The sequence below is a fragment of the Mustelus asterias genome, unplaced genomic scaffold, assembly GCF_964213995.1.
Source record: "Mustelus asterias unplaced genomic scaffold, sMusAst1.hap1.1 HAP1_SCAFFOLD_1495, whole genome shotgun sequence".
Lineage (NCBI taxonomy): Eukaryota > Metazoa > Chordata > Chondrichthyes > Carcharhiniformes > Triakidae > Mustelus > Mustelus asterias.
In genome coordinates, this window is record NW_027591440.1 from 1 (window position 1) to 70,683 (window position 70,683).

Genomic DNA, 70,683 nt, shown 5'->3' on the forward strand with positions numbered 1-70,683 from the left:
ACTGTTGGAGGGTCAGTGCTGAGGGAGCGCCGCACTGTGGAAGGGTCAGTGCTGAGGGAGCGCCGCACTGTGGGAGGGTCAGTGCTGAGGGAGCGCCGCACTGTGGAAGGGTCAGTGCTGAGGGAGCGCCGCACTGTGGGAGGGTCAGTGCTGAGGGAGCGCCGCACTGTGGGTCAGTGCTGAGGGAGCGCCGCACTGTGGGAGGGTCAGTGCTGAGAGAGCGCCGCACTGTCGGAGGGTCAGTGCTGAGAGAGCGCCGCACTGTCGGAGGGTCAGTGCTGAGGCAGCGCCGCACTGTCGGAGGGTCAGTGCTCATGGAGTACCGCACTGTGGGCGGGTCAGTGCTGAGGGAGCGCCGCACCGTCGGAGGGTCAGTGCTGAGAGAGCGTCGCACTGTCGGAGGGTCAGTGCTGAGGGAGCACCGCACTGACGGTCAGTGCTGAGAGAGCGCCGTACTGTGGGAGGGTCAGTGCTGAGGGAGCACCGCACTGTCGGAGGGTCAGTGCTGAGAGAGCGCCGCACTGTGGGAGGGTCAGTGCTGAGGGAGCACCGCACTGTGGGAGGGTCAGTGCTGAGAGAGCGCCGCACTGTGGGAAGGTCAGTGCTGAGGGAGCACCGCACTGTCGGAGGGTCAGTGCTGAGAGAGCGCCGTACTATGGGAGGGTCAGTGCTGAGGGAGCGCTGCACTGTGGGAGGGTCAGTGCTGAGGGAGCACCGCACTGTCGGAGGGTCAGTGCTGAGGGAGCGCCGCACTGTGGGGGGGTCAGTGCTGAGGGAGCACCGCACTGTAGGAGGGTCAGTGCTGAGAGAGCGCCGCACTGTGGGTCAGTGCTGAGGGAGCACCGCACTGTCGGAGGGTCAGTGCTGAGAGAGCGCCGTACTGTGGGAGGGTCAGTGCTGAGGGAGCGCTGCACTGTCGAAGGATCAGTGCTGTGGGAGCGCTGCACTGTGGGAGGGTCAGTGCTGAGGGAGCGCCACACTGTGGGAGGGTCAGTGCTGAGGGAGCGCCGCACTGTGGGAGGGTCAGTGCTGAGGGAGCGCCGCACTGTGGGAGGGTCAGTGCTGAGGGAGCGCCGCACTGTGGGAGGGTCAGTGCTGAGGGAGCGCCGCACTGTGGGAGGGTCAGTGCTGAGGGAGCGCCGCACTGTGGGAGGGTCAGTGCTGAGGGTGCGCCGCACTGTGGGAGGGTCAGTGCTGAGGGAGCGCCGCACTGTGGGAGGGTCAGTGCTGAGGGAGCGCCGCACTGTGGGAGGGTCAGTGCTGAAGGAGCGCCGCACTGTGGGAGGGTCAGTGCTGAGCGAGCGCCGCACTGTGGGAGGGTCAGTGCTGAGGGAGCACCGCACTGTGGGAGGGTCAGTGCTGAGGGAGCGCCGCACTGTGGGAGGGTCAGTGCTGAGGGAGCGCCGCACTGTGGGAGGGTCAGTGCTGAGGGAGCACCGCACTGTGGGAGGGTCAGTGCTGAGGGAGCGCCGCACTGTGGGAGGGTCAGTGCTGAGGGAGCACCATGTGGGAGGGGCACTGTGAGGGCGCCGCCAGTGGGTCAGTGCTGAGGGAGCACCGCACTGTCGGAGGGTCAGTGCTGAGGGAGCGCCGCACTGTGGGAGGGTCAGTGCTGAGGGAGCACCGCACTGTCGGAGGGTCATTGCTGAGAGAGTGCCATCAGCATGGCCAGTTAAAATTTTTCTGCCGATGTCTATGGAATGGGATTTGACCCACAACCCCTGACTGGGGGACAAGAGCACTCTGGACCACACAGAGTGAATACAGATGACGATTAACTGATCTCACCTCTGTTTTCTGTTGACGTGTGAGCTCCATGCAGCGAAGTCAATGTTTGTTTTAACCCTGACATTTTCAGTGAGGTTAGGTTGAAGCTCTGATAGCCAATCTCGTCGCTGATACTTGGGAGGTCACCAGAGTTCAAGCCCCCTCTGTGTTCGCACTGTGGACATCGAGGTTAAACACAGATCAGGACAGATACAGAGTAAAGCTCCCTCGACACTGTCCCCATCAAACACTCCCAGGACAGGGACAGCACGGGGTTAGATACAGAGTAAAGCTCCCTCGACACTGTCCCCATCAAACACTCCCAGGACAGGTACATCACAGGGTTAGATACAGAGTAAAGGCCCCTCTACACTGTCCCCATCAAACACTCCCAGGACAGGTACAGCATGGGGTTAGATACAGAGTAAAGCTCCCTCCACACTGTCCCCATCAAACACTCCCAGGACAGGTACAGCATGGGGTTAGATACAGAGTAAAGCTCCCTCCACACTGTCCCCATCAAACACTCCCAGGACAGGTACAGCACGGGGTTAGATACAGGGTAAAGCTCCCTCTACACTGTCCCCATCAAATAATCCCAGACAAGTACAGCATGGGGTTATATCCAGAGTAAGTGTAATAACTGGAAATGACGAAATGGCTGAGGCATTGAACAGGTATTTTGTGTCGGTCTTCACAGTGGAAGACACAAATAACATGCCAAAAATTGATCACAGGGAGGCTATGGCAGGTGAGAACCGAGAAACTATCATTATCACGAAGGAGGTAGTGTTGCGCAAGTTAATGGGGCTAAAGGTAGACAAGTCTCCTGGTCCTGATGGAATGCATCCCAGGGTACTAAAAGAGATGGCGGGGGAAATAGCAAATGCACTAGTGCTAATTTACCAAAATTCGCTGGACTCTGGGGTGGTTCCCGCAGATTGGAAAACAGCAAATGTGACACCAGTGTTTAAAAAAGGAGGTAGACAAAAGGTGGGTAACTATAGGCCGGTTAGTTTAACTTCTGTAGTAGGGAAAATGCTTGAATCGATCATCAAGGAAGAAATAGCGAGACATCTGGATATAAATTGTCCCATTGGCAAGACGCAGCATGGGTTCATGAAGAGACGGTCATGTTTGACTAATTTGGTGGAATTCTTTGAGAACATTACATGTGCAGTGGACAGTGGGGAACCTGTGGATGTGGTGTATCTGGATTTCCAGAAGGCTTTCGACAAGGTGCTGCATCAAAGACTGCTACATAAGATAAAGGTGCACGGTGTTACAGGTAATGTATTAGCATGGATAGAGCATTAGTTAACTAACAGAAAGCAAAGAGTGGGGGTAAATGGGTGTTTTTCTGGTTGGTGATCAGTGACTAGTGGTGTGCCTCAGGGATCAGTGTTGGGAACGCAATTGTTTACGATTTACAGAGATGATCTGGAGTTGGGGACCAAGTGTAGTGCGTCAAAATTCGCAGATGACACTAAGATGAGTGGCAGAGCAAAATGTGCAGAGGACGCTGAAAGTCTGCAAAGGGATATAGATAGTCTAAGTGAGTGGGCGAGGGTCTGGCAGTTGGAGTACAATGTTGGTAAATGTGAGGCCATCCATTTTGGTAGGAATAACAACAAAATGGACTATTATTTAAATGGTAAAAAATTGCAGCCTGCTGCTGTGCAGAGGGACCTGGGTGTCCTTGTGCAGGAATCTCAAGGAGTTGGTTTGCAGGTGCAGCAGATAATTAAGAAGGCAAACGGAATTTTGTCCTTCATTGCTAGAGGGATGGAGTTTAAAAACAGCGAGGTTATGTTGCAGCTGTATAAGGTGCTGGTGAGGCCGCACCTGGAGTACTGCGTACAGTTTTGGTCTCCTTACTTGAGAAAGGATATACTGGCACTGGAGAGGGTGCAGAGGAGATTCACTAGGTTGATTCCGGAGTTGAGAGGGTTGGCTTCTGAGGAGAGACCGAGTAGACTGAGGCTATATTCATTGGAATTTAGAAGAATGAGGGGAGATCTTATAGAAACATATAAGATTATGAAGGGAATAGATAAGAAAGAAGCAGGGAAGTTGTTTCCACTGGCAGGTGAAACTAGAACTCGGGGGCATGGCCTCAAAATAAGGAGGAGCAGATTTAGGACTGAGTTGAGGAGGAACTTCTTCACACAAAGAGTTGTGAATCTGTGGAATTCCCTGCCCAGTGAAGCAGTTGAGGGTAACTCATTGATTGTTTTTAAGGTAAGGATAGATAAATTTTTGAACAGTAAAGGAATTAAGGGTTATGGTGAGCGGGCGGGTAAGCGGAGCTGAGTCCACAAAAAGATCAGCCATGATCTTATTGAATGGCGGAGCAGGCTCGAGGGGCCAGATGGCCTACTCCTAGTTCTTATGTTCTTAAAGGTCTCTCCACACTGTCCCCATCAAACATTCGCAGGACAGGTATAGCATGGGGTTAGATACAGAGTAAAGCTCCCTCTACACTGTCCCCATCAAACGCTCCCAGGACAGGTACAGCACGGGGTTAGATACAGAGTAAAGCTCCCTCTACACTGTCCCCATCAAACACTCCCAGGACAGGTACAGCACGGGGTTAGATACAGAGTAAAGCTCCCGCTACACTGTCCCCATCAAACACCCCCAGGACAGGTACAGCACGGGGTTAGATACAGAGTAAAGCTCCCTCTACACTGTCCCCATCAAACACTCCCAGGACAGGTACAGCACGGGGTTAGATACAGAGTAAAGCTCCCGCTACACTGTCCCCATCAAACACTCCCAGGACAGGTACAGCACGGGGTTAGATACAGAGTAAAGTTCCCTCTACACTGTCCCTAAAAACACTCCCAGGACAGGTACAGCACAGGGATAGATACAGAGTAAAGCTCCCTCTACACTGTCCCCATCAAACACTCCCAGGACATGTACAGCACAGGGTTAGATACAGAGTAGACATCTTCCTGCACTGAACACACCAAACACCCCTAAGGCATAGTTTGCACCTCTGCATAACACTTGGAATACTGTGCACAATTCTGGTCTCTATTTTACAAAGAATATAAAAGCATCCGAGAATGTGTGAAAAAGATTTACAAGGATGTACAAAGAACAAGAAAGAAAATTACAGCACAGGAACAGGCCCTTCGGCCCTCCAAGCCTGCACCGACCATGCTGCCTGACTGAACTAAAACCCCCTACCCTTCCGGGGACCGTATCCCTCTATTCCCGTCTCATTCATGTATTTGTCAAGACGCCCCTTAAAAGTCACCATAGTATCTGCTTCCACTGCCTCCCCCGGCAACGAGTTCCAGGCACCCACCACTCTGTAAAAAAATCTGCCTCGTACATCTCTTTTAACACTTGTCCCTCGCAAATACTCAGGACGGGGATGTAGTAACTTTCAGGAAAGACACGGGCTCTTTTCTGTAGAAAAGCAAAGGCTGGGGTGGGTCGGGGGAGAACATGATCATGGTCTTTAACATGATGAGGGGGGTTTCAATAGGGTGTGTGATCGAGAGCACGCGCAAGACAGTGTCTGGGTGGGGGGGTGGGGGGGCTGGATAAACAGAGGGTGCAAGGAATAGAAGGATATGAGGAATGGGGAGGAGATGCAGTGGGGGTCGGAGCAGGCGGGTGTGGGGATAGAGACACCAACACAGAGCAAAGGAGCTGGATGGCTTGGTCCTGCAAGCCTGACATAATATTGCTGACTCGGAACACCAACTGGGTCCCAACCCCCTCCCCGTATTCTTGTTGCTGTAATGTGCGTAGTGGATGATTTGGTTATCATGAGATTATCTCTCTCTCTCTCGCTCCTGTGGCTAATTCGAGTGCATCCCTTCGGTTGCAATATCAGCAGCAGAGATTCAGTAAGAAAGACAGATGTTTGGAATATTAATCTCACACTTACGATGAAAATCATTCAACAATAATTTCAACACAACATCACTTGCAGAAACAATTTTTAATTTATATTGAAACATCACTTTGTGAATTTTAATCTCCAATAATTAGAAGGTGTTAGTGACAGAGTCTCAGATACCGTCGCCCCATCAAACACTCCCAGGACAGGTACAGCACGGGGTTAGATACAGAGTAAAGCTCTCTCTACACTGTCCCCATCAAACACTCCCAGGACAGGTACAGCACGGGGTTAGATACAGAGTAAAGCTCCCTCTACACTGTCCCCATCAAACACTCCCAGGACAGGTACTGCACGGGGTTAGATAGAGAGTAAAGCTCCCTCTACACTGTCCACATCAAACACTCCCAGGACAGGCACAGCACGGGGTTAGATACAGAGTAAAGCTCCCTCTACACTGTCCCCATCAAACACTTCCAGGACAGGTACAGCACGGGGTTAGATACAGAGTAAAGCTCCCTCTCCACTGTCCTCCATCAAACACTCCCAGGACAGGTACAGCACGTGGTTAGATACAGAGTAAAGCTCCCTCTACACTGTCCCCATCAAACACTCCCAGGACAGGTACAGCACGGCGTTAGATACAGAGTAAAGCTCCCTCTACACTGTCCCCACCAACCCACCCCTATTCCTGGGTTTCCCTCAGAGCAATGCCCTGTTATCCTGCTCGGACAGGAATTTCACAGACAGGGAGCTTAACATAAGCTGTCCCCAAGCACAGAATCTGCAGCCAGCTGTCCACCTGTGGAGGTCTCACTGCCCGGCTCAATTAAGCTGAACAGCAGTGAAGTTCAGTACGGTTAACCCTGCAACTCCGCTCCCTCCCGCCACCAACTCTTACCAACCAGCTGCCACCGTGCACGCCACAAAATAATCCCCTTTTCCCAGCCTGCACCAGGGTCAAGGCCGAACAGCCTCACTCATGATTGTTGAGGTGGAGTCGGAAGTTACTGCCCCTCCCGCCACCCTCCTGCCGCCACCCCGTCACTTCCACACAAACAGATTTCATGGCGGTTGAAGATCCTGCATCATCAACTACCTCCTCCACACCCTCTGGTATCCGGACTCCGCAGCCAGCTATTCGCCCTCAGTAGGCATCGTGTCACCACCTACCGAGCAGTGGAATGGTTAATTACCCCCCCCCCCCACCCCCATCCATTCCAGGAAGGAGTTGGGGGGGGGGGGGGCGGCAGGAGCTGCCCTGGGTCCCGGCTGAGAGAGCCGATCCGTTGCAGTTGAGGAGAACATGTCCTTTTGCCCGGGGGCTGGCAATCTGTCACACTGGGGTCGGGTGGTGGTACGGGTCGGGCTCGAGATGGGGGTAAACAAGTTCAGGAATACAGCTCAGCCTTCGAGTGACGGGAGAATCCCCCTCGTGTACACGGCAGGTGTGTTCCAGGGTCGCTGCCGACTCCTCCTCCGCGAGGCCTCCCCTCGGACAGGTTGCGGGCTGTGCGATCGGACCCTCCAGCGCTCCTGGGGGCACAGCACCAGGTTTCCCTCCGCTTCCGAGCGCAGGCTCCCGGCATTATCGCTCCATCAGGCCGGGCTCGTCAAGGCTGCGGGGGGGGGCAGAGGAGATCAGCAGAGGTTACAGCTCACAACACCTTCCTTCCCAAAATCCAATCCCACACGCATTCCACCAGCCTGTCAGCCCCCTGCCTCCCCACCCCTCCCTATCTCTGTAACCTCCTCCAGCCCCGACAACCCTCCCTATCTCTGTAACCTCCTCCAGCCCCGACAACCCTCCCTATCTCTGTAACCTCCTCCAGCCCCTACAACCCTCCCTATCTCTGTAACCTCCTCCAGCCCCTACAACCCTCCCTATCTCTGTAACCTCCTCCAGCCGCTACAACCCTCCCTATCTCTGTCACCTCCTCCAGCCCCTACAACCCTCCCTATCTCTGTCACCTCCTCCAGCCCCTACAACCCTCCCTATCTCTGTCACCTCCTCCAGCCCATACAACCCTCCCTATCTCTGTAACCTCCTCGAGCGACTACAACCCTATTTCAGTAACCTCCTCCAGCCCCGACAACCCTCCCTATCTCTGTAACCTCCTCCAGCCCCGACAACCCTCCCTATCTCTGTAACCTCCTCCAGCCCCGACAACCCTCCCTATCTCTGTAACCTCCTCCAGCCCCTACAACCCCCCCTATCTCTGTAACCTCCTCCAGCCCCTACAACCCTCCCTATCTCTGTAACCTCCTCCAGCCGCTACAACCCTCCCTATCTCTGTCACCTCCTCCAGCCCCTACAACCCTCCCTATCTCTGTAACCTCCCAAGCCCCTACAACCCTCCCTATCTCTGTAACCTCCTCCAGCCCCTTCAACCCTCCCTATCTCAGTAACTTCCTCCAGCCCCTATAATCCTATCTGTGTAATCTCCCCCAGCCCCTACAACCCTATCTCTGTAACCTCCTCCAGCCCCTTCAACCCTCCCTATCTCAGTAACCTCCTCCAGCCCCTACAACCCACCCTATCTCTGTAACCTCCTCCAGCCCCTACAACCCTCCCTATCTCTGTAACCTCCTCCAGCCCCGATAACCCTCCCTATCTCTGTAACCTCCTCCAGCCCCTACAACCCTCCCTATCTCTGTAACCTCCTCCAGCCCCTACAACCCTCCCTATCTCTGTAACCTCCTCCAGCCCCTACAACCCTCACTATCTCTGTAACCTCCTCCAGCCCCTACAACCCTCCCTACCTCTGTAACCTCCTACAACCCTCCACGATCTCTGCGCTCCTCCAATTCCGGCCTCTCGAGCAGCCTCTGATTCCCATCGTTCCACCATTGGCAGCCGTGCCTTCAGCTGCCTGGGGGGCCCTGAGCTTTAGAATTCTCTCCCTGAACCTCTCTGCTTCTCTCTGTCATCTCCATCTCTCTCCTCCTTTAAGACTCTACTTATAAACCAACCTCTTTGACCGAGGTTTTGGTCGCCTGTCCCTGATATCACCTCAGGGTCAAATTGTGGGTGCGCCCTCAGCACTGACCCTCCCACAGTGCGGCGCTCCCTCAGCACTGACCTCCAACAGTGCAGCGCTCTCTCAGCACTGACCCTCCCACAGTGCGGCGCTCCCTCAGCCCTGACCCTCCCACAGTGCGGCGCTCCCTCAGCCCTGACCCTCCCACAGTGCGGCGCACCATCAGCCCTGACCCTCCCACAGTGCGGCACACCCTCAGCCCTGACCCTCCCACAGTGCGGCGCTCCCTCAGCACTGACCTCCAACAGTCCAGCGCTCCCTCAGCACTGACCCTCCGACAGTGCGGTGCACCATCTACACTGACCCTCCCACAGTGCGGCGCTCCCTCAGCGCTGACCCTCCCACAGTGCAGCGCTCCCTCAGCGCTGACCCTCCCACAGTGCGGCGCTCCCTCAGCACTGACCCTCAGATAGTGAGCCTCCAACAGTGCGGTGCTCCATCAGCACTGACACTCCCACAGTGCGGCGCTCTCTCAGCACTGATCCTCTGACAGTGCAGCACCCCTCAGCGCTGACCCTCCCACAGTGCGGCGCTCCCTCAGCGCTGACCCTCCCACAGTGCGGCGCTCCCTCAGCGCTGACCCTCCCACAGTGCGGCGCCCTCTCAGCACTGACCCTCCGACAGTGCAGCACTCCCTCAGCGCTGACCCTCCCAGTGCGGCGCTCCCTCAGCACTGACCCTCCCACAGTGTGGCGCCCTCTCAGCACTGACCCTCCGACAGTGCAGCACTCCCTCAGCACTGACCCTCCCACAGTGCGCGCTCCCTCAGCACTGACTCTCCCACAGTGCGGCGCTCCCTCAGCACTGACCCTCCCACAGTGCGGCACTCCCTCAGCACTGACCCTCCCACAGTGCGGCGCTCCCTCAGCACTGACCCTCCCACAGTGCGGCGCTCCCTCAGCACTGACCCTCCCACAGTGCGGCGCTCCCTCAGCACTGATCCTCCCACAGTGCGGCGCTCCCTCAGCACTGACGCTCACAGTGCGGTGCTCCCTCAGTGGGACTGAACCCACAGCCCCACTGACTCTCAGGCAGGTGAGTGGCTGAGATGTAGCTGAAAGCTGGGTAATTTGCAGAATATTAATTTGAATGGTCACATTGCGATGTGTTATTGGCTCTCACACACACACACACACACACAGACCCGTGCGCACATGCTGTTTTCCCCTGCTTTATCGGAGAAGGGTTTATTCTCCACAGGATAAACAAGGTCAAAGACCGGACAAACAACTCTGCGAATTTGCAACCTGGTCCCACTTCACTCAAGGTCCTCACACCAGCAGCTGCATCTACTCTCACTGTGATCTCAGTCTGCCCCTCGTCCCCACGTGCTGCTCACTAACATTCGGCCCCTCTCTCCAGCCTGTTACAATGCAACAGGAGGAGGCCATTCAGCCCCTCTTGAAATGGGGAATGTGGGGAGGGGAGGGGGCACAGTTTCAGAATGAGGGAGTCTCCCATTGAAGACGGAGATGAGGAGGAATTTCTTCTCTCAGAGGGAGGTCAGTCTGTGGAATTCCCCCCCGCCCCCCCAGACAGCAGTGGGGGCTGCGGCTCATTGAATATATTCAAGGGTGAGTTAGACAGACTTCTGATCGACGGGGGGGGGGGGGGGGGGGTGGAGGTGTTGAAGATTATCGGGGCAAGGGGGACAGGTGGAAAAGTGGAGTTGAGGCCACAACCAGGTCAGATTATAGAAAGGATATTATTAAACTAGAAAAGTGCAAAAAAGATTTACTAGAAAGCTACCGGGACTTGATGGATTGAGTTATAAGGAGAGGCTGCATAGACTGGGACTTTTTTCTCTGGAGTGTAGGAGGCCGAGGGGTGATCTTATAGAGGTCTATAAAATAACGAGGGGCACAGATCAGCGAGATAGTCAATATCTTTTCCCAAAGGTAGTGGGGTCTAAAACTAGAGGGCATAGGTTTAAGGTGAGAGGGGAGAGATACAAAAGTGTCCAGAGGGGCAATTTTTTCACACAGAGGGTGGTGAGTGTCTGGAACATGTTGCCAGAGGTAGTAGTAGAGGCGGGTACAATTTTGTCTTTTAAAAAGCATTTAGACAGTTACATGGGTACAGAGGGATATGGGCCAAATGCGGTCAATTGGGATTAGCTTAGGGGTTTAAAAAAAAAGGCGGCGTGGACAAGTTGGGCCGAAGGGCCTGTTTCCATGCTGTAAACCTCTATTACCCGAGACATGATTTTATAGAATGGGGGAGCAGGATCAATGGGCCGAATGGCCTCCTCCTGCTCCCAATCCATACGATGAACTCAAGGTGATTGCGCACCGCAGAACATTCCCTCTCCCGGAATATCAGGACTACATTATTTTTCGCTCCATCCTTTCCATTCTCCTCTCCAGCTTGTTTCCCGCGTGACCTCCCTGTCCCTTCTCCTGCAGCCACTCCCAGCTTCTCAATTCCTCTTTCCACTCTGCACCTCTCTCTCTTGTTGGACGCGAGCCGAAAGGAGAGTGGCAGAGCACGAAGAAAAGGGGACATGTCCTCTCTCTGTCCGACCCCAAAAATCACTCTCAGAGAGAGAGAGCCAAAACGATGATGACACAGGGAGTCAAGACGCGAGTTATCACACCGATACTGAAACGTGGTCTTACCTTCCCAGGATGTACAGGAGGCGCCCTGGTTCCTCCTCGGAGACTCTGGGAAGTAGGAGAGAATTCCGTCAGCACTCGAGCGTTGCGAATAGTGAATGCGGTGGACACAAATGTTCACACTAGCTCAGAATGTCCCACTCCTGGTTAACTTTCTACCGCAGCCTTGTTTCAATGGGTCACAGCTGTGCCACTGAGCTGTGTCCTTCCCTGGAGGGTCAGTGCCATGGGAGCGTCACGCTGTGGAAGGGTCAGTGCCGAGGGAGCACTGCGCTGTGGGAGGGTGAGTGCTGAGTGAGCACCGCACTGTGGGAGGGTCAGTGCCATGGGAGCGTCGCGCTGTGGGAGGGTCAGTGCCGAGGGAGCGCCGCACTGTGGGAGGGTCAGTGCTGAGGGAGCGCCGCACTGTGGGAGGGTCAGTGCTGAGGGAGCGCTGTGCTGTCAGAGGATCAGTGTTGAGGGAACGCCTCATCGCACGTGGGTCAGTGCCGAGGGAGCATCGCGCTGCATGGAAGCATCTGCATACAAACAGTCACAAAGACTGTCTGAATGAGGACCAGTCACAGCCGAGTTCTAGGGCCAAATGCACTTCTGAAAAGCACAATTCCAGTGAGACAAAAGCCTGAGTCAAATGTGCCAGTCCGAGAAAACTATGGAGGTTTGGTAATATTGACATCGCAGCGATTCCTTAAGGCTTCATACCTCGCAGCCACAGCCACAGTACAGGGCATTGGTGAGGCCGCAGCTGGAATACTGTGTGCAGTATTGGTCCCCTTATATGAGGAAGGATATATTGGCATTGGAGGGAGTGCAGAGAAGGTTCACCAGGTTGATACCGGAGATGAGGGGTTTGGATTATGAGGAGAGGCTGAGGAGATTGGGTTTGTACTCGTTGGAGTTTAGAAGGATGAGGGGGGATCTTATGGAGACTTATAAGATAATGCGGGGGCTGGATAGGGTGGAGGCGGAGAGATTCTTTCCACTTAGTAAGGAAGTTAAAACTAGAGGACACAGCCTCAAAATAAAGGGGGGTCGGTTTAAGACAGAGTTGAGGAGGAACTTCTTCTCCCAGAGGGTGGTGAATCTCTGGAATTCTCTGCCCACTGAGGTGGTGGAGGCTACCTCGCTGAATATGTTTAAAGCGCGATGGATGGATTCCTGATCGGTAAGGGAATTAAGGGTTATGGGGATCAGGCGGGTAAGTGGTACTGATCCACGTCAGATCAGCCATGATCTTATTGAATGGCGGGGCAGGCTCGAGGGGCTAGATGGCCTACTCCTGCTCCTATTTCTTATGTTCTTATGTTCTTCTTATGATTCCCTTGGGTTCACTGTGATTCCATATGGCCCTGTATCTGGCAGTTCCAGTGTTTCCCTATGGGTCACTGGCAGTCCCAGTGATTTCCTCAGGTTCACAGTGATTCCTTATCATAGAAGAAGCCCTACAGTGCAGAAAGAGGCCATTTGGCCCATCGAGTCTGCACCGACCACAATCCCACCCCGGCCCTACCCCCTTATCCCTACATATTTACCCGCTAATCCCTCTAACCTACACATCGCAGGACACTAAGGGGCAATTTTAGCATGGCCAATCAACCTAACCCGCACATCTTTGGACTGTGGGAGGAAACCGGAGCACCCGGAGGAAACCCACGCAGACAAGAGGAGAATATGCAAACTTCACACAGACAGTGACCCAAGCCAGGAATCGAACCCAGGTCTGTGGAGCTGTGAAGCAGCAGTGCTAACCACTGTGCTACCGTGCCGCCCCATTATGGCCCATCATCTGACCGCCAGTGATTCCTTATGGCCCACCAACTGGCAGTGCCACTGATTCCCAATGGCCCACCATCAGGCAGTGCCAGTGATTCCCAATGACCAACCATCTGGCAGTGCCAGTGATTCCTAATGGCCCACTATCTGGCAGTGTCAGTGATTCCCAATGGCCCACCATCTGGCAGTGCCGGTGATTCCCAATGTCTCATTATCTGGCAGTGCCAGTGATTCCCAATAGCCCACCATCAGGCAGTGCCAGTGATTACCAATGGCCCACCATCTGGCAGTGCCAGTGATTCCCAATGGCCCACTATCTGGCAGTGCCAGTGATTCCCAATGGCCCACTATCTGGCAGCCCCTGTTCCCGGATGTTGCCTTGGGAGCCTCTCACCTGGTAATGGCGGCTCCTCTCGCTCCGCCTCCGACGCCGTCCTCGGCCGCCGCCGCCGGCCCCCAGCGCCGCTGTGCGTGGTGGCCGCCCCGGTCCTGGTAGAAGTCGCAAAGGAAGACCCAGACGCTTACCGTCTCCAGCCAGAAGGCGACGAAGAGGAACCAGACGGCCGACAGTAACAGCAGCTCGCATACCATAATGGCGGCCGTCGTCTTCGGGGGGCCCCGTTCCTTGACCCAAGGCTAGAGCGCCTGCGCCGCGCCCGTCGCTGATCGCCGGCTTTGCACCTGCGCACTAGCGCCGGGAGCAGCGGCTGGTGCGGGGAGGACGGTTAACTGCGTCTGCGCAGTGACGGGCCGCGGCAAGGCTGCCCTGCAGTGCCCCAGCCTTTCGCGCATGGGCAGTCACTGCACGGGGCTGCCCTGAACGCATGCGCAGTATAAGTGGTGACCTCATCGCCTTTTGATCTGGGATGGCACGCATGCGCAATAGGTGATGGGGCACATGTCCTTGGGAGGGGAATGATTGACAATGGTGCCTGGTACGGTGTGTAAAGGTGCCACACAAGTGCCAGGCAATGACCATCTCCAACCAGAGAGTATCTAACCATCTCCCCTTGACGTTCAATGGCATGATGTGGAGTTGCCGGCGTTGGACTGGGGTAAACACAGTAAGAAGTCTCACAACACCAGGTTAAAATCCAACAACCTGGTGTTGTGCGACTTCTTACTGTGCTCTGGTAGCCACAGTATTCATATGGCTGGGTCCAGTTCAGTTTCTGGTCAATGGTAACTCCCAGGATGTTGATAGTGGGGGGGATTCAGCGATGGGAATGCCATTAAATACAGTAAGAAGTCTCACAACACCAGGTTGTTGGACTTTAACCTGGTGTTGTGAGACTTCTTACTGTGTTTACCCCAGTCCAACGCCGGCATCTCCACATCATGGCTACCAGAGCAGGTCAGAGGCCGGGAATCCTGCGGAGAGTAACTCACCTCCTGACTCCCCCCAAAGCCTGTCCACCATCTACAAGGCGCAAGTCAGGAGTGTGATGGAATACTCTCCCACTCGCCTGGATGGATGCGGCTCCGACATCTCTCACCATCCAGGACAAAGCAGTCATAGAGGTATACAGCACAAAAAACTAACCATTTGGCCCATCGCATCTGTGCCAGTCAAAGATAAGTAACTACTAATCCCATTTCTCAGCATTGTATGCCTTAGCATCGCAAGTGCACATCTAAATCCTTCTTAAATACTATGAGGGTCTCTGCCTCCACCACCCTTTCAGGCAGTGAGTTCCAGATTCCCACCACCCTCTGTATGAAAACATTTTTCCTCACATCCCCTCTAAACCTATCCTTACTTTAAATCTATGCCTCCTGGTCATAGAAACCCTACAGAGCAGAAGGAGGCCATTCGGCCCATCGAGTCTGCACCGACCACAATCCCACCCAGGCCCTATCCCCACATATTTACCCGCTAATCCCTCTAACCTACGCATCTCAGAACTCGAAGGGGCAATTTTTAACCTGGCCAATCAACCTAACCCGCACATCTTTGGACTGTGGGAGGAAACCGGAGCACCCGGAGGAAACCCACGCAGACACGAGGAGAATGTGCAAACTCCACACAGACAGTGACCCGAGCCGGGAATCGAACCCGGGACCCTGGGGCTGTGAAGCAGCAGTGCTAACCACTGCGCTACCGTGCCGACCGTGGTCATTGATCCCTCCACCAAGGGGAAAGGTTTCTTCCTGTCCACTCGATTTATGTCCCTCATAATTTTATACATGTGCCCACTCGGTCCCCTCTGCTCGATGGAAAACAACTCCAGTCGTTCCAAGAAAAATGCAAAACACTGCAGATGCTGGAATCTGAAACAAAAACAGAAAAATGCTGGAAAATCTCAGCAGGTCTGACAGCACCTGTGGAGAGAGAATAGAGCCAATGTTTCGAGTCTAGATGATCCTTCATCAGAGCTGCTCTACTCTCCACAGATGCTGTCAGACCTGCTGGGATTTTCCAGCATTTTTCCCAGTCTATCTCTCCACATAACTAAAATTCTCCAGTCCCTGCAACATCCTGGTAAATCTCATCCCAACCCTTTCCAGTGCTATCACATCCCTCCTATAATCCTCATTACAGGAAGGATGTGGAAAAGATTGAAAGGGTGCAGAGGAGATTTACAAGGATGTTGCCTGGATTGAGTGGCATGCCTTATGAGGATAGGCTGAGGGAGCTCGATCTTTTCTCCTCAGAGAGACGTAGGATGAGAGGAGACCTAATAGAGCTGTATAAGATGTTGAGAGGCATAGATCGGGTGGACTCTCAGAGGCTTTTTCCCAGGGTGGAAATGGCTGCTACGAGAGGACACAGGTTTAAGGTGCTGGGGGGTAGGTACGGGGGAAATGTTAGGGGGAAGTTTTTCACACAGAGGGTGGTGGGCGAGTGGAATCGGCTGCCGTCAGTGGTGGTGGAGGCAAACTCAATAGGGTCTTTTAAGAGACTCCTGGATGAGTACATGGGACTTACTAGGATGGAGGGCTATAGGTAGGCCTAAAAGGTAGGGATGTGTTCGGCACAACTTGTGGGGCCGAAGGGCCTGTTTTGTGCTGTAGTTTTCTATGTTTCTATAATGTGGTTTCTAGAACCTCATACAACATTAGCTGTGGCCTAACCGATGTCTTATATCGTTCCAACATAACTTCACTGCTCTTCAACTTTATGCCTTGGCTAATAAAGGCCAAGGATCCCATTGAACCCCCGCTCTAACCACCACCTTCAACATTCACTCCCTCCACCACTGACGCACAGCGGCAGCAGTGTGTACCGTCTACAAGATCATAGAAATCATATAAAACCCTACAGTACAGAAAGAGGCCATTCGGCCCATCGAGTCTGCACCGACCACAATCCCACCCAGACCCTACCCCCATATCCCTACATATATTTACCCACTAATCCCTCTAACCTACACATCTCAGGACACTCAGGGCAATTTTTAGCATGGCCAATCAACCTAACCCGCACATCTTTGGACTGTGGGAGGAAACCGGAGCACCCGGAGGAAACCCACGCAGACACGAGGAGAATGTGCAAACTCCACACAGACAGTGACCCGAGCCGGGAATCGAACCCAGGACCCTGGAGCTGTGAAGCAGCAGTGCTAACCACTGTGCTACCGTGCCGCCCTAAGATGCACTGCAGTGACTCGCCAAGGCTCCTTCAACAGCACCACCCAAACCCGCCACTTCTACATGTCACCATCAAACACTCCCAGGACAGGTACAGCCTGAAGTTAGATACCGAGTGAAGCTCCCCCTACACTGTCCCCATCAAACACTCCCAGGACAGGTACAGCACGGGGTTAGATACAGAGTAAAGCTCCCTCTACTCTGTCCCCATCAAACACTCCCAGGACAGGTACAGCACGGGGTTAGATACAGAGTAAAGCTCCCTCTACTCTGTCCCCATCAAACACTCCCAGGACAGGTACAGCACGGGGTTAGATACAGAGTAAAGCTCCCACTACACTGTCCCCATCAAACACTCCCGGGACAGGTACAGCACGGGGTTAGATACAGAGTAAAGCTCCCTCTACACTGTCCCCATCAAACACTTCCAGGACAGGTACAGCTCGGGGTTAGATACAGAGTAAAGCTCCCACTACACTGTCCCCATCAAACACTCCCGGGACAGGTACAGCACGGGGTTAGATACAGAGTAAAGCTCCCTCTACACTGTCCCCATCAAACACTCCCAGGACAGGGACAGCACGGGGTTAGATACAGAGTAAAGCTCCCTCTACACTGTCCCCATCAAACACTCCCAGGACAGGTACAGCACGGGGTTAGATACAGAGTAAAGCTCCCACTACACTGTCCCCCATCAAACACCCCCAGCACTGGTACAGCACGGGGTTAGATACAGAGTAAAGCTCCCTCTACACTGTCCCCATCAAACACTCCCAGGACAGGTACACCACGGGGTTAGATACAAAGTAAAGCTCGCTGTTTCTGTGTGGGAGCCGGGCTATGTGGTTACAGCTGGTATTTTGATGGCCTTGGAAGCTGTTTCTTATCTCTGTCCATTAAGGCAGGGGCAGCTGGTGGTTTCCCGGCTGTGGATTGGTGAAGAGGGCGGGTCCTCAGCTAGCCGGGCAGCGGCATCAATCACTGGCCGTTGGTTAAGTTGGCGGTGGGTGCGACAAGGCTCCGATATATAAGCGGGAAGGATTCCGAAGCTGCCTCAACCGTCCTCTCCGCACAAGCCTGAGGAATGGGAGGATCCCGGGCATTGGCGGCCCTCTTGTCGGCCCTGCTGGTGTCGGGTGTCCTGTCCCTGTGCCCGGAGCCCAGCGTGCTGCGGGATGTCAATGGCGTGAGGGTGTGCGCCCGCCTCTTCGAGGACAGCGATGTGCTCTACGACCGCTGCTGTGGCGGTGGCTACATGGACATCGTGGGCCCTGCCGACGTGCCCTCCATCGAACGCTTCTGGAACGACCGCACCTCCTCGCTGGTGGTGGGACCTCGCTGCGAGCTTACCGTCTGGAACAAGCTCAATAAGCGGGGGTATCGCCGCAAGTTCCGTACGGGCATCCAGTACCGCCTGGAGGAAGTGGGCAAGGGGCTCTTTGGCGACTGGGATAACTCCATCACTTCGTACTACTGCAAGTGTAACTAAAGAGGCAGCCCAGAGGCCTTGCTACCCCACCCTCACCTTTACCGCTCGCATCGATCATCATGGCCTGTACTCAACTGGACACCAACTCATGCCGCACCCGGAAGTGACACGGTTCCCCGGTTTCTCCATCCTCAACGCCGATTCTCTCTCCAACCCCACCCCAGGCAGAACCTCACTGGGAATAGTCGATCCGTCTTTGTTACCCTTACCCCGTCCCTGAGCAACGCGCCATCCCTGATGCCAGCCCTCCTTCCCCACCCCCCCCCAACCCAACCCTCCCATCCACCCAGGGGTCCGACCCACGGAGAGACACCATGTTCCCACCAAATGATTGGAGCCCACCTCCATGAGTTGTTTGTTCCATAAACGGTTCCCTCACCCGCCCCCTCCCATCCACCCGCCCCCTCCCACCCACTCGCCCCCTCCCACCCACCACAGTTAGCTCCGCCGGTGCGATTGCGATCTCGTTCCCCCCCCCGGACGGGGATTTGAAAGATTTGGACCCATCGCTCTCCCCATCTCGCTGTAAACCCGACAAAGGCTTTGAATAAAAGATGCTTCTGCTCCAGCTGCTCCTGCGTGTTGTGTAATTGTGTGTTGTCCGCCAGTGTGGAATTTGGAAAGCTGGTGACCCTCCACCTGATGTCCCTCCTCCCCTTCTGTGGCTTTCTGAGGCCCAGGCTGACGGTTGGCAGACCTACCCGGAGTGTTCTGGAGGTGGCCGTTCAGAGTGAGGTGGGCGATTCAGCTCCTGATTCACACTGACCCTGTGGCCCCGTACCATGAGGGGAGAACACTAACAGGAGGAGGCCATTCAGCCCCTCTCGAGCCTGTTACACAGGAACAGAAGGAGGCCATTCAGCCCTTCTAGAACCTGTTACACATAAACCGGCGGAGGCCATTCAACCCCTCTTGAACCTGTTACACAGGAACAGGAGGAGGCCTTTTCAGTCCCCCTTAAGCCCGTTACACAGGAATGAGAAAAGGCCATTCAGCCCCCATCTCGAGCCTGTTACACAGGAACAGGAAGAGGCCTTTTCAGTCCCTCTCAAGCCTGTTATTCAGGAAGAGGAAGAGGCCCATTCAGCTGCCATTTCAAGCCTGTTGCACAGGAACAGGAGGAGGTCCATTCAACCCCCATCTAGAGCCTGTGACACACGAACAGGAGGAGGCCATTCAGCCCCCCCTATTACACAGGAAAAGGTGGAGGTCATTCAGCCCCTCAAGAGCCTGTTAAACAGGAATTGGAGGAGGCCCATTCAGCCCCTCTTGAGCCGGGTTACACAGGAACAGGAGGCGGCCATTCAGTCCTTCTCGAGCCTGTTACACAGGAACAGGAGGAGGCCATTCAGCCCCTCTTGAGACTGTTATACAGGAACAGGAAGAGGCCATTCAGCCCCTCTTGAGACTGTTATACAGGAACAGGAAGAGGCCATTCAGCCCCTCTCCTCGAGCCTGTTACACAGGAACAGGAGGAGGCTGTTCAGCCCCCATCAGAGCCTGTTACACATAAACCGGCGGAGGCCATTCAACCCCTCTTGAACCTGTTACACAGGAACAGGAGGAGGCCTTTTCAGTCCCCCTTAAGCCCGTTACACAGGAATGAGAAAAGGCCATTCAGCCCCCATCTCGAGCCTGTTACACAGGAACAGGAAGAGGCCTTTTCAGTCCCTCTCAAGCCTGTTATTCAGGAAGAGGAAGAGGCCCATTCAGCTGCCATTTCAATCCTGTTGCACAGGAACAGGAAGGGGACATTCAGCCCCTCTCAAGCCTGTTACACAGCAGCAGGAGGAGGCCATTCAGCCCCCATCTAGAGCCTGTTACACACGAACAGGAGGAGGCCATTCAGCCCCCCTATTACATAGGAAAAGGTGGAGGTCATTCAGCCCCTCTCGAGCCTGTTACACAGGAATTGGAGGAGGCGCTTCAGCAACGTCTAGTGGTTAAATCAAAATAACTCTCTGAGACTCTGTAAAAGCAACAAGTAACACCTTATTTATCTAACTAACAGTGAACAGGTTAACTATATTAACAAACCGATTAAACATTTTTCTACTGGAATGCTGTTTAGACAATTACAATTCCCACTTATTAACACAAAAAAACAGAATTCTTAGTCACTCTCAAAATATAACCAGGTTTGTCCTCTTCCAGAATCTTCTGACTTCTTTATCTTCTGTTGGTACCTTTACAATTGAGATGAGGCTTTCTTTTGAGACATAAATGTGTCCGTCACACTGGCAGAAACGGTTACAGTTTAGAAGGATGAGGGGGGATCTTATGGAGACTTATAAGATAATGCGGGGGCTGGATAGGGTGGAGGCGGAGAGATTCTTTCCACTTAGGAAGGAAGTTAAAACTAGAGGACACAGCCTCAAAATAAAGGGGGGTCGGTTTAAGACAGAGTTGAGGAGGAACTTCTTCTCCCAGAGGGTGGTGAATCTCTGGAATTCTCTGTCCACTGAGGTGGTGGAGGCTACCTCGCTGAATATGTTTAAAGCGCGGATGGATGGATTCCTGAGCGGTAAGGGAATTAAGGGTTATGGGGATCAGGCGGGTAAGTGGTACTGATCCACGTCAGATCAGCCATGATCTTATTGAATGGCGGGGCAGGCTCGAGGGGCTAGATGGCCTACTCCTGCTCCTATTTCTTATGTTCTTATGTTCTTATGTTACTGGCTGTGTCTCTCTCTCTCTCTCTGTCTCAAGCTGTGAGCTGAGGCAGACACAGTTGCTGTCTGGCCGTCTGGAGCTGGGAGCTGTGCTCCGAGACCCCTGCTGACACATCAAAATCCCCACAATAGGCACTGATTTACAGGTTACCCAAAACATCAAATTCAAATCTGATAGGCTGCTGTTATTCAAATGCCGAGTTGAAACTGATTGGTTCAAATTCAAAAACAAACCTGTTGTCTTGGCAACAGCACTGCCTGGCCTCGCGATACAATGGCGGGGGGGCAATTACCCGGCAAGTCCTTCGGGAGAATCGCGTGTCGGCCATTTTGTGGGATTCACGCAGCCGCAGTCGGGACAGCGCTGGGAACCGGTGGGAAGAGAGGTAAGTGATTTGAATCTTTTTTTAATGTATTTTAAATCTATTTTGCATGTGATTATCGGGCCCGGCATGGAACCTGCCGGGCCTGATTGAATCTCCCACCCCGCCAGGAGTACTTCATTCTGGCGGAGTTTAGAGTAGCTCCCCACGTTTGGGGAACTAGTGGGAGACCCCGCCGGAGTGAAAGGGGGGGGGGGCAGTCGGGGCTCCCCAGGGTGTTGGACGGTGGGGCGGGGTGGTGCCCCCTGGGCATGGGCACCCTGGCAGTGCCAGCCTGTGACCCCTGGGTTTTTAATGAGATTCACGACTGGGACCTCTGCAGTGCACAGAGTGCGGAGATCCAGGTGAGAAGCTGAACTGACAAAACAGTCGGGATTTAGAACAGTTTTCCCGCCAATTGAGCACCTTTGGGAGAATCGCCCCCCAATGTTTCACTCTGTAGAAGCTTCTTTTATTATTTTACAAACACTAACTTCACAACAACAGGAACAGGAGGAGGCCATTCAGCCCCTCTCGAGCCTGTTACACAGGAACAGGAGGAGGCCCATTCAGCTCTTTTCGAGCCTGTTACACAGGAACAGGAGGAGGCCCATTCAGCCCCTCTCGAGCCTGTTACACAGGAACAGGAGGAGGCTATTCAGCCCCTTTCGAGCCTGTTACACAGGAACAGGAGGAGGCCATTCAGCCCCTTTCGAGCCTGTTACACAGGAACAGGAGGAGGCCATTCAGCCCCTTTCGAGCCTGTTACACAGGAACAGGAGGAGGCCATTCAGCCCCTTTCGAGCCTGTTACACAGGAACAGGAGGAGGCCCATTCAGCCCCTCTCGAGCCTGTTACACAGGAACAGGAGGAGGCTATTCAGCCCCTTTCGAGCCTGTTACACAGGAACAGGAGGAGGCCTATTCAGCCCCTCTCGAGCCGGTTACACAGGAACAGGAGGAGGCCATTCAGCCCCTCTCGAGCCGGTTACACAGGAACAGGAGGAGGCCCATTCAGCCCCTCTCGAGCCTGTTACACAGGAACAGGAGGAGGCCTATTCAGCCCCTCTCGAGCCGGTTACACAGGAACAGGAGGAGGCCATTCAGCCCCTCTCGAGCCGGTTACACAGGAACCAGAGGAGGCCCACTCCACTCCCTCCACCACCGATGCACAGCGGCAGCAGTTTGTACCGTCTACAAGATGCACTGCAGCGACTCGCCAAGGCTCCTTCGACAGCGCTGCCCAAACCCGCCACCTCTACCCCCTAGAAGGACAAGAGCAGCAGATGCCATGGGGAACACCCACCGCCTGCAAGTTCCCCCCAAATACCATTCCGACTTGGAAATATATTGGTCGTTTCTTCACTGTGACTGAGTCAAAATCCTGGAACTCCCTCCCTAACAGCGCTGTGGGTGTACCTACACCACACGGCACTGCAGCGGGTTCAAGATGGCGGCTCATCCACCACCCTCCAAGGGGGCAATTAGGGACGGGGGATAAATGCTGGGCCCGGCCAGCGACATTCTCATCTTGTCAATAAATTGAAAAAGAATCTCCCGCCACCAGCTGAAGGAGCCTCGCATCCTGCTGACCAATATAGTGACCGCCCCCCGCTCCCCCCCCCAATCCCCAACAGGACTCAATCCTCCAGTTGTGGCGTTGGCGTGTTACTGTTCGCTCAGCGAGTCTGGGTTGTGACACATATGTTGCTGTCTGGAGCAATGGATGGTGACAGTCGAGGCTTCAACCTGGATCTCCAGGGCTCTCTCCCACTCCCACTGCCCGCCCTTGACATGTGTGTTGGACTGATTCGCAGGTTGGCACCTTCCTTGGCCATCCGAGGTCTGGGGAGGCCCCTCAGAGGCAGGGGCGCTACCCGCTACGCCGCAAGACCACCCACACTTCCCCCAAACTCTACTTGCATCGCCTCATGTTTTCACAAGAGTGATCCCGGGAATGAAAAGCTTGATGTACGAGAAGCTTCTGAGGACTCTGGGTTTGTACTCGATGTAGCCTAGAAAGATGAGTGGGGATTCCATTGAAACTTACAGAATAGTGAAAGGCCTGGATAGGGTGGATGTGGAGAAGATGTTTCCATTAGTAGGAGAGGCTAGGATCTGATGGTAAAGGAGCAACCCTTTAGAACCGAGATGAGGAATCTTTAGGTGTCCAGATCACCTGTCCTCGTCCCCCCATGCCGACACTATAGTTAAGAAAGCCCCACCAACACCTCTACTTTCTTCGAAGACTAAGGAAATTTGGCATTTCCACTACAACTCTCACCAACTTTTACAGATGCACCATAGAAAGCATTCTTTCTGGCTGTATCACAGCTCGGTCTGGCTCCTGCTCTGCCCAAGACCGCAAGAAACCACAAAGGGTCATGAATGTAGCCCAGTCCATCACTCAAACCAGCCTCCCATCCATTGACTCTATCTACACCTCCCGTTGCCTCGGGAAAAGCAGCCAGCATAATTAAGGACCCCCACGCACCCCCGGACATTCTCTCTTCCACCTTCTTCCTTCGGGAAAAAGATACAAAAGTCTGAGGTCACGTACCAACCGACTCAAGAACAGCTTCTTCCCTGCTGCTGTCAGACTTTTGGATGGACCCACCTCACATTAAGTTAATCTTTCTCCACACCCCAGCTATTACTGTAACATTACATTCTGCACCCTCTTCTTTCCTCCTCTATGAACGGTATGCTTTGTCTGTATAGCACGCAAGTAACAATATTTTTCAATGTATAACAAACGTGACAATAACAAATCAAATCAAATCAAAGAATTTCTTCAGCCAGAGGGTGGTGAATCTGTGAAATTCATTGCCACAGAGGGCTGTGGAGGCCAGGTCATTGAGTGTCTTTAAGACAGAGATAGATAGGCTCTTGATTGGTAAGGGGATCAAACGTTACGGGGAAAAGACAGGAGAATGGGGCTGAGAAACTTATCAACTGTAATTGAGTGGCAGAACAGACTCGATGGGCTGAATGGCCTAATTCTGCTCCTATATCTTATGGTCTTATATCCCCTTTCAAACCGATCTATCATTCTTATTGGCCTTTACAGCGAGGGGGCTGGAGTGCAGGAAGGAAGAGATCTTGCTACCATCGTACAGGGATTTGGAGAGACCATATCAGGAATGACTATGTACAGTTTTGGTCTCCCCGTTTTAAGGAAGGATAGACTCACATTCGGAGGCCAGTACAGCGAAGGTTCACTGGATTGGTGCGACCGTACCTGGAGTATTGTACACAGTTTTGGTCCCCTTATTTGAGGAAAGATGTGGGGTTGGAGGCAGTTCAGAGGAGGTTCACTGGATTGATTCCAGAGATGAGGGGTTTGTCGTATGAAGAGAGATTGAACAGTTTAGGCTGATACTCTGGAATGTAGAAGAATGAGGGGAGATCAAATTGAGGTCTACAAGATGATAAAAGGTATGGATAAAGTAGACGTGGAGCGGATGCTTCCTCTTGTGGGGCGTTCTCGGACGAGAGCTCATAGCCTTAAGGTAAGGGGTAGTAAATTTAAAACAGAGAGAAACTAGTTCTCCCAAAGGGTTGTGAATCTGTGGAATTCGCTGCCCCAAAGTGCGGTGGACGCTGGGACAGTGAGTAAATTTAAGGAGGAGTGAGACGGATTTTTAATTGGTGATGGGGTTGAAGGGTTATTGGGGAGAAGACAGGAGAATGGGGATGAGGATCATATCAGCCATGATCGAATGGCGGAGCGGACTCGATGGGCCGAATGGCCTCATTCTGCTCCTATACCTTCTGAACTTATGAAGCGATGAACTATTAAGGAGGGAGGGAAGGTTCTCCTACAATGAGAAGTTGAGCAAATTGGGCCACCATTGGCCAGAGCTTCGAAGAACGAGAGACAACCTCATCGAAACGTCCCGATTCTGAAGGGGTTCGGAAGGGTGGGCTCCGAGAGATTGTCTCTGCTGGCGGGCAGGAAGAGGGGAATCCGTAACACGCTGGGGAGGGGGCACTGTCTCAGGATAAGGCTGGGGGGGGTGGAGGGGGTTGGGACTGAGATGCGGGGAAATTTCTTAGCTCAAAGGGTTGTGAATCTTTGGCATTCTTGACCCCCAGAGGGGTTGGGGATGCTTCGTCATTGAATACGTTGGTTGCTGGGATTCTGACGGTTGTTTTAGTTCCTACGGGAGACAGGGAACGGGCGCTAGATTGTTGGCCAGACTTCAAGATGTCAGGGACCAATAACCATTGCAGCAGATAAAGCTGCAGATTCAAGAATAAAGTCGCCAAGAAACCCCAGGTTTTGAACAAGCTAATAAACTTTACTATACAAGTTCAATAAGATGAAGCAATTTATAATATATATCTTTTTAACGAGGCACATGGCAATTAATGGACAAGCTGTGGTCGCAAACAACACACTAGAGAGTAAATGACAGATGCAACCAAGACAGAGTCCATGGATTTCTCAAGAACCCACCCACATGTTAGCCCCACTCTCTGCGCCCACCAATCTCACTGGAGCCTTTCTTTCTCACGAGAGCTTCCCCCCTTTAAAGATCCTACTTTGGAATCCGTCCCAGCCGTCGCTCGTGCCCGGACGGCCGGAACAGGGGCCCACCTCGGAGGGTGCCATTCCCGCCTTCCGAGAACTCTTCTCCCTGGGGTTCCCGCTTAACCTCGAGACACCAGCTGACAGGTACACTTTGGGTGTGTGGCCATGCCAAGTTGGAGCAGCACTGTGCCAAAGGGGTACCCTTGCCTTTGCAACTCCTTCTTTAACTTAACTGGGGCTAACTTCCATCCCTGCCTCTGTGGTACTTCCCAGGCTGCGTCCCCCAAACTGCAGCAGACTTGTTCAGTGACACTTGAACTGATCTGATGACCTATCAAAGCACTCCCAGAGGATTCAGTCCTTATCGGCAGGCAAGAACCGACCTGCTCAACCTTTTCCTCGAAAGACAAAACCCCCTTCATCCCAGGAATCGGCCCAGTGAATGTGGTTCCTGATCCTCCCGCCAATGGGAACAGTTTCTCCCTCTCTACTCTGTCCCGGACCCCAATCCCCCCCCATATGATTTTGAACCCCTCGATCAAATCTCCTCTCAACCTTCTCTTCTCCCAAGGAGAACATTCCCAACTTCTCCCAGCCTATCCACGGAGCTGAAGTCCCCTGCATCCCTGGAACCATTCTCTTCAATCCTTTCTGCACTCTCTCTTTCTCTCTCTCTCTCTTTTTCTCCCTTTCTCTGTCCCTCTCTGTCTGTCTTTCCCTCTGTCTGCCTTGCTCTGCCTCTCTCTCTCTGCCTCTCTCTCTTTGCCTCTCTCTCTCTGCCTCTCTTTTTTGCTGTTTCTCTTGCTCTCTGTCTCTCTCTCTCGCCCTGTCTCTCTCTCTCCCTCTCTCGCCCTGTCTCTCTCTCTCTCCCTCTCTCGCCCTGTGTCTCTCTCTCCCTCTCTCGCCCTGTGTCTCTCTCTCCCTCTCTCGCCCTGTGTCTCTCTCTCCCTCTCTCGCCCTGTGTCTCTCTCTCCCTCTCTCGCCCTGTGTCTCTCTCTCCCTCTCTCGCCCTGTGTCTCTCTCTCCCTCTCTCGCCCTGTGTCTCTCTCTCCCTCTCTCGCCCTGTGTCTCTCTCTCCCTCTCTCGCCCTGTGTCTCTCTCTCCCTCTCTCGCCCTGTGTCTCTCTCTCCCTCTCTCGCCCTGTGTCTCTCTCTCCCTCTCTCGCCCTGTGTCTCTCTCTCCCTCTCTCGCCCTGTGTCTCTCTCTCCCTCTCTCGCCCTGTGTCTCTCTCTCCCTCTCTCGCCCTGTGTCTCTCTCTCCCTCTCTCGCCCTGTGTCTCTCTCTCCCTCTCTCGCCCTGTGTCTCTCTCTCCCTCTCTCGCCCTGTGTCTCTCTCTCCCTCTCTCGCCCTGTGTCTCTCTCTCCCTCTCTCGCCCTGTGTCTCTCTCTCCCTCTCTCGCCCTGTGTCTCTCTCTCTCCCTCTCTCGCCCTGTGTCTCTCTCGCCCTGTGTCTCTCTCTCTCCCTCTCTCGCCCTGTGTCTCTCTCTCCCTGTGTCTGTCTCTCCCTCTCTCGCCCTGTGTCTCTCTCTCCCTCTCTCGCCCTGTGTCTCTCTCTCCCTCTCTCGCCCTGTGTCTCTCTCTCCCTCTCTCACCCTGTGTCTCTCGCCCCCCTCTCTCTGTCTCTTGCCCCCTCTCTCTGTCTCTCGCCCCCTCTCTCTGTCTCTCGCCCCCTCTCTCTGTCTCTCTCTCTGTCTGTCTCTCTCTTTCTGTCTCTCTCTCTCTCTAAAGTGAACATCCTCCCTAAAGTCTGGTGCCCAGAGCTGGACACAATACTCCAATCGAGGCTGAACTGGTGTTTTATACAAGTTTAACACAAACTCCTTGCTCTTGTACTCTGCGTCCCTATGAATAAAGCCCAGGATAGTGTTTGCTTTATGAACCCCTCTCTCTAGTTGTCCTGCTACCTTTCTGCACATATCCCTCCAGGACCTTCTGTGACTGGTGGTCTGCACAGGGTCTGGGGATGCATCATCACCCCAGTATTGATATTTTAGTCTGATTAGTTGTTATTTTGAAGTTTTGATTCTTGTTATGCTATCCCAAACGGGCTGCCAAAGCCCCTACCCCCTCGTTAGTTTAATTGTATATTAAAAGAGGATATACCCCAGGTCTACCCCTTTAGAATTGTCCCCTTTATTTTATATTGTCCCTCTCTACTTATCTCCGCCCAATGAGTTGTTTGCGTATTAACAGGGTGCGCTGTGCATTCTGTGTCTTTGATGTGAGGCCAGGATAATAGTGGGCAATGAGACACCAGCAGAATACGGTTAAATAGTTTGCTCACAGATTAAATAATGCCCTGTGAGCCAGCGTAATAGGAACTCCATCAAAGGTGATTCTCAATACTGGTTCTGGATCTCAGACGGGAGCTGGTGACGGACTGCGTCAGGTCCTCACTGAAGGCCAGACGGAGGGAGGTGGCTATCGAGTGCCTGAAGCGCTGGCGGAAGTCACGGCCCATGAAAACGTACAGGATGGGGTTGAGGGCACTGTTGAGGGAGGCCAGGCCCACCGCCACGTAGTCCCAGGTCGCAGCCACGGGATGGGGGAAGAAGGCATGCATCACGCCAAAGAGGTGGTAGGGCAGCCAGCACACGAAGAAGGCCAGCACCACCACGGCGATGAGGCGGACGGGCTTGCAGGACTTGGCGAAGCGGGAGTGCTGCACCTTGAGGGCGATCAGCAGGTAGCAGGCCGCCATGAGCAGGAAGGGCAGGACGAAGGCCACCAGGACCCGACTGGCCTCCACCACCTGCTTGGTCCGCGTGCCAAACGGTCCCTCGGTGTAGTTCGACAAGCAGAAGGACTGGCCCAGTGTCGGGAAGCTCACCATCTGGCGGTGCAGCAGGGTGGGCAAGCACATGAGGAGGGCCAGGAGCCAAGCACCGGCGCAGGCCCCCCGCGCTGCCCCCACCGTGCGCCAGCGCTGCGACCTGATGGGCTGGGTGATGGCCAGGCAGCGGTCCACGCTGACGGCACTCAGCAGGAAGACGCTGGCCGACATGTTGAGGATGATGGCCGAGGGGATGAGCTTGCAGAGCAGAGTGTCACTCGGCCAGTTGTTCCTGGTGAGGAGGTTGGCAATCTGTAAGGGCAGCGAGCAGCAGTAGGCCAGGTCCGCCACGGCCAGGTTGAGGAACCACATGGAGTTCACCGTCCGCTTCATCTTGCAGCCCGCCACCCAGATGACAGCGGCGTTGCCGGGGACGCCCACCAGGAAGGTGATGACGTAGATGGTGACGGCTAAGATGGACAGCGATTTCAATTGCCATGTAGACACCACCTCCTCCTCCTCGTAGTCGGAGTATGGGAATGTATAGTTTCCAAACAAACTGTAGTTCCAGTTTTCCTCAGGATAATAGGCATACCACATCGGATCCTGAAAGAAAAAGATTGTTGGCGATTATCAGAGCAGCCATCTTAGGTGGGAGCCAGAGAGGGGGTGGGGGCTTGTGATTCCCCCATCCCTTTCACTGTCAACCCCCCTCAGAACATCCCAAAGTGATTCAGGAACAATGAAGGAGTTTTTCATTCTTCCACCGTGGTAACATAGGACACACGGCAACCAATTTGCACACAGCAAGACCCCACAACAGCCAATCAGATTACTGACCCACGTCAGGTGTTTTTTTGGGAGTTTGATCCAGGGATGAATATTGGCTACAGGTCACAGCGGCAAGGGAAGCCGCCTCTCCACCCCTCCTCCCTTCAAACAAAACTGGATGTAGGATATCTTCCGCGATCTCAGATGGCACAGGCAGGATCTCAGGATTCATGTCTTAGCAAGGTCCATCTGACCCTCCAACAGTGCGGCACTCCCTCAGCACTGACCTTCCAACAGTGCGACGCTCCCTCAGCACTGACTCTCCTACAGTGTGGCGCTCCCTCAGCACTGACTCTCCGACAGTGCGGCACGCCCTTAGCACTGACCCTCCCACAGTGCGGCGCTCCCTCGGCACTGACTCTCCTCCAGTGTGGCGCTCCCTCAGCACTGACTCTCCTACAGTGCGGCGCTCCCTCGGCACTGAGCCTCCCACAGTGCGGCGCTCCCTCAGCACTGACCCTCCCACAGTGCGGCACTCCCTCAGCACTGACCCTCCCACAGTGCGGCGCTCCCTCAGCACTGACCCTCCCACAGTGCGGCGCTCCCTCAGCACTGACCCCCCCCACAGTGCGGCGCTCCCTCAGCACTGACCCTCCAAAAGCGCGAATCTCCCTCCGTACTGACCCTCCGAAAGTAGAGTATGAATGTAAGCTGCCCGGTAACATTAGAAACCGACTGTAAAAGTTTCTATCGGTATGTAAAGAGAACAAGATTGACAAAAACAGTCAGAAACAGGGAAAATCCGACGGGGAACAAAAAAATGGGGTGAGGAACTAAATTTGTAATTTCCTTCCGTCTTCACAAAGGAAGAATAATGAATAAAAATAAAGGAAGAGTTTGTACCAGACGTTCTGAGAGAAACACATTTTAGTGAGGAGCTGAAAGAAATCAGCATGAGTAGAGAAATTGTTTTGGGAAAATTGTTGGGATAAGTCTCCAGGTCCTGATAATCCTCATCCCAGAATACTGAAGGAAGTGGCCCTGGGAGTAGCGGAACCAATGGTGGTTATTTTCTAAAATTCTTTGGACTCTGGACTGGTTTCTACAGATTGGAGGATAGCTAATGTCAGCCTATTCAAAGAGGGAGGTAGAGAGAGAACAGGGGACTGTACACCAGTGAGCCTCACGTCGGTACTGGGAAAGTTGCTGGTGTCTATTATCGAGGATTTCATAACCCAGCGTTTGGATGGCAGTGGTATAATCAGACAAAGTCAGCATGGTTTCACAAAGGGGAAATCACGCTTGGTGAATCTACTGGAATTTTTTGAGGATGTAACGAGTAGAGTTGACCAAGGAGAACCAGTGGATGTGGTTTATTTAGACTTCCAGAAGTTCAGAAGATATAGGAGCAGAATGAGGCCATTCTGCCCAGCGCGTCCGCTCCACCATTCGATCAGGGCTGATATGCTCCCCATCCCCATTCTCCTGCCTTCTCCCCATAACCCTTCAACCCCATCACCAATTAAAAATCTGTCTAACTCCTCCTTAAATTCACTCACTGTATAGGGTGTTGGTGAGGCCTCACCTGGAGGATTGTGTGCAGTTTGGTGTCCTTATCTGAGGAAGGATGTCCCTGCTACAGAGGGAGTGAAGCGAAGGTTTACCCGGCTGATTCCTGGGATGGCGGGTCTGTCATATGAGGAGGGACTGAGTCGGTTAGGATTATATTCACTGGAGTTTAGAAGAGTGAGAGGGGATCTCATAGAAACTTATAAAATTCTAACAGGGTTAGACAAGGTAGATTCAGGAAGAATGTTCCCAGTGGTGGGGAGTCCAGAACGAGGGGTCATAGTTTGAGGATAAGGGGTAAACCTTCTAGAACTGAGGTGAGGAGAAATTTCTTCACCGAGAGGGCGGTGAATATGTGGAATTCACTCCCACAGAAAGTAGTTGAAGCCAGAACGTTGTGTGATTTCGAGAAGAAATTAGATATAGCTCTTGGGGCGAAAGGGATTGAGGGAAGGGGGAAACAGGATATTGAATATGATCAGCCGGGATCAGAATGAATGGCGGAGCAGGCTCGAAGGACCGGATGGTCACCTCCTGCTTCTAGTTCCTATGTTCCTATATGCCATGCATATCCCAGTCCATGATTCTATGATTCTATATAACTGCGGCGCTCCCTCAGCACTGACCCTCTGACAGTGCGGCGCTCCCTCAGCACTGACCCTCCCCAAGTGGGGAGCTCCCTCAGCACTGACCCTCCCACAGTGCGGGGCTCCCTCAGCACTGACCCTCCCACAGTGCGGCACTCCCTCAGCACTGACCCTCCCACCGTGCGGGCGCTCCCTCAGCACTGACCCTCCCACAGTGGGGCGCGCCCTCAGCACTGACCCTCACACAGTGCGGCGCTCCCTCAACACTGACCCTCCCATGGTGCGGCGCACCCTCAGCACTGACCCTCCCACAGTGCGGCGCTCCCTGAGCACTGACCCTCCCACAGTGCGGCGCTCCCTCAGCACTGACCCTCCCACAGTGCGGCGCTCCCTCAACACTGACCCTCCCACAGTGGGGCGCTCCCTCAGCACTGACCATCTGACAGTGCGGGGCTCCCTCAGCACTGACCCTCTGACAGTGCGGGGCTCCCTCAGCACTGACCCAGAGGGGTGGGGGGGGGAGGGGGTATGGAGAAGAAACCTCTCAGCATTCACCCTGTCTGACCCCCACCTTCCCCCTCAGAGTCTGAGACGTTACCATGATTCTACAACCCTCCCTATCGCTGTAACCTCCTCCAGCCTGACAACAGTCCCTATCGCTGTAACCTCCTCCAGCCCCTACAACCCTCCATATCGCTGTAACCTCCTCCAGCCCCTACAACCCTCCCGATCACTGTAACCTCCTCCAGCCCTGACAACTCTCCCTATCACTGTAATCTCCTCCAGCCCTCACAACCCTCCCTTTCTTTGGAACCTCCTCCAGCCCCTACAACCCTCCTGTCTCTGTAACCTCCTCCAGTCCGTACAACCCTCCCTGTCGCTGAAACCTCCTCCAACCCCACAACCCTCCCTATATTTGTAACCTCCTCCAGTTCCTACAACCCTCCCTATATCTGAAACCTCCTCCAGCCCCTACAACCTTCCCTATCTTTGTAACCTCCTCCAGCCTCTGCAAGCATTCGTATCTCTGTAACCTCCTCCAGCCCTTACAACTCTTCCTATCTCTGTAACCTTCTCCAGCCCCTACCACCCTCCCTATCTCTGTAACCTCCTCCAGCCCCTACAACCCTCCCTATCTCTGTAACCTCCACCAGCCCCTACAACCCTCCCTATCTCTGTAACCTCCTCCAGCCCCGACAACCCTGCCTATCTCTGTAACCTCCTCCAGTCCCTACAACCCTCCCTATCTCTGTAGCCTCCTACAACCCTCCGAGATCTCTGCGCTCCTCCAATTCCGGCATCTCGAGCATCCCCCGATTCCCATTGCTCCCCCATTGGCAGCCGTGCCTTCAGCTGCCTGGGGGACCCTACGCTCTGGAATTGCCTCCCTGAACCTCTCCATTTCTTTCTCTCTCTCTCTCTCTCTGCCCCTCTCCCTCCGTCTCTCTCTCACTGTCTGTCCCTCCATCCCTCTCTCACTGCCTCCCTCTCTCATCCATTGAGATGCTCCTTAAAAACCAACCTCATTGAGTGGTTTGGTGGCCTGTCCCTGATTTACCCTGGTCTTACCCGGGGTTGCTTGTGTGGGTGATGAGTTTTGGGATATGCAGTTGCGAGATAAGTTAAGGCATACTTCTATCCGCATCTAAATACCGAGAAATGTTGGTTGGGGCGAAGCAGGTCAGATGATGCCTTGTCAAAGTTTACCAAGATCCAAATAACTCACCCAGCCACACTGACAAAAACATTTGACTGTGACAAAACCAAAAAGGTTCCATCGGCTTACCTCAACGGTGAACAGGTCCATAACGGTCACTGACAAACTGAGTTTCATGTGAGGAACAGAAAGGGAACGTCAGCCTTACTCCGTCTGGGAGGAAAGACAGGCAGAGGAATCACTGAACGCTGAATAGATTGTGGGAGATAGATAAAGATTCACACGTCTGACTGAAACCAAGATCTTCCCCTTTTTTGCTGCTTTTTCTGTGCATTGACGGCATACACGGGGTTAGATACAGAGTAAAGCTCTCTCTACACTGTCCCCATCAAACACTCCCAGGGCAGGTACAGCACGGGGTTAGATACAGAGTAAAGCTCCCTCTACACTGTCCCCATCAAACACTCCCAGGACAGGTACAGCACGGGGTTAGATACAGAATAAAGCTCCCTCTACACTGTCCCCATCAAACACTCTCAGGACAGGTACAGCACGGGGTTAGATACAGAGTAAAGCCCCCTCTACACTGTCCCCATCAAACACTCCCAGGGCAGGTACAGCACGGGGTTAGATACAGAGTAAAGCTCCCTCTACACTGTCCCCATCAAACACTCCCAGGACAGGTACAGCACGGGGTTAGATACAGAGTAAAGCTCCCTCTACACTGTCCCCATCAAACACTCTCAGGACAGGTACAGCACGGGGTTAGATACAGAGTAAAGCTCCCTCTACACTGTCCCCATCAAACACTCCCAAGACAGGTACAGCACGGGGGTAGATACAGAGTAAAGCTCCCTGTGCACTTTCCCCATCAAACACTCCCAGGACAGGTAAAGCACGGGGTTAGATACAGAGTAAAGCTCCCTCTACACTGACCCTCCGACAGTGCAACACTCCCTCAGCACTGACCCTACCACAGTGCGGTGCTCCCTCAGCACTGACCCTCCCACAGTGCGGTGGTCCCTCAGCACTGACCCTCCCTCAGTGCGGCGCTCCCTCAGCACTGACCCTCCGACAGCATGGCGCTCCCTCAGCACAGACCCTCCCACAGTGCGGCACTCCCTCAGCACTGACCCACCGACAGTGCGGCACTCCCTCAGCACTGACCCACCGACAGTGCGGCACTCCCTCAGCACTGACCCTCCCACAGTGCGGCGCTCCCTCAGCACTGACCCTCCCACAGTGCGGCACTCCCTCAGCACTGACCCTCCGACAGTGCGGCACTCCCTCAGCACTGACCCTGCCACAGTGCGGCGCTCCCTCAGCACTGACCCTCCCACAGTGCGGCGCTCCCTCAGCACAGACCCTCCCACAGTGCGGCGCTGCCTCAGCACTGACCCTCTGACAGTGCAGCGCTCCCTCAGCACTGACCATCCCACAGTGCGATGCTCCCTCAGCACTGTCCCTCCCACAGTGCGATGCTCCCTCAGCACTGACCCTCCCACAGTGCGGCGCTCCCTCAGCACTGACCCTCCCACAGTGCGATGCTCCCTCAGCACTGACCCTCCCACAGTGCGGCGCTCCCTCAGCACTGACCCTCCCACAGTGCGGCGTTCCCTCAGCACTGACGCCAGCCGAAGATTCTGGGACTTGATCCTGCACCCTTCTGACTGAGGAGGGGGAGGTCTGGCCCATTTTAACTGGGGTCATCTGGGTGCTGCCTGGGGCTGTATCCCTGCCAGGTGTAGTCTGTATGAACGAGGCTTTATCCCAGTGTGACATCTTTCCGGGAATGCTGGGAGAACCAGCAGGGACCAGCGATGCCCAGTGGGTGACAGAGCACAAGAGAGATGGCCCTGACAAGCATCTGCTTCCTGGTTAGGTCATTCCTGAACACAAAATGCCTCAGATGATAAGCTGCAAAATCTCAAACACCTGCGAGCCGCAGACCAGAGAACCACAGCGATGTCAGGCAAAAGAAAAACCAGGAAGTCACATTTAAACCGCCTCGAACTTCAACCTTCTCTCAATGTCAGCCAGAGATGGAAAGAAAGTAAGATCTTAATAAACAGGAACCAGGCCATTCAGCCCCTTGAGCCCTGCTCTCCCATTCAAGAAGATCTGATTGTGGCTTTAACTCCATTTTCCTGTCTGGCCCCCTCTCCCCCATTAACCCTCAACACCCCCCCTGCCCCCATCTATCTAACTCGCCCTTGAATATATTCAGTGAGCCGCTGCCCCCACTGCTGTCTGGGGCGGGGGAGTGGTGGGGGGGAACTACACAGACTGACCACCCTCTGAGAGAAGAAATTCCTCCTCACCTCTGTCTTCAATGGGAGACTCCCTCATTCTGAAACTGTCCCTCTGCCCTCCCCCAGACGGGGGGTGGGGAGGGAGGGGGGGGGGGGGCAAGAATCCTCTCAGCATCCACCCTGTCTAACCCCCACCTCCCCCGCTCAGAGTCTGAGACGTTTCTATGATTCTACAACCCTCACCATCGCTGTCACCCCCTCCAGCCCCTACAACCCTCCCTATCTCTGTAACCTCCTCCAGCCTCTACAACCTTTCCAATCTCTGTAACTTCCTCCAGCCCCTACAACCCTCCCTATCTCTGTAACCTCCTCCAGCCCCTACAACCCTCCCTATCTCTGTAACCTCCTCCAGCCCCTACAGCCCTCCCTATCTCTGTAATCTCTTCCAGCCTCTATAACCTTCCCTATCTCTGTAACCTCCTCCAGCCCTGACAACCCTCCCTATCTCTGTAACCTCTTCCAGCCCCTACAACCCTCCCTATCACTGTAACCTCCTCCAGCCCCTACAACTCTCCCTATCTCTGTCACCTCCTCCAGCTCCTACAACTCTCCCTATCACCATAACCTCCTCCAGCCCCTACAACCCTCCCTATCTATGGAGCCTCCCACAACCCTCCGAGATCTCTGCGCTCCTCCAATTCCGGTCTCTTGAGCATCCCCCGATTCCCATCGCTCCCCCATTGGCGGTCGTGCCTTCAGCTGCCTGGGTGACCCTAAGCTCCGGAATTCCATCCCTAAACCTCTCTATTTCTCTTCTCTCTCTGCCTCTTTTTCTCCTTGTCTCTCTCTCTGTTTCTCTGTGTGTGTGTGTGTGTCTCTCTCTCTGTGTCTCTCTCTCCCTCCGTCTCTCTCTCTCACTGTCTCTCTCTCTGTCTTCCCCTCTCTCTCTCCCTCTCCCTCTCTGTTTCTCCCTCCATCCCTCTCTCACTGCCTCCCTCTCTCCTCCATTGAGACGCTCCTTGAAAACCAACCTCATTGAGTGAGCTTTTGGTGGCCTGTCCCTGATTTACCCTGGTCTTACCCGGGGTTGCTTGTGTGGGTGATGAGTTTTGGGATATGCAGTTGCGAGATAAGTTAAGGCATACTTCTATCCGCATCTAAATACCGAGAAATGTTGGTTGGGGCGAAGCAGGTCAGATGATGCCTTGTCAAAGTTTACCAAGATCCAAATAACTCACCCAGCCGCACTGACAAAAACATTTGACTGTGACAAAACCAAAAAGGTTCCATCGGCTTACCTCAACGGTGAACAGGTCCACAACGGTCACTGACAAACTGAGTTTCATGTGAGGAACAGAAAGGGAACGTCAGCCTTACTCCGTCTGGGAGGAAAGACAGGCAGAGGAATCACTGAACGCTGAATAGATTGTGGGAGATAGATAAAGGTTCACACGTCTGACTGAAACCAAGATCTTCCCCTTTTTTGCTGCTTTTTCTGTGCATTGACGGCATACACGAGGCTAGATACAGAGTAAAGCTCTCTCTACACTGTCCCCATCAAACACTCCCAGGACAGGTACAGCACGGTGTTAGATACAGAGTAAAGCTCCCTGTGCACTTTCCCCATCAAACACTCCCAGGACAGGTACAGCACGGGGTTAGATACAGAGTAAAGCTCCCTCGACACTGTCCCCATCAAACACTCCCAGGACAGGTACAGCACGGGGTTAGATACAGAGTAAAGCTCCCTCTACACTGTCCCCATCAAACACTCCCAGGACAGGTACAGCACGAGGTCAGATACAGAGTAAAGCTCCCTCGACACTGTCCCCATCAAACACTCCCAGGACAGGTACAGCACGGGGTTAGATACAGAGTAAAGCTCCCTCGACACTGTCCCCATCAAACACTCCCAGGACAGGCACAGCACGGGGTTAGATACAGAGTAAAGCTCCCTCCACACTGTCCCCATCAAACAATCCCAGGACAGGTACAGCACGAGGTCAGATACAGAGTAAAGCTCCCTCGACACTGTCCCCATCAAACACTCCCAGGACAGGTACAGCACGGGGTTAGATACAGAGTAAAGCTCCCTCTACACTGTTCCCATCAAACACTCCCAGGACAGGTACAGCACGGGGTTAGATACAGAGTAAATCTCCCTCCACACTGTCCCCATCAAACAATCCCAGGACAGGTACAGCACGGTGTTAGATACAGAGTAAAGCTCCCTCTACACTGTCCCCATCAAACACTCCCAGTACTGGTACAGCACGGGGTTAGATACAGAGTAAAGTTCCCTCTGCACTTTCCCAATCAAACACTCCCAGGACTGGTACAGCACGGGGTTAGATACAGAGTAAAGTTCCCTCTGCACTTTCCCCATCAAACACTCCCAGGACAGGGACAGCACGGGGTTAGATACAGAGTAAAGCTCCCTCTACACTGTCCCCATCAAACACTCCCAGGACAGGTACAGCACGGGGTTAGATACAGAGTAAAGCTCCCTCTACACTGTCCCCATCAAACACTCCCAGGACAGGTACAGCACGGGGTTAGATACAGAGTAAAGCTCCCTCTACACTGTCCCCATCAAACATTCCCAGGACAGGTACAGCACTGGGTTAGACACAGAGTAAAGCTCCCTCTACACTGTCCCCATCAAACACTCCCAGGACAGGTACAGCACGGGGTTAGATACAGAGTAAAGCCCACTCTACACTGTCCCCCATCAAACACTCCCAGGACAGGTACAGCACGGGGTTAGATACAGAGTAAAGCTCCCTCTACACTGTCCCCATCAAACACTCCCAGGACAGGTACAGCACGGGGTTAGATACAGAGTAAAGTTCCCTCTGCACTTTCCCAATCAAACACTCCCAGGACTGGTACAGCACGGGGTTAGATACAGAGTAAAGTTCCCTCTGCACTTTCCCCATCAAACACTCCCAGGACAGGGACAGCACGGGGTTAGATACAGAGTAAAGCTCCCTCTACACTGTCCCCATCAAACACTCCCAGGACAGGTACAGCACGGGGTTAGATACAGAGTAAAGCTCCCTCTACACTGTCCCCATCAAACACTCCCAGGACAGGTACAGCACGGGGTTAGATACAGAGTAAAGCTCCCTCTACACTGTCCCCATCAAACATTCCCAGGACAGGTACAGCACTGAGTTAGACACAGAGTAAAGCTCCCTCTACACTGTCCCCATCAAACACTCCCAGGACAGGTACAGCACGGGGTTAGATACAGAGTAAAGCCCCCTCTACACTGTCCCCCATCAAACACTCCCAGGACAGGTACAGCACGGGGTTAGATACAGAGTAAAGCTCCCTCTACACTGTCCCCATCAAACACTCCCAGGACAGGTACAGCACGGTGTTAGAGACAGAGTAAAGCTCCCTCTCCACTGTCCCCATCAAACACTCCCAGGACAGGTACAGCACGGGGTTAGAGGCAGAGTAAAGCTCCCTCAGCACTGACCCTCCCACAGTGCGACGCTCCCTCAGCACTGACGCCAGCCGAAGATTCTGGGACTTGATCCTGCACCCTTCTGACTGAGGAGGGGGAGGTCTGGCCCATTTTAACTGGGGTCATCTGGGTGTTGCCTGGGGCTGTATCCCTGCCAGGTGTAGTCTGTATGAACGAGGCTTTATCCCAGTGTGACATCTTTCCGGGAATGCTGGGAGAACCAGCAGGGACCAGCGATGCCCAGTGGGTGACAGAGCACAAGAGAGATGGCCCTGACAAGCATCTGCTTCCTGGTTAGGTCATTCCTTGAACACAAAATGCCTCAGATGATAAGCTGCAAATCTCAAACACCTGCGAGCCGCAGACCAGAGAACCACAGCGATGTCAGGCAAAAGAAAAACCAGGAAGTCACATTTAAACCGCCTCGAACTTCAACCTTCTCTCAATGTCAGCCAGAGATGGAAAGAAAGTAAGATCTTAATAAACAGGAACCAGGCCATTCAGCCCCTTCAGCCCTGATATCCCATTCAAGAAGATCTGAATGTGGCTTTAACTCCATTTTCCTGTCTGGCCCCCTCTCCCCCATTAACCCTCAACACCCCCCACCTGTCGAACTCGCCCTTGAATATATTCAGTGAGCCGCTGCCCCCACTGCTGTCTGGGGCGGGGGAGTGGTGGGGGGGAACTCCACAGACTGACCATCCTCTGAGAGAAGAAATTCCTCCTCACCTCTGTCTTCAATGGGAGGCTCACTCATTCTGAAACTGTCCCTCCGCCCTTCCCCCGAGGGGCGTGGGGAGGGGGGTGAGGGGGGGGGAGGGGTGGTGAGGGATACAAGAATCCTCTCAGCATCCACCCTGTCTAACCCCCACCTCCCCCGCTCAGAGTCTGAGACGTTTCTATGATTCTACAACCCTCCCCATCGCTGTCACCCCCTCCAGTCCCTACAACCCTCCCTATCTCTGTAATCTCCTCCAGCCTCTACAACCTTTCCTATCTCTGTAACTTCCTCCAGCCCCTACAACCCTCCCTATCTCTGTAAACTCCTCCAGCCCCAACAACCCTCCCTATCTCTGTAACCTCCTCCAGCCCCTACAACCCTCCCTATCTCTGTAACCCCCTCCAGCCCCTACAACCCTCCCTATCTCTGTAATCTCCTCCAGCCTCTACAAGCCTCCCTATCTCTGTAACCTCCTCCAGCCCTGACAACTCTCCCGATCTCGGTAACCTCTTCCAGCCCCTACAACCCTCCCTATCTCTGTAACCTCCTCCAGCCCCTACAACCCTCCCTATCTCTGTAACCTCCTCCTCCCCCTACAACCGTCCCTATCTCTGTAACCTCCTCCAGTCCCTACAACCCTCCCTATCTCTGTAACCTCCTCCAGTCCCTACAACCCTCCCTATCTCTGTAACCTCCTCCTCCCCCTACAACCCTCCCTATCTCTGTAACCTCCTCCTCCCCCTACAACCCTCCCTATCTCTGTCACCTCCTACAACCCTCCGAGATCTCTGCGCACCTCCAATTCCGGTCTCTCGAGCATCCCCCGATTCCCATCGCTCCCTCATTGGCGGTCGTGCCTTCAGCTGCCTGGGGGGCCCTAAGCTCTGGAATTCCATCCCTCAACCTCTCTATTTCTCTCTCTCTCTGTATGTCTCTTCTCTCTCTGCTTCTTTTTCTCCTTGTCTCTCTCTCTGTTTCTCTGTGTGTGTGTGTCTCTCTCTCTGTGTGTCTCTCTCCCTCCGTCTCTCTCTCTCTCTCACTGTCTCTCTCTCTGTCTTCCCCTCTCTCTCTCTCCCTCCATCCCTCTCTCACTGCCTCCCTCTCTCCTCCATTGAGATGCTCCTTAAAAACCAACCTCATTGAGTGAGCTTTTGGTGGCCTGTCCCTGATTTACCCTGGTCTTACCCGGGGTTGCTTGTGTGGGTGATGAGTTTTGGGATATGCAGTTGCGAGATAAGTTAAGGCATACTTCTATCCGCATCTAAATACCGAGAAATGTTGGTTGGGGCGAAGCAGGTCAGATGACGCCTTGTCAAAGTTTACCAAGATCCAAATAACTCACCCAGCCGCACTGACAAAAACATTTGACTGTGACAAAACCAAAAAGGTTCCATCGGCTTACCTCAACGGTGAACAGGTCCACAACGGTCACTGACAAACTGAGTTTCATGTGAGGAACAGAAAGGGAACGTCAGCCTTACTCCGTCTGGGAGGAAAGACAGGCAGAGGAATCACTGAACGCTGAATAGATTGTGGGAGATAGATAAAGGTTCACACGTCTGACTGAAACCAAGATCTTCCCCTTTTTTGCTGCTTTTTCTGTGGTACAGCATTGACGGCATACACGGGGTTAGATACAGAGTAAAGCTCCCTCTACACTGTCCCCATCAAACACTCCCAGGACAGGTACAGCACGGGGTTAGATACAGAGTAAAGCTCCCTCTACACTGTCCCCATCAAACACTCCCAGGACAGGTACAGCACGGGGTTAGATACAGAGTAAAGCTCCCTCTACACTGTCCCCATCAAACACTCCCAGGACAGGTACAGCACGGGGTTAGATACAGAGTAAAGCTCCCTCTACACTGTCCCCATCAAACACTCCCAGGACAGGTACAGCACGGGGTTAGAACATAGAACATAGAAAGCCACAGCACAAACAGGCCCTTCGGCCCACAAGTTGCGCCGATCACATCCCCACCTCTAGGCCTATCTATAGCCCTCAATCCCATTAAATCCCATGTACTCATCCAGAAGTCTCTTAAAAGACCCCAACGAGTTTGCCTCCACCACCACCGACGTCAGCCGATTCCACTCACCCACCACCCTCTGAGTGAAAAACTTACCCCTGACATCTCCTCTGTACCTACCCCCCAGCACCTTAAACCTGTGTCCTCTCGTAGCAACCATTTCAGCCCTTGGAAATAGCCTCTGAGAGTCTACCCTATCCAGACCTCTCAACATCTTGTAAACCTCTATCAGGTCACCTCTCATCCTTCGACTCTCCAGGGAGAAGAGACCAAGCTCCCTCAACCTATCCTCATAAGGCATGCCCCCCAATCCAGGCAACATCCTTGTAAATCTCCTCTGCACCCTTTCAATGGCTTCAACATCTTTCCTGTAATGAGGTGACCAGAACTGCGCGCAGTACTCCAAGTGGGGTCTAACCAGGGTCCTATAAAGCTGCAGCATTATCTCCCGACTCCTAAACTCAATCCCTCGATTAATGAAGGCCAGTACGCCGTACGCCTTCTTGACCGCATCCTCCACCTGCGAGGCCGATTTAAGAGTCCTATGGACCCGGACCCCAAGGTCCTTCTGATCCTCTACACTGCTAAGAATGGTACCCTTCATATTATACTGCTGCTTCATCCCATTGGATCTGCCAAAATGGATCACCACACACTTATCCGGGTTGAAGTCCATCTGCCACTTCTCCGCCCAGTCTTGCATTCTATCTATGTCTCGCTGCAACTTCTGACATCCCTCCAAACTATCCACAACACCACCTACCTTGGTGTCGTCAGCAAACTTACCAACCCATCCCTCCACTTCCTCATCCAGGTCATTTATGAAAATGACAAACAGCAAGGGTCCCAGAACAGATCCCTGGGGCACTCCACTGGTCACTGACCTCCATGCAGAGAAAGACCCCTCCACAGCCACTCTCTGCCTTCTGCAGGCAAGCCAGTTCTGGATCCACAAGGCAACAGCCCCTTGGATCCCATGCCCTCTCACTTTCTCAAGAAGTCTTGCATGGGGGACCTTATCGAACGCCTTGCTGAAGTCCATATAGACCACATCCACCGCTCTTCCTTCGTCAATGTGTTTGGTCACATTTTCAAAGAACTCAACCAGGCTCGTAAGGCACAACCTGCCCTTGACAAAGCCGTGCTGACTACTTTTGATCATACTAAACTTCTCTAGATGATCATAAATCCTGTCTCTCAGGATCCTCTCCATCAACTTACCAACCACTGAGGTTAGACTCACCGGTCGGTAATTTCCCGGGCTGTCCCTGTTCCCTTTCTTGAATATAGGGACCACATCTGCAATCCTCCAATCCTCCGGAAAATGACAAACAGCAAGGGTTAGATACAGAGTAAAGCTCCCTCTACACTGTCCCCATCAAACATTCCCAGGACAGGTACAGCACGGGGTTAGATACAGAGTAAAGCTCCCTCTACACTGTCCCCATCAAACACTCCCAGGACAGGCACAGCACGGGGTTAGATACAGAGTAAAGCTCCCTCCACACTGTCCCCATCAAACACTCCCAGGACAGGTACAGCACGGGGTTAGATACAGAGTAAAGCTCCCTCTACACTGTCCCCATCAAACACTCCCAGGACAGGTACAGCACGGGGTTAGATACAGAGTAAAGCTCCCTCTACACTGTCCCCATCAAACATTCCCAGGACAGGTACAGCACGGGGTTAGATACAGAGTAAAGCTCCCTCTACACTGTCCCCATCAAACACTCCCAGGACAGGCACAGCACGGGGTTAGATACAGAGTAAAGCTCCCTCCACACTGTCCCCATCAAACACTCCCAGGACAGGTACAGCACGGGGTTAGATACAGAGTAAAGCTCCCTCTACACTGTCCCCATCAAACACTCCCAGGACAGGTACAGCACGGGGTTAGATACAGAGTAAAGCTCCCTCTACACTGTCCCCGTCAAACACTCCCAGGACAGGTACAGCACGGTGTGAGATACAGAGTAAAGCTCCCTCGACACTGTCCCCATCAAACACTCCCAGGACAGGTACAGCACGGGGTTAGATGCAGAGTAAAGCTCACTCTACACTGTCCCCATCAAACACTCCCAGGACAGGGACAGCACGGGGTTAGATACAGAGTAAAGCTCCCTCCACACTGTCCCCATCAAACACTCCCAGGACAGGTACAGCACGGGGTTAGATACAGAGTAAAGCTCACTCTACACTGTCCCCATCAAACACTCCCAGGACAGGTACAGCACGGGGTTAGATACAGAGTAAAGCTCACTCTACACTGTCTGCGAGAAACAGGCCTCACTCTTTACTAATTTTTCTCGAGTCAAATTCTGAAGCAGTGGTTTTATTCAAACGTTCTTGCAAGAGTGGGTGTCCGATAAGTAGGCACACCCAGCAAACACACTCAGCTCATGTTTATACAGCGGTTTTGAGTCTCTCCACGCGTCTCCCTTCCATGATTAGGTTATATTGCCATTTGAAGAAACCTATCCTAGGCCTATTCACTCTGCTCTTGTTTACTTCTTCCACTCTTCTGATCCTTTTACCCCTTACTCGTGTTTGTTTTATGCCTTATTTGATTATCTATTCTTGGGCAGCTTCTTGTGTGTGCGCTGGCTGCAGCTGCAGGCGATTTTTCTAGTTCCACCAGTTAACCGTTAACCACATCTTTTGTTTGTCTGATCTTATTGGAGGAAATAGTTGTTCGGAGGGAGGATGTGCTGGCGGTTTTGAATAAACTGAAGGTCGATAAGTCCCCTGGGCCTGATGAAATGTATCCTCGGATTCTTTGGGAGGCAAGGGATGAGATTGCAGAGCCTTTGGCTTTGATCTTTGGGTCCTCGCTGTCCACGGGGATGGTGCCAGAGGACTGGAGAGTGGCGAATGTTGTTCCTCTGTTTAAGAAAGGGAATAATGGTAATTATAGACCGGTTAGTCTTACTTCGGCGGTTGGTAAATTGATGGAAAAGGTCCTTAGGGATGGGATTTAAGAACATAAGAAATAGGAGCAGGAGTAGGCCATCTAGCCCCTCGAGCCTGCCCCGCCATTCAATAAGATCATGGCTGATCTGACGTGGATCAGTACCACTTACCCGCCTGATCCCCATAACCCTTAATTCCCTTACCGATCAGGAATCCATCCATCCGTGCTTTAAACATATTCAGCGAGGTAGCCTCCACCACCTCAGTGGGCAGAGAATTCCAGAGATTCACCACCCTCTGGGAGAAGAAGTTCCTCCTCAACTCTGTCTTAAACCGACCCCCCTTTATTTTGAGGCTGTGTCCTCTAGTTTTAACTTCCTTACTAAGTGGAAAGAATCTCTCCGCCTCCACCCTATCCAGCCCCCGCATTATCTTATAAGTCTCCATAAGATCCCCCCTCATCCTTCTAAACTCCAACGAGTACAAACCCAATCTCCTCAGCCTCTCCTCATAATCCAAACCCCTCATCTCCGGTATCAACCTGGTGGACCTTCTCTGCACTCCCTCCAATGCCAATATATCCCTCCTCATATAAGGGGACCAATACTGCACACAGTATTCCAGCTGCGGCCTCACCAATGCCCTGTACAGGTGCATCAAGACATCCCTGCTTTTATATTCTATCCCCCTCGCGATATAGGCCAACATCCCATTTGCCTTCTTGATCACCTGTTGTACCTGCAGACTGGGCTTTTGCGTCTCATGCACAAGGACCCCCAGGTCCCTTTGCACGGTAGCATTTTTTAATTTGTTTCCATTGAGATAGTAATCCCATTTGTTATTATTTCCTCCAAAGTGTATAACCTCGCATTTATCAACGTTATACTCCATTTGCCATATCCTCGCCCACTCACTCAGCCTGTCCAAATCTCTCTGCAGATCTTCTCCGTCCTCCACACGATTCACTTTTCCACTTATCTTTGTGTCGTCTGCAAACTCCGTTACCCTACACTCCGTCCCCTCCTCCAGATCATCTATATAAATGGTAAATAGTTGCGGCCCGAGTACCGATCCCTGCGGCACGCCACTAGTTACCTTCCTCCAACCAGAAAAACACCCATTTATTCCGACTCTTTGCTTCCTGTCGGATAGCCAGTCCCCAATCCACTTTAACACACTACCCCCAACTCCGTGTGCCCTAATCTTCTTCAGCAGCCTTTTATGGGGCACCTTATAAAACGCCTTTTGGAAATCCAAAAACACCGCATCCACCGGTTCTCCTCCATCAACCGCCCTAGTCACATCTTCATAAAAATCCAACATGTTCGTCAAGCACGACTTTCCCCTCATGAATCCATACGACCATTTAGAAAAATGCGGATTAATCCGGGATAGTCAGCACGGATTCGTGAAGGGCAAGTCGTGCCTCACAAATTTGATTGAATTTTTTGAGGAGGTAACTAAGTGTGTTGATGAAGGTAGGGCAGTTGATGTCATATACATGGATTTTAGTCAGGCGTTTGATAAGGTCCCCCATGGTCGGCTTATGATGAAAGTAAGGAGGTGTGGGATAGAGGGAAAGTTGGCCGATTGGATAGGTAACTGGCTATCTGATCGAAGACAGAGGGTGGTGGTGGATGGAAATTTTCAGACTGGAGGCAGGTTGCTAGCGGAGTGCCACAGGGATCAGTGCTTGGTCCTCTGCTCTTTGTGATTTTTATTAATGACTTAGAGGAGGGGGCTGAAGGGTGGATCAGTAAATTTGCTGATGACACCAAGATTGGTGGAGTAGTGGATGAGGTAGAGGACTGTTGTAGGCTGCAAAGAGACATAGATAGGATGCAAAGCTGGGCTGAAAAATGGCAAATGGAGTTTAACCCTGATAAATGTGAGGTGATTCATTTTGGTAGGACTAATTTAAATGGATTACAGGGTCAAAGGTAGGGTTCTGAAGACTGTGGAGGAACAGAGAGATCTTGGGGTCCATATCCACAGATCTCTAAAGGTTGCCACTCAAGTGGATAGAGCCGTGAAGAAGGCCTATAGTGTGTTAGCTTTTATTAACAGGGGATTGGAGTTTAAGAGCCGTGGGGTTATGCTGCAACTGTACAGGACCTGGGTGAGACCACATTTGGAATATTGTGTGCAGTTCTGGTCACCTCACTATAAGAAGGATGTGGAAGCGCTGGAAAGAGTGCAGAGGAGATTTACCAGGATGCTGCCTGGTTTGGAGGGTAGGTCTTATGAGGAAAGGTTGAGGGAGCTGGGGCTGTTCTCTCTGGAGCGGAGGAGGCTGAGGGGAGACTTAATAGAGGTTTATAAAATGATGAAGGGAATAGATAGAGTGAACGTTCAAAGACTATTTCCTCGGGTGGATGGAGCTATTACAAGGGGGCATAACTATAGGGTTCATGGTGGGAGATATAGGAAGGATATCAGAGGTAGGTTCTTTACGCAGAGAGTGGTTGGGGTGTGGAATGGACTGCCTGCAGTGATAGTGGAGTCAGACACTTTAGGAACATTTAAGCGGTTATTGGATAGGCACATGGAGCACACCAGGATGATAGGGAGTGGGATAGCTTGATCTTGGTTTCAGATAAAGCTCGGCACAACATCGTGGGCCGAAGGGCCTGTTCTGTGCTGTACTGTTCTATGTTCTATGTTTATTACATACACACATACTATGGGTAGTCTTGTGGTTTTTCTGCAGAAGCAACATCCCATCTGTTTTTCACAGTCCCCCCTTTTCTTCTTGGTTAATATTTGTTGTCTTCTGCATACTGGGGAGGGGTCTCATATGTTCCTTCGAGTTCTTTGAGCATTATTTCAGAAGCTTTCTCCATTCCCGTGGTTTCGTCAATATCATTGGACAATTGCGCAGGTCCCTTTCCACTGGGGAGGTGGGGTCGATCTCAGTACTTTTCCTCCGCAGTCCCACCATAAATCCGCCCTGGGAACGTTCAATAATGAGTAGTTCCCTCCCCTGGTTGTTCCAGTTACGTTCTCAGTCTCTATGCATGACTTCAGCTCCCCCACACTTTTGGTCAGCTTTGCACCATGTCGACTCACGCAGGAGGTGTGATTCACCGGAGTGGCGAAGAATGCAGGGGGAGCCTTTAAATCTTTCATCTCTAGGGGAGGGAACATTAATGACAAAGATGTGCAGGTTCGATTGCCCCAAGCCGTCTTGTCCTGATACAGGGAACATTTAAGCGGTTTAGGAACATTTAAGCGGTTATTGGATAGGCACATGGAGCACACCAGGATGATAGGGAGTGGGATAGCTTGATCTTGGTTTCAGGTAAAGCTCGGCACAACATCGAAGGGCCTGTTCTGTGCTGTACTGTTCTATGTTCTCTAGGGCTAACATGCACTCCATGCCCTTCCGGTCACGCTCCCACTCCAGTGAGAAGGGTGCTATTTGGGCTATCGGGGTCTACCAGACGCACAAGCATAGCAATTGCTTTTGTTCAAACTTTTGTTGTGGGAAAAATCCACTAGTAGTCAGACTTCGAGATTCAGAAAATACGATTTATTAAACGGAGCCCCGTGGAGACAAGGTACTTGGTCTGTAGCAAACCTTCTCTCAATTGTATGCCGGGAGCGGTTCAATTTTATACCCTTTACACAATGGGTAAACCGGTGATTCGAACATTATCACATTGTTTAAGTAAGTACAAGTATTTAACATTTTATGAATGGGTACATTTCCCCATGTTTACAAGAGTACAAACAGGTATAGACATTTAACATTTTATGAATGGGTACATCTCCTTATGTCTGTATCTATCAATGGCTAGTTTCGTCTCGTTCAGGTGCTAATCGGTTCCCTCGCATTCTTATTTCCCGCCTTCCTTTAACATTAATCTAAGCTCTTTGTTTTGGGGTTTCCTTATCTTAAAAGATGTCTTGACCCTTGGCTTTGGCTTCCTGAGGTGTTTGTTTGCTATGAGTCACTGTCTGTGATTTGGAAATGGCTTGTCTGTTAGGTTTTTCTGAACAGCAGGAGCCTGCGTCTGCTCTTTTGGCTTTCCCAGTTAACCCTTTATGTGCCAGGCAGCCATTTTAGAGTGTGCCCCCCCTTGTATTTTCCCCTTTACACTTTCTACGGTGTATTTTATCCATTCTACCCAGGCATTTGTATCCCCATATCCTGTTTCTATTTCGATGGTTTGTCTCAAGTCTTTTATCTCTCTTATTTTTACTATCTGAGGATCATTAGAGGGCTCACCCTGCGATCCTGTAGGGTCACCTATTTCATCATTTCTTTGTTGTGTTTGATCCCTGTCTCCTATTTTTTATCTTAAAACAACATTTTAACTCGCCCTCCTCTCCTTCTTCTTTCACTTGTACCCCAAATTTTTTATTGTCTAACTTTTCGCAGTCCTGGCCTTGGGTCCACTCCTACTTGGGTCCACTCCATTTTCTTTATTGTCAAGTATATAGGGTTGCACTTCTTATCTTTACAATCCGGACCTGGTTTTATGGGGCTTTGGTGGATTGATATAATTGGATTTGAAGGTCCCCCTGGAATTGTGGTTGGTCTGGTACAGGTGGAGGAAAAGGAATAAGGGTCTCCGTAATATTGTAGAGATTCGACCTGGTAACGCCTCTGGCCAGCTGAATCTCAGTAAGAAGTCTCACAACACCAGGTTAAAGTCCAACAGGTTTATTTGGTAGCAAATACCATAAGCTTTCGGAGCACTGCTCCTTCGTCAGATGGAGTGGAAATCTGAATCTCCGCAGGGTATCAAGAAACATAAGTCAATTTCCACTACCTGTGGGTCAGGGTTCTTAGGGATCGTGACCACAAACATATTTTTCTCCTCCTCGCTCATTCCCCCGATATTCGATTTGCAGGGGGTGGAGCCCTTATCACTCAAGCCCCCTAACACACATCCTAGTATTCCGGCCCAGACTATCCAACCCATCTTCATTCAACCTCAGGGAGAAAGAGGGAGAGAGCGAGATAGAGATACACAAAGGAGTCGGTTCGCAATATCACACACAATCTTTTGTTACTACAACAAGATCAGTTACTTAAAGTCTCTTTAGTTTCAGCTTCAGGGGTTCCTCCGTCAATTCAGCTGTCCCGGTTCCTGTCTCAGTCGGAGGTTTCACAGGTCCCTTGATTCTCGTGTAATGCGTCCATCCCTTTTCGGTGGTCCTGATTGCGGTTTCAGTGGTCAGGAGAGTCAGGAAAGGTCCTTCCCATTCTGGTCGCAACTTGGTTTCTTTCCATGATTCCACCAAGACCCAGTCTCCAGGCCGAACAGGATGGACAGCAAACTCGAGCGGAGGTGTCTGGGCCAAGAGCCCCTTTTTCCTGAGGGATGATTAAGAGGATGACAGCGCCAACATTTTGTTCCTTAAAAATATATCTTTAGTTTCTACGGTGGGTACAAAGAACAAAGAACAATACAGCACAGGAACAGGCCCTTCGGCCCTCCAAGCCCATGCCGCTCCCGGGTCCAAACTAGACCATTCTTTTGTATCCCTCCATTCCCACTCCGTTCATATGGCCGTCTAGATAAGTCTTAAACGTTCCCAGTGTGTCCGCCTCCACCACCTTGCCCGGCAGCGCATTCCAGGCCCCCACCACCCTCTGTGTAAAATATGTCCTTCTGATATCTGTGTTAAACCTCCCCCCCTTCACCTTGAACCTATGACCCCTCGTGAACGTCACCACCGACCTGGGGAAAAGCTTCCCACCATTCACCCTATCTATGCCTTTCATAATTTTATACACCTCTATTAAGTCTCCCCTCATCCTCCGTCTTTCCAGGGAGAGCAACCCCAGTTTACCCAATCTCTCCTCATAACTAAGCCCCTCCATACCAGGCAACATCCTGGTAAACCTCCTCTGTACTCTCTCCAAAGCCTCCACGTCCTTCTGGTAGTGTGGCGACCAGAACTGGATGCAGTATTCCAAATGCGGCCGAACCAACGTTCTATACATCTGCAACATCAGACCCCAACTTTTATACTCTATAAAGGTTGGTTTCTATAAAGAAACCAAAGGCAAGCATGCCATATGCCTTCTTCACCACCTTCTCCACCTGTGACGTCACCTTCAAGGATCTGTGGACTTGCACACCCAGGTCCCTCTGCGTATCTACACCCTTTATCGTTCTGCCATTTATCATATAGCTCCCCCCTACATTATTTCTACCAAAATGTGGGTAGTTCTCCCACTGTTCCCAGATACGGTAGTCCAAATAGCATTTCATATGAGGATAGGCCCAGATCTTTTCTTGGCGCTGTCCGAATGCGCAGGAGTGCTATGGGTAAACATTTGGTCCAGGGGAGCTTTGTTTCCAATACTAGTTTGGACAAATGCTTCTTTAAAGTTTGATTCATGCGTTCCACTCGCCCCGAGGAGGGAGGGTGCCAGGGCATATGGAAATCCCAAGATATCCCTAAACCCTGCATTAGTCCCTGAAGCACCTTGGATGTAAAATGGCTCCCTTAGTCAGAATCCACGTTCTCCACTCGGCCATATTGGGGAACTATCTGCTCCATTATACCTTTGGACACCCCTCCTGCAGTGGCTGTGGCCATGGGACAGGCCTCTACCCATCCTGTCAAATGGTCCACTAAGACAACTCCAGGGTCCCAGGTTCGATTCCCGGCTTGGGTCACTGTCTGTGTGGAGTTTGCACATTCTCCTCGTGTCTGCGTGGGTTTCCTCCGGGTGCTCCGGTTTCCTCCCACAGTCCAAAGATGTGCGGGTTAGGTTGATTGGCCAGGTTAAAAATTGCCCCTTAGAATTCTGAGATGCGTAGGTTGGAGGGATTAGCGGGTAAATATGTGGGGGTAGGGCCTGGGTGGGATTGTGGTCGGTGCAGACTCGATGGGCCGAATGGCCTCCTTCTGCACTGTAGGGTTTCTATGTTTCTATTTTAGCCTTACAACCGGGGGTAACTCCGTAAAATCCACTTGGACAGTTTGGAATGGTCTTAGGCTAGGCCTCCTTCCTCATAGAATCATAGAAACCCTACAGTACAGAAAGAGGCCATTTGGCCCATCGAGTCTGCACCGACCACAATCCCACCCAGGCCCTACCCCCATATCCGACATATTTACCCACTAATCTCTCTAACCTACACTTCTCAGGACACTAAGGGCAATTTTATTTTTTTTAGCATGGCCAATCAACCTAACCCGCACATCTTTGGACTGTGGGAGGAAACCGGAGCACCCGGAGGAAACCCACGCAGACACGAGGAGAATGTGCAAACTCCACACAGACAGTGACCCAGGCTGGGAATCGAACCCAGGTCCCTGGAGCTGTGAAGCAGCAGTGCTAACCACTGTGCTACCGTGCCGCCCTCCTGAGGTTCCTCCTGAGGTTAGTTTCCTAAGTGCTTTCTTGTTAATCTTTTTACAAGTAACACATGCCTCGCAGACTTGTTTTGCGATGGTGTATATTCCCTTACAACCATATTTCCTTAATACTACATCACACATGGCCTGGGTTCCCCAATGGCTGCCCTGATGTAGGTTGGCCATGATTTCTCTCATTATTGGCTTGTTTACCATCTCTCTCCCATCTGGTAATACCCACTTTCCCTCTTCTGTTTTTATCGCTCCCAATTCTATCAGTTCCTTCTCTTCATAGAATCATAGAAACCCTACAGTGCAGAAGGAGGCCATTCGGCCCATCGAGTCTGCACCGACCACAATCCCACCCAGGCCCTACTCCCACACATTTACCCACTAATCCCTCCAACCTACGCATCTCAGGACTCTAAGGGGCAATTTTTAACCTGGTCAATCAACCTAACCCGCACATCTTTGGACTGTGGGAGGAAACCGGAGCACCCGGAGGAAACCCACGCAGACACGAGGAGAATGTGCAAACTCCACACAGACAGTGACCCGAGCCGGGAATCGAACCCAGGACCCTGGAGCTGTGAAGCAGCAGTGCTAACCACTGTGCTACCGTGCCGCCTTCTGCTTCTGCTATAAAGGCGGGGTTAACTTGAGGAGGCATTACTGACGGGATAAGGGCATGTACCTTTACGGGTCGGGGAATTAGAGCTGCTTCTTTGGCTATCTCATCTGCCAGTCGATTTCCCTTTGCCTCCAGTGAATCCCCTCTCTGATGCCCATTCATATGAACAATCGCAATTTCCCTTGGTAACATCAGGTTGGTTAGGACTTGTTTCACCAATTCCTCATGAGCCAACTCCTTCCCTCTACTAGTGATGAGGCCTCTTGCCAAATTTTCACGAACGTATGCACCACTCCGAATGCATACTTGGAGTCCGTATATATCGTTCCCTCACTCTGGTCTACTTTCTTAAGAGCCTGGTTGAAGGCGTACAATTCACATGTTTGTACAGACCAAGTATTAGGGAGTCTATCAGCCTCTACTACACTGTTTTCTTTCCCATTTATTATAGAAGACCTGTCGTGTCTTTTTCCCTGGATCATTCTAGATGATCCGTCAATAAATAGGCAGTATCCCGAATGGAGTGGGATATCCCTCAAGTCATTCCTGACCTTAGTTTGGTATTCTATAATTTACAGGCAGTTGTGCTCAATATCTCGGCTTTCCTCTCTGCCCTTCCACAGGATCTCTCTCAGTGGGTAATGTTCGATTACTTCAGTCTCATCTCCTCTTGGAAGGGGGTAATTCTCAATGTCCCTTTTACATTGATCTATTTCCCCGCCTTATTCTTAGGTGTCTTGGGTTTTACACCCGGATCTTCCCCTTTCCCGTTGTTTGTGGGTTCTTGGCTATCTGGGGTCTCCACTCCCCCTCCCCCTGCAGCTCCTGCCCCATCCTGGACCTGTACATTCTCATTATTGTCACCTCCAGCATCCCCCTCTTCAAGGGGTGCGTATGGTGGGGGTAAATGGTCAGGGACGTCCCAGGGACGGGGAGGGGCGCATGCCTGCTGTTTGTGTTTTTCTTTATCCATCGCATTCATAGGATATAATCTATTTCCTTCTCCTCCTTCCCAACAGGAGGCGTAATCCGACTCTTCTCGACTCAATGGTTCTTTCAAGTTTACATAAATATTCAAAGTTTGGCAAACCCAATTCTCGTCCCTTGGCCAGAAGACGGATGGGACTCGAATAGGTTCTTTAATCCATTCAAAATAACAATATTTTATCATCGTTTTCTTATCCTTATTTTTCGTACTTTCATTATATTTCCAATCCCTTAACATCCGTCCCAAAGGACTTTCTGGAGGGATGTCTCCCGGGGCCCCCTTTGTCCCCCCTTTTCCAGAGGACTTGACCTTAGTCCCCTTGTTTCCCATGGTGACCACTCAGTTAGTCTTGTTTGCACAATTCTTCAACTCGTAAAACACCCCCAGTCACCAAGGCAATACTTAAAAAGTCAAATTTCTTACTTTGGTCCGTGCGTGGAGATGCCTGACTGCAGTTGTGCCGACATAAAACTGTATTTCCCTTACTTACTGGTTCAGAATGACTTTCCTTAGGATCCTCGTCAGTCGGACGGAAGGGGTACTCACCGACGAGAGACCCGAGACCGTTCTAAAGGAACGGGACGCGTCTTCCCAGTCGTCGACGGCGACCACCCCACCGGGGATGACTTGATCCCGGACGGGCCCCCAATTGTGAGAAACAGGCCTCACACTTTACTAATTTTTCTCGAGTCAAATTCTGAAGCAGTGGTTTTATTCAAACGTTCTTGCAAGAGTGGGTGTCCGATAAGTAGGCACACCCAGCAAACACACTCAGCTCATTTTTATACAGCAGTTTTCAGTCTCTCCATGCGTCTCCCTTCCATGATTAGGTTATATTGCCATTTGAAGAAGCCTATCCTAGGCCTATTCACTCTGCTCTTGTTTACTTCTTCCACTCTTCTGATCCTTTTACCCCTTACTCGTGTTTGTTTTATGCCTGATTTGATTATCTATTCTTGGGCAGCTTCTTGTGTGTGCGCTGGCTGCAGCTGCAGGCGATTTTTCTAGTTCCACCAGTTAACCGTTAACCACATCTTTTGTTTGTCTGATCTTATTACATACCCACACTCTATGGGTCAGTCTTGTGGTTTTTCTGCAGCAGCAACATTCCCATCTGTTTTTCACACTGTCCCCATCAAACACTCCCAGGACAGGTACAGCACGGGGTTAGATACAGAGTAAAGCTCCCTCTACACTGTCCCCATCAAACACTCCCAGGACAGGTACAGCACGGGGTTAGATACAGAGTAAAGCTCCCTCTACACTGTCCCCATCAAACACTCCCAGGACAGGTACAGCACGGGGTTAGATACAGAGTAAAGCTCCCTCTACACTGTCCCCATCAAACACTCCCAGGACAGGTACAGCACGGGGTTAGATACAGAGTAAAGCTCCCTCTACACTGTCCCCATCAAACACTCCCAGGACAGGTACAGCACGGGGTTAGATACAGAGTAAAGCTCCCTCTACACTGTCCCCATCAAACACTCCCAGGACAGGCACAGCACGGTGTTAGATACAGAGTAAAGCTCCCTCTACACTGTCCCCATCAAACACTCCCAGGACAGGTACAGCCCGGGGTTAGATACAGAGTAAAGCTCCCTCTACACTGTCCCCATCAAACACTCCCAGGACAGGTACAGCACGGGGTTAGAGACAGAGTAAAGCTCCCTCTCCACTGTCCCTATCAAACACTCCCAGGACAGGTACAGCACGGGGTTAGATACAGAGTAAAGCTCCCTCTACACTGTCCCCATCAAACACTCCCAGGACAGGTACAGCACGGGGTTAGATACAGAGTAAAGCTCCCTCTACACTGTCCCCATCAAACATTCCCAGGACAGGGACAGCACGGGGTTAGATACAGAGTAAAGCTCCCTCTCCACTGTCCCCATCAAACACTCCCACGACAGGTACAGCACAGGGTTAGATACAGAGTAAAGCTCCCTCTACACTGTCCCCATCAAACACTCCCAGGACAGGGACAGCACGGGGTTAGATACAGAGTAAAGCTCCCTCTACACTGTCCCCATCAAACACTCCCAGGACAGGTACAGCACGGGGTTAGATACAGAGTAAAGCTCCCTCTACACTGTCCCCATCAAACACTCCCAGGACAGGGACAGCACGGGGTTAGATACAGAGTAAAGCTCCCTCTACACTGTCCCCGTGAAACACTCAGAGAAGGAGGACGGTAGAGTTGTTTCATGAGGGAGCTCCAGAGCTTAGGGCCCCCCAGGCTGCTGAAGGCACGGCCACAAATGGAGCGATGGGAATCGGGGGATGCTCGAGAGGCCTGAATTGGAGGAGCGCAGAGATCTCAGATGGTTGTTGGAGGTTAGAGAGATAGGGAGGGTTGTAGGGGCTGGAGGAAGTTACAGAGATAGGGAGGGTTGTAAGGACTGGAGGAAGTTACAGAGATAGGGAGGGTTGTAGGGGCTGGAGGAAGTTACAGAGATAGGGAGGGTTGTAGGGGCTGGAGGAAGTTACAGAGATAGGGAGGGTTGTCGGGACTGGAGGAAGTTACAGAGATAGGGAGGGTTGTTGGGGCTGGAGGAAGTTACAGAGGTAGGGAGGGTTGTAGGGACTGGAAGGGGTTACAGAGATAGGGAGGATTGTAGGGGCTGGAGTAAGTTACAGAGATAGGGAGGGTTGTAGGGACTGGAGGAAGTTACAGAGATAGGGAGGGTTGTAGGGGCTGGAGGAAGTTACAGAGATAGGGAGTGTTGTAGGGACTGGAGGAAGTTACAGAGATAGGGAGTGTTGTAGGGGCTGGAGGAAGTTACAGAGGTAGGGAGGGTTGTAGGGACTGGAAGGGGATACAGAGATAGGGAGTGTTGTCGGGGCTGGAGGAAGTTACAGAGATAGGGAGGGTTGTAGGGACTGGAGGAGGTTACAGAGATTGGGAAGGTTGTAGGGGCTGGAGGGGGTTACAGAGATAGGGAGGGTTGTAGGGGCTGGAGCAGTTTACAGAGATAGGGAGGGTTGTAGGGGCTGGAGGGGGTTACAGAGATAGGGAGGGTTGTAGGGGCTGGAGGGGGTTACAGAGATAGGGAGGGTTGTAGGGGCTGGAGCAGTTTACAGAGATAGGGAGGGTTGTAGGAACTGGAGGAGCTTACAGAGATAGAGATGGTTGTAGGGGCTGGAGGGCTTTCAGAGATATGGAGGGTTTTAGGCGCTCGATGAGGTTACAGCGATAGGGAGGGTTGAGGGGGCTACAGAGATAGGGAGGGTTGTGGGGGCTGGAGGGTGTTACAGAGATAGGGAGGGTTGTAGGGGCTGGAGGAGGCTACAGAGATAGGGAGTGTTGTCGGGGCTGGATGAGTTTACAGAGATAGGGAGGGTTGTAGGGGCTGGAGTGGGTTACAGAGATAGGGAAGGTTGTACAGGCTGGAGGAGGTTAGAGATAGGGAGGGTTGTGGGGGCTGAGGGTGGTTACAGAGACAGGGAGGGTTGTAGGGGCTGGAGGGGGTTACAGAGATAGGGAGGGTTGTGGGTGTTGGAGGGGGTTACAGAGATAGGGAGGGTTGTAGGGGCTGGAGGGGGTTACAGAGATAGGGAGGGTTGTGGGTGTTGGAGGGGGTTACAGAGATAGGGAGGGTTGTAGGGGCTGGAGGGGGTTACAGAGATAGGGAGGGTTGTAGGGACTGGAGGGGGTTACAGAGATAGGGAGGGTTGTAGGGGCTGGAGGGGGTTACAAAGATAGGGAGGGTTGTAGGGGCTGGAGGGGGTTACAGAGATAGGGAGGGTTGTGGGTGTTGGAGGGGGTTACAGAGATAGGGAGGGTTGTGGGTGTTGGAGGGGGTTACAGAGATAGGGAGGGTTGTGGGTGATGGAGGGGGTGACAGAGATAGGGAGGGTTGTGGGTGTTGGAGGGGGTTACAGAGATAGGGAGGGTTGTCGGGGCAGGGGAAGTATTTGAACCACAGACTTTTCAGGGAGCTCTTATCTGTCTTGATGCTGGTGTGTGAGCTTGCGCGGGTGTTTTGCAGACCAAATCTGTTGAAGAAGACAGGAATCTGATTTTAAATTTTATAGCCTGCTGCCCATTTCTTGTCTGAAGGTTGTAAATTCAACAAGATTGTGCAGGGCAACTGTTTTGCTGCAGCCCTGGGGCGTGGGTGACCATCGCTGGCTGGCCCAGCATTTACCCCCATCCCTAATCGCCCCCTTGAGAAGGTGGTGGGTGAGCTGCCATCTTGAACCCGCTGCAGTCCCGTGTGGTGTAGGCACACCCACAGCGCTGTTAGGGAGGGTGACCCAGACACAGTGGAGGAACGGCCGATATATTTCCAAGTCATGTGTGTGTGTGGGGGTGGGGGGGTGCTCAAAGGGGGAACTTGCAGGCGGTGGGTGTTCCCCATGGCGTCTGCTGCCCTTGTCCTTCTAGGGGGTAGAGGTGGTGGGTTTGGGCGGCGCTGTCGAAAGAGCCTTGGCGAGTCGCTGCAGTGCATCTTGTAGACGGTACACACTGCTGCTGCTGTGCGTCGGTGGTGGAGGGAGTGAATGTTGAGGGTGGGGGGTTAGCGTGTCGATCGAGCGGGGGGGGAGCTGCTTTGTCCCGGATGGTGTCGAGCTTCTCGACATGGGGGTGGCACAGTGGTTAGCACTGCTGCCTCACAGCGCCGGGGACTCAGGTTTGATTCCTGGCTTGAGTCACTGTCTGTGTGGAGTTTGCACGTTCTCCCTGTGTCTGTGTGGGTGTCCTCCGGATGCCCCGGTTTCCCCCCCCAGTGTCCAAAAATGTGCGGGTAAGGTGGATTGGCCATGCTAAATTGCTCCTAAGTGTCAGGGGAACTAACCAGGGTAAATGCATGCGTTTGTGGGGGGTGGGGCCCTGGGTGAGATTGTGGTCGGTGCTGACTCGGTGGGCCGAATGGCCTCCTTCTGCACTGTAGGATTCTGTGATTCTATGTTGTTGGAGCCCCACTCATGCTGTAAATCTTTCTGACCCTATTGAGCCAAACGTGGGCAACTGGGACGAGCTTAGTGGTTAAAAAAGAGGGCGGCATGGACAAGTTGGGCCGAAGGGCCTGTTTCCATGCTGTAAACCTCTACGACTCATCCAGGCGAGTGGGAGAGTATTCCATCACACTCCTGACTTGTGCCTTGTAGATGGTGGACAGGCTTTGGGGGGAGTCAGGAGGTGAGTTACTCTCCGCAGGATTCCCAGCCTCTGAGCCGCTCCCCTGAGCAGGAGTGTTTCTCCCACGGGTTTTAACATTGCCGCTAATGAAGGAGTGCTGGACTTTCGGGAGGAGATCTCGCCTTGCTTTCAAATGTTTGATAAATGCTCACTTGGCATTTTGGGTGAAGCTAAAGTTGGGTGTAGCAATACGCAAAGTTGTTGCTGCATCAACTCAAACTGACTCAGCTGCCCAGCATGTGATCCCACGTTCAAACATCCTCAGCGTGTTTCACAAAACCCCCCCCCACAGACACAGCACCAAATTCTTTGCAATTCTTCTTCCCTATATTTCTACCAAACCCTTTCCCCACCTCAGGACATCCCAAAGTCCCTCACGGACAAACAAACCATGTACCTGATGGGTGGCCCCTGTTATGCAGGAAACACAGGAGGGCCAATCCCCACACAGCAAGATCCCACACGCTCCCCCCTCCCCCTACCCCGCCCCCCCCTCCCCCCGCCACTTCTCCCACCCGCCCCGCCTGCCCAGCACCGGCAGAAGTTCCTGTTCCTCGTGACGTCGGTTGTGGGATAGGCCCAGGACACAAGGGAAAATCCCGCAAATTCTGCCACCACTCCCCCCCCATCACCTCCCCCCACCAGCCCCCAACCACATCCCCCAACCACATCCCCCACCCCCAGACCACACCCCACACTCCACGAGCCCCCCCCACCCTGACCCCAAACCCCCCTCCCACCCCCAGACCCCACCCCACACTCCACACCGCCCCCCGCCCTGACCCCAACCCCCTTCCAACCCCCAGACCCCACCCCACACTCCACCCCCCCCCCCCACCCCACACTCCACGGCCCCCCCATCCCGACCCCACCACCCCCCCTCACCCCTCCCCCCCACCCCGGCCCCACCACCCCACACTCTACAGCCCCCCACCCCCCCGACCCCACCCCCCCCCCCCACCACCCCGGCCCCACCACCCCACACTCCACAGCCCCCCACCCCGGCCCCACCACCCCCCCTCACCCCGACCCCATCAACCACCCCCCACCCCGGCCCCACCACCCCACCATCCTGACCCACCAACCCACCATCCTGCCCACCCCGATCTGTCACATCCAGGTTTCTTCGATTTGCGGCTGTGGGACTTTTTCATTTCCACCTGAGTGAAAACTCAATTTCATCTAACTTCCAGAAAAGCAGCACAACTAACAGCGCAGCGCTCCCTCAGCACTGACCCTCCCACAGTGCGGCGCTCCCTCAGCACTGACCCTCCCACAATGCAGCGCTCCCTCAGCACTGACCCTCCCACAGTGCGGTGCTCCCTCAGCACTGACCCTCCCACAATGCGGCGCTCCCTCAGCACTGACCCTCCAACAGTGCGGCGCTCCCTCAGCACTGACCATCCCACAGTGCGGCGCTCCCTCAGCACTGACCCTCCCACAGTGCGCCGCTCCCTCAGCACTGACCCTCCCACAGTGCGGCGCTCCCTCAGCACTGACCCTCCAACAGTGCGGCGCTCCCTCAGCACTGACCCTCCCACTGTGCGGCGCTCCCTCAGCACTGACCCTCCCACAGTGCGGCGCTCCCTCAGCACTGACCCTCCCACAGTGCGGCGCTCCCTCAGCACTGACCCTCCCACAGTGCGGCGCTCTCTCAGCACTGACCCTCCCACAGTGCGGCGCTCCCTCAACAGTGATCCTCCCACAGTGCGGCACTCCCTCAGCACTGACCCTCCCACAGTGCGGCGCTCCCTCAGCACTGACCCTCCCACAGTGTGGCGCTCCCTCAGCACTGACCCTCCCACAGTGCGGCGCTCCCTCAGCACTGACCCTCCCACAGTGCGGCGCTCCCTCAGCACTGACCCTCCCACTGTGCAGTGCTCCCTCAGCACTGACCCTCCAACAGTGCGGCGCTCCCTCAGCACTGACCCTCCAACAGTGCGGCCCCACCTCAGCACTGACCCTCCAACAGTGCGGCACTCCCTCAGCACTGACCCTCCCACAGTGCGGCGCTCTCTCAGCACTGACCCCCCCACAGTGCGGCGCTCCCTCAGCACCGACCCTCCCACAGTGCGGCGCTCCCTCAGCACTGACCCTCCCACAGTGCGGCGCTCCCTCAGCACTGACCCTCCCACAGTGCGGCGCTCCCTCGGCACTGACCCTCTGACATTGCGGCGGTCCCTTGGCACTGACCCTCCCACAGTGCGGCGCTCCCTCGGCACTGACCCTCCCACAGTGCGGCGCTCCCTCAGCACTGACCCTCCCACTGTGCGGTGCTCCCTCAGCACTGACCCTCAACAGTGCGGCGCTACCTCAGCACTGACCCTCCAACAGTGCGGCACTCCCTCAGCACTGACCGTTCCACAGTGCGGCGCTCTCTCAGCACTGACTCTCCCACAGTGCGGCGCTCCCTCAGCACTGACCCTCCCACAGTGCGGCGCTCCCTCAGCACTGACCCTCCCACACTGCGGCGCTCCTTCAGCACTGACCCTCCCACAGTGCGGCGCTCCCTCAGCACTGACCCTCCCACAGTGCGGCGCTCCCTCAGCACTGACCCTCCCACAGTGCGGCGCTCCCTCAGCACTGACCCTCCCACAGTGCGGCGCTTCCTCAGCACCGACCCTCCCACAGTGCGGCGCTCCCTCAGCACCGACCCTCCCACAGAGCGGCGCTCCCTCAGCACTGACCCTCCCACAGTGCGGCGCTTCCTCAGCACCGACCCTCCCACAGAGCGGCGCTCCCTCAGCACTGACTCTCCCACAGTGCGGCGCTCCCTCAGCACTGACCCTCCAACAGTGCGGCGCTCCCTCAGCACTGACCCTCCCACTGTGCGGTGCTCCCTCAGCACTGACCCTCCAACAGTGCGGCGCTCCCTCAGCACTGACCCTCCAACAGTGCGGCACTCCCTCAGCACTGACCCACCCTCAGTGCGGCACTCTCTCAGCACTGACCCTCCAACAGTGCGGCGCTCCCTCAGCACTGACCCTCCCACAGTGCGGTGCTCCCTCAGCACTGACCCTCCAACAGTGCGGCACTCCCTCAGCACTGACCTTCCCACAGTGCGGTGCTCTCTCAGCACTGACCCTCCCACAGTGCGGCGCTCCCTCAACACTGACCCTCCCACAGCGCGGCGCTCCCTCAGCACTGACCCTCCCACAGTGCGGCGCTCCCTCAGCACTGACCCTCCCACAGTGCGGCGCTCCCCCAGCACTGACCCTCCCACAGAGCGGCGCTCCCTCAGTGATGATGGGGGAGGTGAGAGATGGGAGAATTACTGCCCTGGTTATCATGGTCAGTGTGTGGGGAGGAATTCACTGCTGAATGTGCAACTTAACCGGACTGAGGGTGACCAGGGGAAGCTATTTTTGCAAGCGAGCTGCTTTTCCTGCTCTTGTTCGTACACACAGCTGTGCAGTGAGGTCAGTGCACGAGAGCCAGATCAGATGACCACTTCCTCTCTGACTCTGCCTCCAGTTTGACGCTTATGAAATATTGTTGTAACACCCTGTCTGCCAGTCAGCAGAAAGAGAGCATCTATTTTCGTCCGATCTCTCTCCCCCTCCTTTCCTGCCCCGACTTCCCAAAGCACACTGAGTGACGGACATCGGGAATCCGAGGGCAAAGGTGAGCCTGAAGCAGCAGTGGGAGGTTCTGTGTGTGTGTGTGGGCATTAACGCCCCACAGACCCTGAAGGAGTTTCCACCCCCGCCCTCCCCCCCCCACCCCACCTCCGCTTCCGCTCCACCCAGGCACAGCAAGATCCAATCTCCGTCCTCTGTTGACAGAGCAGATTTATCGCCTGCAGTCAACTGAGGGGTAATCTGGACACAAGGCAAAGGACCACCCCCCCTGCCCCCCGGTCCCCTCTCCTCTCACCCATCTCGCCCTTCCAGCCGGTGACGGTGAGATCTTCCTTCTCAAGCCAAGATGTCAGACGGAAGCAGAAGCTTCGTTGTCCCACCCCGAAAGGTAGTTCCTGCGACAGTGCGGCGCTCCCTCAGCACTGACCCTCCCACAGTGCGGCGCTCCCTCAGCACTGACCCTCCCACAGTGCGGCGCTCCCTCAGCACTGACCCTCCTACAGTGCGGCGCTCCCTCAGCACTGACCCTCCCACAGTGCGGCGCTCCCTCAGCACTGACCCTCCCACAGTGCGGCGCTCCCTCAGCACTGACCCTCCCACAGTGCGGCGCCCCCTCGGCACTGACCCTCCCTCAGTGCGGCGCTCCCTCAGCTCTCTTTCGGGTAACGCCCCCCTTTGGATTCAGATAAATGCCTGAGGGCAAGGAGTGGGCTAGAGGAGGTTACACAGATAGGGAGGATGTAGGGGCTGGAGGAGGTTACAGAGATAGGGTGGGTTGTATGGTCTGGAGGAATTTCCAGCGATAGGGAGGTTTTCAGGGCTGGAGGAGGTTACGGAGATAGGGAGGTTGTAGGGTCTGGGAGAAGTTCCAGAGATAGGGAGGGTTTCGGGGCTGGAGGAGGTAACAGAGATAGGGAGGTTGTAGGATCTGGGGGAAGTTCCAGAGATAGGGAGGTTTTCGGGGCTGCAGTAGCTTACAGAAATAGGGAGGGTGGTAGGGTGTGGCGGACGTTCCAGAGATAGGGAGGGTTTCAGGGCTGGAGGAGGTTACAGAGATAGGGAGGGTTGTAGGGGCTGGAGGAGGTTACACAGATAGGGAGGATGTAGGGGCTGGAGGAGGTTACAGAGATAGGGTGGGTTGTATGGTCTGGAGGAATTTCCAGCGATAGGGAGGGTTTCAGGGCTGGAGGAGGTTACAGAGATAGGGAGGTTGTAGGGTCTGGGAGAAGTTCCAGAGATAGGGAGGGTTTCGGGGCTGGAGGAGGTAACAGAGATAGGGAGGTTGTAGGATCTGGGGGAAGTTCCAGAGATAGGGAGGTTTTCGGGGCTGGAGTAGGTTACAGAAATAGGGAGGGTGGTAGGGTGTGGTGGACGTTCCAGAGATAGGGAGGGTTTCAGGGCTGGAGGAGGTTACAGAGATAGGGAGGGTTGTAGGGTCTGGAGGAGGTTACAGGGATAGGGAGGGTTGTAAGGACTGGACGAGGTTACAGAAATACGGAGGGTTTCAGGGCTGGAGGAGGTTACAGAGATAGGGTGGGTTGTAGGGGCTGGAGGAGGTTACAGAGATAGGGAGGGTTGTAGGGTCTGGAGGAATTTCCAGAGATAGGGAGGGTTTCAGGGCTGGAGGAGGTTACAGAGATAGGGAGGGTTGTAGGGTCTGGAGGAATTTCCAGAGATAGGGAGGGTTTCGGGGCTGGAGGGGGTAACAGAGATAGGGAGGGTTGTAGGGTCTGGCGGAAGTTCCAGAGGTAGGGATGGTTTCAGGACTGGAGGAGGTTACAGAGATAGGGAGGGTTTCGGGGCTGGAGGAGGTTACAGAGATAGGGAGGGTTGTAGGGGCTGGAGGAGGTGACAGAGATAGGGAGGGTTTCGGGGCTGGAGTAGGTTACAGTGATCGGGAGGGGTTCAGGGCTGGAGGAGGTTACAGAGATACGGAGGGTTGCAGGGTCTGGAGGAAGGTACATGATGGAGAGGGTTGTAGGGGCTGGAGGACGTTACAGAGATAGGGAGAGTTGTCGGGTCTGGAGGAAGGTACAGAGATGGTGAGGGTTGTAGGGGCTGGAGGAAGATACAGAGATGGAGAGAGTTGTAGGGGCTGGAAGGGGTTACAGAGATACCGAGGGTTGTAGGGGCTGGAGGAGGTTGCAGATATCGGGAGGGATGTTGGTGTTGGAGGATGGGCCATAGTTAGGGAGGGTTTCAGGGCTGGAGTAGGTTACAGAGATAGGGAGGGTTGTAAGGGCTGGACGAGGTTACAGAGATAGGGAGGGTTTCGGGGCTTGGGGAGGTTACAAGGATCAGGAGGGTTTCGGGGCTGGAGGAGGTTACAGAGATAGGGTGGGTTGCAGGGTCTGGAGGAAGTTCCAGAGATAGGGAGGTTTTCAGGGCTGGAGGAGGTTACAGAGATATGGAGGGTTGCAGGGTGCGGAGGAAGGTACATGATGGTGAGGTTTGTAGGGGCTGGAGGAAGATACAGAGATGGTGAGGGTTGTCGGGGCTGGAGGAGGTTATGGAGCTAGGGAGGATTTCAGGACTGGTGGTGGTTACAGAGATAGGGAGGGCTTCGGGACTGGAAGTGGTTACAGACATAGCGAGGGTTGTAGGGGCTGGAGGAGGTTGCAGATATCGGGAGGGATGTAGGGGTTGGAGGAAGGTACAGAGATAGGGAGGGTTTCGGGGCAGGAGGAGGTTACAGAGATAGGGAGCGTTGTAAGGGCCGGACGAGGTTACAGAGATAGGGAGGGTTTTGGGGCTGGAGGAGGTTACAGAGATAGGAAGGTTTTGGGGCTGGAGGAGGTAACAGAGATAGCGAGGGTTGTAGGGTCTGGAGGAATTTCCAGAGGTAGGGAGGGTTTCGGGGCTGGAGGAGGTTACAGGGATCGGGAGGGGTTCAGGGCTGGAGGACGTTACAGAGATAGGGAGGGTTGTAGGGACTGGAGGTGGTTACAGAGATAGGGAGGGTTGTAGGGGCTGGAGGAAGTTACTGAGATCGGGAGGGTTGTAGGGGCTGGAGGAGGTTACAGAGTTAGGGAGGGTTGTAAGGGCTGGACGAGGTTACAGAGAAAAGGAGGGTTTTGGGGCTGGAGGAGGTTACAGAGATAGGGAGGGTTATAAGGGCTGGATGAGGTTACGGAGATAGGGATGGTTTTGGGGCTGGAGGAGGTAAACACAGTAAGAAGTTTAACAACACCAGGTTAAAGTCCAACAGGTTTATTTGGTAGCAAAAGCCACACAAGCTTTCGAGGCTCTGAGCCCCTTCTTCAGGTGAGTGGGAATTCTGTTCACAAACAGAACTTATAAGACACAGACTCAATTTACATGAATAATGGTTGGAATGCGAATACTTACAACTAATCCAGTCTTTAAGAAACAAAACAATGGGAGTGGAGAGAGCATCAAGACAGGCTAAAAAGATGTGTATTGTCTCCAGACAAGACAGCCAGTGAAACTCTGCAGGTCCACGCAACTGTGGGAGTTACAAATAGTGTGACATAAATTCTGATTCTAGGATCGCATGATAAAGACTCAGGAGGAAAAAAGCAGAAATATTTATGTGAAATAGTGTGACATAAACCCAATATCCCGGTTGAGGCCGTCCTTGTGTGTGCGGAACCTGGCTATCAGTTTCTGCTCCGTGACTCTGCGCTGTCGTGTGTCGCGAAGGCCGCCTTGGAGAACGCTTACCCGAATATCAGAGGCCGAATGCCCGTGACCGCTGAAGTGCTCCCCAACAGGAAGAGAACAGTCTTGCCTGGTGATTGTCGAGCGGTGTTCATTCATCCGTTGTCGCAGCGTCTGCATAGTTTCCCCAATGTACCATGCCTCGGGACATCCTTTCTTGCAGCGTATCAGGTAGACAACGTTGGCCGAGTTGCAAGAGTATGTACCGTGTACCTGGTGCACCAGGTGGTACACCAGGTACCGTGTACCTGGTGTACCACCAGGTACACGGTACATACTCTTGCAACTCGGCCAACGTTGTCTACCTGATACGCTGCAAGAAAGGATGTCCCGAGGCATGGTACATTGGGGAAACTATGCAGACGCTGCGACAACGGATGAATGAACACCGCTCGACAATCACCAGGCAAGACTGTTCTCTTCCTGTTGGGGAGCACTTCAGCGGTCACGGGCATTCGGCCTCTGATATTCGGGTAAGCGTTCTCCAAGGCGGCCTTCGCGACACACGACAGCGCAGAGTCGCGGAGCAGAAACTGATAGCCAGGTTCCGCACACACAAGGACGGCCTCAACCGGGATATTGGGTTTATGTCACACTATTTCACATAAATATTTCTGCTTTTTTCCTCCTGAGTCTTTATCATGCGATCCTAGAATCAGAATTTATGTCACACTATTTGTAACTCCCACAGTTGCGTGGACCTGCAGAGTTTCACTGGCTGTCTTGTCTGGAGACAATACACATCTTTTTAGCCTGTCTTGATGCTCTCTCCACTCCCATTGTTTTGTTTCTTAAAGACTGGATTAGTTGTAAGTATTCGCATTCCAACCATTATTCATGTAAATTGAGTCTGTGTCTTATAAGTTCTGTTTGTGAACAGAATTCCCACTCACCTGAAGAAGGGGCTCAGAGCCTCGAAAGCTTGTGTGGCTTTTGCTACCAAATAAACCTGTTGGACTTTAACCTGGTGTTGTTAAACTTCTTACTGTGTTTACCCCAGTCCAACGCCGGCATCTCCACATCATGACTGCTGGAGGAGGTAACAGAGATAGGGAGGGTTGTAGGGTCTAGAGGAAGTTCCAGAGATAGGGAGGGTTTCGGGGCTGGAGGAGGTTACAGAGACAGGGTGGGTTGTCGGGTCTGGAGGAATTTCCAGCGATAGGGAGGGTTTCAGGACTGGAGGAGGTTACAGAGATAGGGAGGGTTGTAGTGTCTGGAGGAAGGTACATGATGGGAAGGGTTGTAGGGGCTGGAGAAGGTTACAGAGATCGGGAGGATTTCAGGGCTGGAGGAAGTTACAGACATAGGGAGGGTTGTAAGGGCTGGACGAGGTTAGAGAGATAGGGAGGGTTTCGGGGCTGGAGGAGGTTACAGAGATCGGGTGGGTTGCAGGGTCTGGTGGAAGTTCCAGAGATAGGGAGGTTTTCAGGGCTGGAGGAGGTTACAGAGATATGGAGGGTTGCAGGGTGCGGAGGAAGGTACATGATGGTGAGGTTTGTAGGGGCTGGAGGAAGATACAGAGATGGGGAGGGTTGTCGGGGCTGGAGGAGGTTACAGAGATAGGGAGGATTTCGGGACTGGAGGAAGTTACAGACATAGGGACGGTTGTAAGGGCTGGACGAGGTTATAGAGATTGGGAGGGTTTCGGGGCTGGAGGAGGTTACAGAGATAGGGTGGGGTGTAGGGGCTGGAGGAAGTTACAGAGATTGGGAGGGTTGTCGGGGCTGGAGGAGGTTACAAAGATAGGGACGGTTGTAGGGGCTGGAGGAAGTTACAGAGATAGGGAGGTTTGTAGGGGCTGGAGGAAGTTACAGAGATAGGGAGGGTTGTAAGGGCTGGACGAGGTTACAGAGATAGGGAGGGTTTCGGGGCTGGAGGGGGTAACAGAGATAGGGAGGGCTTTAGGGTCAGGAGGGGGTTCCAGACACAGGGAGGGTTTCAGGGCTGGAGGAGGTTACAGAGATAGGGAGGGTTGTAGGGTCTGGAGGGAGTTCCAGAGACACGGAGGGTTTCAGGGCTGGAGGAGGTTACAGAGATAGGGTGGGTTGTAGGGTCTGGAGGAATTTCCAGCGATCGGGAGGGTTTCAAGGCTGGAGGAGGTTACAGAGATAGGGAGGGTTGTAGGGTCTGGAGGAAGGTCCAGAGATAGGGAGGTTTTCGGGCTGGACGAGGTTAGAGAGATAGGGAGGGTTGTAGGGTCTGGAGGAAGTTCCAGTGATAGGGAGGGTTTCGGGGCTGGAGGAGGTTACAAGGATCAGGAGGGTTTCAGGGCTGGAGGAGGTTACACGGATACGGAGGGTTGTCGGGTCTGGAGGAAGGTACAGAGATGGTGAGGGTTGTAGGGGCTGGAGGGAGATACAGAGATGGGGAGAGTTGTAGGGGCTGGAGGAGGTTACAGACATAGGGAGGGTTGTCGGGGCTGGAGGTGGTTACAGAGATAGGGAGGGTTTCGTGGCTGTAGGAGGTTACAGAGATAGGGAGGGTTTCGTGGCTGGAGGAGGTTACAGAGATAGGGAGGGTTTCGTGGCTGGAGGAGGTAACAGAGATAGGGTGGGTTGTAGGGTCTGGACGAAGTTCCAGAGATAGGGGGGTTTTCGGGGCTGGAGTAGGTTACAGAGATAGGGAGGGTTTCAGGGCTGGAGGAGGTTACAGAGATAGGGAGGGTTGTAAGGGCTGGACGAGGTTACAGAGATAGGGAGGGTTTCGCGGCTGGAGGAGGTAACAGAGATAGGGAGGGTTGTAGGGTCTGGAGGAAGTTCCAGAGATGGGGAGGGTTTCGGGGCTGGAGGAGGTTACAAGGATCGGGAGAGGTTCAGGGCTGGAAGAGTTTACAGAGATAGGGTGGGTTGTAGGGTCTGGAGGAAGGTACAGAGATGGTGAGGGTTGTAGGAGCTGGAGGAAGATACAGAGATGGGGAGAGTTGTAGGGGCTGGAGGAGGTTACAGAGATAGGGAGGGTTGTCGGGGCTGGAGGAGGTTATGGAGATAGGGATGGTTTTGGGACTGGAGGTGGTTACAGAGATAGGGAGGGTTGTAGGGTCTGGAGGAAGGTACATGATGGCGAGGGTTGTCGGGGCTGGAGGAGGTTACAGAGATAGGGAGGGTTGTAAGGGCCGGACGAGGTTACAGAGATAGGGAGGGTTTTGGGGCTGGAGGAGATTACAGAGATCGGGTGGGATGAAGGGTCTGGAGGAATCTCCAGCGATAGGGAGGGTTGTAGGGTCTGGAGGAAGTTCCAGTGATAGCGAGGGTTTCAGGGCTGGTGGAGGTTACAGAGAAAGGGAGGGTTGTAGGGTTTGGAGGAAGGTACATGATGGCGAGGGTTGTCGGGGCTGGAGGAGGTTACAGAGATAGGGAGGGTTGTAAGGGCCGGACGAGGTTACAGAGATAGGGAGGGTTTTGGGGCTGGAGGAGGTTGCAGAGATAGGGAGCGTTGTAAGGGCTGTACGAGGTTACAGAGATAGGGAGGGTTGTAGGGTCTGGAGGAAGGTACATGATGGCGAGGGTTGTCGGGGCTGGAGGAGGTTACAGAGATAGGGAGGGTTGTAAGGGCCGGACGAGGTTACAGAGATAGGGAGGGTTTCAGGGCTGGACGAGGTTACAGAGATAGGGAGGGCTTTGGGGCAGGAGGGGGTAGCAGAGATAGGGAGGGTTGTATGGGCTGGAGGAGGTTACAGAGATAGGGAGGGTTGTATGGGCTGGACGAGGTTACAGAGATAGGGAGGGTTTCAGGGCTGGAGCAGGTTGCAGAGATAGGGTGGGATGTAGGGTCTGGAGGAAGTTCCAGAGATAGGGAGGTTTTCGGGACTGGAGTAGGTTACAGAGATAGGGAGTTTTGTCGGGTCTGGAGGAAGTTCCAGAGATAGGGAGGGTTTCGGGGCTGGACAAGGTAACAGAGATAGGGAGGGATGTAGGGTCTGGAGGAAGTTCCAGAGATAGGGAGGTTTTTGGGGCTGGAGGAGGTTACAGTGATCGGGAGGGGTTCAGGGCTGAAGGAGGTTACAGAGATACGGAGGGTTGCAGGGTCTGGAGGAAGGTACATGATGGGGAGGGTTGTAGGGGCTGGAGGAGGTTACAGAGATAGGGAGGGTTGTTGGGTCTGGAGGAAGGTACAGAGATGGTGAGGGTTGTAGAGACTGGAGGAAGATACAGAGATGGCGAGAGTTGTAGGGGCTGGAGGAGGTTACAGAGATAGGGAGAGTTGTAGGGGCTGGAGGAGGTTACAGAGATAGGGAGGATTGGGCTGGAGGAGGTTACAGAGATAGGGAGGGTTGTAGGGGCTGGAGGAGGTTTCAGAGATAGGGAGGGTTGTAGGGGCTGGAGGAAGGTACAGAGATGGGGAGGGTTGTCGGGGCTGGAAGAGGTTACAGAGATAGGGACGGTTGTAGGGGCTGGAGGGAGAAACAGAGATGGGGAGGGTTGTAGGGGCTGGAGGAGGTTCCAGAGATAGGGAGGGTTGTCGGGGGCTGGAGCAGGTTACAGAGGTAGGGTGGGTTGTAGGGGCTGGAGGAGGTTACAGAGATGGGGAGAGTTGTCGGGGCTGGAGGAGGTTACAGAAATAGGGTGGGTTGTAGGGGCTGGAGGAGGTTACAGAGATAGGGACGGTTGTAGGGGCTGGAGGGAGAAACAGAGAATGGGAGGGTTGTAGGGGCTGGAGGAGGTTACAGAGATAGGGAGGGTTGTCGGGGTCTGGAGCAGGTTATAGAGATAGGGTGGGTTGTAGGGGCTGGAGGAGATTACAGAGATAAGGAGGGTTTAAGGGGCTGGAGGAGGTAACAGAGATAGGGAGGGTTGTCGGAATTGAAGGAGGTTACAGAGATAGGGAGGGTTTAAGGAGCTGGAGGAGGTTACAGAGATAAGGAGGGTCTAAGGGGCTGGA

The 70,683-nt window shown here is 53.4% G+C and overlaps 2 protein-coding genes and 1 long non-coding RNA gene across 4 annotated transcripts; 1 reads left to right on the forward strand and 2 right to left on the reverse strand.

Moving 5' to 3' along the window:
- Nucleotides 1–5,712: 5,712 nt before the first annotated feature.
- Nucleotides 5,713–13,722, reverse strand: LOC144488365 (uncharacterized). Its single transcript, XR_013496564.1, has 3 exons — nucleotides 13,453–13,722; nucleotides 11,289–11,333; nucleotides 5,713–7,248 (listed from the first exon to the last, which is right to left on the reverse strand). It is a non-coding gene; the product is annotated as an uncharacterized LOC144488365 (long non-coding RNA).
- Nucleotides 13,723–15,911: 2,189 nt separating this feature from the next.
- On the forward strand, nucleotides 15,912–18,668 carry LOC144488368 (syncollin-like). Its single transcript, XM_078206429.1, has one exon. The coding sequence runs from the start codon at nucleotides 17,734–17,736 to the stop codon at nucleotides 18,136–18,138; it is 405 nt and encodes a 134-aa protein (XP_078062555.1). The 5' UTR covers nucleotides 15,912–17,733; the 3' UTR covers nucleotides 18,139–18,668.
- An 8,659-nt stretch (nucleotides 18,669–27,327) lies between these two features.
- On the reverse strand, nucleotides 27,328–36,716 carry LOC144488367 (C3a anaphylatoxin chemotactic receptor-like). Of its 2 annotated transcripts, none has more exons than XM_078206426.1 (2): nucleotides 36,615–36,716; nucleotides 27,328–29,086 (listed from the first exon to the last, which is right to left on the reverse strand). In XM_078206426.1, exons 1-2 carry the CDS (start codon nucleotides 36,660–36,662, stop codon nucleotides 28,034–28,036), a joined length of 1,101 nt encoding a protein of 366 aa, XP_078062552.1. In that variant the 5' UTR covers nucleotides 36,663–36,716; the 3' UTR covers nucleotides 27,328–28,033. The 2 variants fall into 2 exon arrangements, with proteins under 2 accessions (XP_078062552.1, XP_078062553.1); XM_078206427.1 differs by lacking the exon at nucleotides 36,615–36,716 and adding an exon at nucleotides 33,194–33,307.
- Between the last annotated feature and the right edge of the window lie 33,967 nt (nucleotides 36,717–70,683).

What these genes read in the sequence shown, in the direction of transcription:
- LOC144488368 (XM_078206429.1), top strand. Translation starts at nt 17,734, where the DNA reads ATGGGAGGATCCCGGGCATTGGCGGCCCTCTTGTCGGCCCTGCTGGTG.
- LOC144488367 (XM_078206426.1), bottom strand. Translation starts at nt 36,662, where the DNA reads ATGAAACTCAGTTTGTCAGTGACCGTTGTGGACCTGTTCACCGTTGAG. An exon ending in TGGACCTGTTCACCGTTGAG is followed by an intron (nt 29,087 to 36,614) that starts GTAAGCCGATGG and finishes TTTTTCTTTCAG; the next exon opens with GATCCGATGTGGTATGCCTA.